Below are 70882 nucleotides of genomic sequence, written 5' to 3'. Positions count from 1 at the left end.
TGTTCATTATACACGGATTCTGCTTTTGGCGAACGCTCGCTGCCGCAGAACCGCCGAGGGGGCCAGGATCGGCAGGGCCAAGGTCTGCCACCGGGCTGGCAGCCACCCCCGGGGGCCCGAGCCAAGGCTCGCGTGGGGTGGGCTTTCCCACCCTGCACCGCAAGACGGGACTCAAAGGCAACCGTCCAGCCTGCCTGGCCCTTCTCTCGCGAACATCGCTTCCCACAGAGCCGCATCCGGCCGAGGTGACTGCGCAAGTCACACGGGGGGCTCGGAACGGGCCTTTGCCAGGATCCTGAGCACAGCCCGGGTATGGAAATTGCCGACAAAAGAAATTAAGAGCAGGAACGCTGTGATTAGACTAATGCATTGATCAAGTCAGACCCTCTCTGTTTCACTGCCAGCACGGCACATATAAAAGCGTCATTAAAGAAACGCGGCCGTCTCTTCTCCTAATGGTCTCCGATTTGAGCATGCCCCAGTGATTGACATGTGATGCCAGGGCTGCCTGTGTTGTCTTAAAAAAGCCACATCAGATCAGCAGAAGCTTAAAGCAAAGCATAAATTATGGATACACGTCTGTTTCTTTGATGAAGTGAGACTCATAGGTGCATCTCTGTTCCATCACACAAAGCAGCGAGCTTTCAGGGGGCTTTTTAACCATGTCACATCATATTTGAAAAAACAACGGGAGCAACATAAACCTTTTTCCCCAACTTCCATCCTTCTTCTCTTTCCCTTATTCTTAAAGTATTTTAAACAAACAGTCTGCTTCAAAGGCAGCCTGGAAGTTTTCCGCTTTGGAGAAATTAATTAAACATAAAATAAGTGTTTAAATACAAAGTTCAATGCAGCAAGGATTATTGCATTGTGGTTGCATCTATCTGTCAACCCCACTAACTGTTCCTCCGCCTGTTGGAGGCAGGGTTACTGGATCGGAATATTCTCAGCATCTCGGTCGTTCGAAAACAAAGACGTTCGGAAAGTATTAGCAGGAGCACTCTTTGCTCGGTAAATTTTATTGTCAGCTGGCGACACAATTTCCTTATTACAAAGTTCTAAAAGTCTTCCGTGGAAATATTTAGGGGACACTGTGGGAAAAGGGGGAGGGGGAGTAAACTAGGGTAGCGTTCGATCATGAACACTGTCCCGGCTCGAGCTTCAAGACAGTTTTTTCCTCATCGGCTAATTCCAGGCAAAGGCCTTCTAGTCCAGCTGGAAACTCACCAGAGCTTCTTTCTGGAAAGAACCAACCCCTGGACCTGGAGGACCCACACCAGGGAGCCCGGGCATGTGGCCACGAGGCCCTGAGTGACATTTGCGAGTGAAGACAACATTTGCAAGGTTACTAATTCAGAGGTCCTTTTAGACTGAAGTAGAAATTTTGTTCCTGCCAGAGCCAAATTGAATTCTGTAGAATTAGCTCATAGGCTGTACTTGGAAAATACTCATCGCGTATCACTTTTCTTAGAGATAAGACGTTTCCTTTTCCCCCAAGGTGCCAGGATCTCTAAGTTGACATAATTCTGCACAAATCACTCCGATGGTGTAACTTAGAGTGTCCCAATCCCCTTTGGACCCTGGCCTTTGTAACTGGGCCATCACTCACTTAGTTTCACCTTATCTTTAAATAAATGTAACCAGAAGGGACTTGTTCGGCTCACCACCTCTTGAGTGATGTGAATTATTTATATGGTCTTCATACGCATTCGTTAAGCTGCACACGGCCAAGCAGAGAGGAGCTGTTTGTCTCTTGTTCAGCCAGAAGGGTAGGACCGTGAGGTCGGGGTGCAGAGCTAGAACATCCGGAAGGTTTCTCCTGGCTTGGCCATGAAGGAGGGGGATGACCTGAAGTTATCATCTTTGTCAGGCTCCTGGGTGGCTGTACTTCAGAGGGAGCTACTGAGGCTGGCTGTCCACCAGGAAGCTGTGGGAGTCACGGGCCTCGGCCACGACCTGCCTGGCCCGTAGCCATAAGCCCTGCGATACAGGCTCTGAAATGCGGGCCTCACTGGACCGGCAGAAAGACCTACGATGGATAAGAAGGGGAGCAGACAGGGCTGCAGCTCCGCGGGAGTTTCCTAGAAAGAAAATCAGTCTGGAATGATCTGGAATGACCTCCAAGACAAAGGCGTGTTCCAGTTAATTGGGCATTCCGGTTTATAAAGATTTACCACCTGGTGCCGAGGAAGAATGAAATCGGGAGTTCAAAGCGCCGGGCAAGAGCGCTTCGACCTCTCTGGGCCTCACCCATCAAACGCACACATTGTCCGGTTCATACAGGCGGCGTGAAAGGGAAACGGAATGATAGAGATGCAAACGTGCTTTCTGAGCCCTGAGCTCCTCCGTGATCGTCAGCTGGGCATCGGTGTCATGGAGTGGCAAATTTCAAACGATAAAACTTGGGGACTGTCTTCTTCCTGAAAACCCTTGCAGGAAGACGTTTGTTTTCCCATGGGAATCAGAAGGCCCTTGTCCACGCCAGGAGCCTTCAGCCCTCACTGTGAGCAGTGATGAGGGCTTGTAAGCTTCCTGAGTGTTTGATATTTGTTAGCGATTCTGGCTTAACAAGAACTTGCTCTGTTTGGCGTGAGACCCTGGAACATTCAACCTGGAAAGACAACGAAGGCCTAGAGAGAAAGAACTTACCTCCAGATTTGATACTTGGGGATCTATTGCAATTTGCTTCCTGGTCACCGTGGCATAACGCCCTCTCCACCAGACTCAACCATCTACAAAAGCCAAGCCAGTGACCTAATGAATGAGGTGAGCCGGGCTGGAACTGGCCTCAAAGGGACCATGGCCCTCATTTTCAAAAGAAGCACAAGGTTCAACTGTCTATAAGAAATGTCCTGAATTTCAAACATCTGCTATTTAAAATGCTTCAGGAATGGGGGCGCCTGGGTGGCTCAGTCGGTTGAGATATCTGACTTCGCCTCAGGGTCCTGATCTCAACGGTTCGTGGGTTCGAGCCCTGCGCCGGGCTCTGTGACGACAGCTCAGGGCCTGGAGCCTGTTTCAGATTCTGTGTCTTTCTCTCTCTCTCTCTCTCTCTCTCTGCCCTTCCCCTGCTCATGCGCTGTCTCTCTCTCTCATAAATAAATAAATAAATAGCGTTAGGAATGCTACGCATGTTGAACAAAACTCACCAGAGGGTTGCATCCCACCCTCCAACCACGGGTCTGCCCCTTATTTTTGTTTTCACGGTTTTGAGTATTAACCCTTCTTGAAGGGCTTATGTTTTATTTTCACTTCCAGATAAGGAAACCAGCTCGTCCCGGTTTGCCCAGAACTTTCCCAGTTTTAAGCATGGACCGTCTGGGAACCTCTCAGTCTCCAGCACACCAGGGCGCTTGGTCACCGGGCCGCCTGGGAGAGGGCCGTGCGTTTGCCGGCTCTTTCTGAGTAGTGACAACCCCCTGCTAAGGTATGAAAAGCATGTGTGGGATCAAACAGAATCCAGATTTAAATTCTCTCTCCGACACTTACATCCCCCCCCGCCAACTCCCGTCCGTGTGAGACTGGGAGCGTGGGCCTCGACCTCTCAGAGGCTCAGTTTCCTCATCTGTGAAATGGGAATATACACGGCATCTACCCCCCACGGCTGTGGAGATTATATGAGATGATAACCATGAGGTGCCAGGTTCAATAAAAGCCGTTACGATCTTCACCAGGTAAGTGTTCATGGTATCAGAATGTGGGTGTTGACTGATAATCTGAAACCCCAGGGCCTTCTGGGACTGTCCTCTGTCAGCTGCCTACTCATCTCTCTCTTAGCCACGTGCTTGGAAGTTTAGACATGTCTGTGATACCGTGTTAGGAAAAGAGGCCTCACTTGCCCGTGGGCCCCTCTGAAGGGCTTCGTCCAACAGAAGGGCTGTGGTTTCGCACATGTGCTTGGCCACTTGAGGGATTGCGACCTGTCCCTCAGGCACTGGAAGAAACCAAGCTGTTGACCCAAGAGGAAGAAGTTCTGGCTCGTCCCCTCCTCCCTGCCCCTTGGAAACTAGGAGGAGAAGGCGCTGGTCAGCTGGCCGGGCTGACAGTCTACACTGTGTCTCCTTCTGTCAGGACAAATTGAAATTACAGGAAACTTCTCCCACAGCCTCTAGTAGGTTTACCATAAGTACTTTGCCTTAGGATATTGTATTACAAACTCTGGGCAAAGCAAAGCAAAGGACTTCCACGTAGTTTGAAAGGAAAGAAAGAGGAATGTTTTTGTTTGTGTGTGTTTGTTTCCTGACAAATGCCAACTCTGTGAAATCACGGCTTCCCGTTGACTGAAGGTTGTTCCTAATAGCGTTCTGTGATCTATTTCTCAGCCCCCCAAAATTACCAATTAAAAAAGGGAAAATGTCACAGAGACCCACTACATTTCTAAAGACTTATTTGGAGTTGTTGAATCCGTATTATAGGGCTTTCAAACTCCGTATTGAATAAATATCAAATTCCCCGGGAGACAGAAATGGCTCCAAAGAGATTTTCCCCAGGGTCTTAAGATCTGTAAATCGAGATAATTCTACGCATTGCTGCCCGAGTATGGAAATTACCAACAAAAGAAATTAAGAGCAGGAACCCCGTGATTAGACTAATGCATTGATCAAGTTGTTCTTCTCTGTTTCACTGCCAACACGGCACATAAATAACATGTGGGCAATTACCGTGAGTAAATTATATGTGTTTTATAACCTTCCGTGAACATTTTTTCCTTTAAGAAAAAAAAAAAAAAAAAAACAGCAAAACAAAGCCAAACAAAAATATTCCTCAGGGGAATTGAGTATCAGACAAAGAGTTAAATATGTTTTTGAATTTTTCTACGGGTGGGAGAATAGAGCAGGGTGAGGTGGGACGCTCTCTGTAAGTGGTTGGGCCGGAGGTGAATTCTTGCGTGGATAGCAGGTGCATCTCGCACTCGTTTCTTCTCCTGCACAAATCTCCTTCAGCATCACGGTTTCCTCTTTTCTTCCTGTCTCTTTCTGCATCTTCCTCTCCCTTTGCTTCCTCTGTGCCTCTGTCTAACCTCCTTTCTCCCTCTGATGAGGGAGAGTTGGGAGGAGCAGAGAAGAGAGAAAGACCTTTCCAAGCCCAGTCAAGAGTCAATGGAGGGGCACCCAACTGGATTAGTCGGTAGAGCGTGGGACTCTTGATATTTGGGAATGTGGGTTTGAGCCCCACGTTGGGTAGAGTTTACTTAAAAAAAAAAAGCCAATGGATTGTGAGTGTGACCCCTACGTTGAGGGTAGAGTTTACTAAAAAACAAACGAACAAACAAACAACCTAAAACAAAATCATCAATGGACCAGTCAGGTGGGGAACTGCCTCTTCAGATGCTGGTAATGCAGGAGAGAATTTCTTGCCAATGCACTGGCCACACAGATGACCCAGTGCCCAGGGCTCACACACGGAGCAGCCTTTCCCTTCCGTTGACCAGCCCCATCCCCACCCCCCGGGTGAGGGTCCCAAGGAAGCCATTCTGTGGGACACTAACTCCGCGTTGGGGCTTGTGGGGAGCCGGCAATCTGGATGCCCATCTCTCTGGGGACTGCTGGTCCGAGCTGCCACCTGCTCTCCCCTCCTCCATCACAGCTTCCTGTGTGGTCACCCACTTTCTCTGTGTGGCCTTCCACAGCCATGGCGCTCACCAAGCTCACAGCCAAGCAGGGGGGTGAGGGTGGGGAGGAGAAAGAACAACAGACTATGCCACGCAAGATGAAGTGGAGGCTGGGCCCAGTGCCTGGTGGAGCTTCTGGCTCTACCTCCTGGCATCTGGGGAGGCTTTTGGAGTAGGTAACATCCAAGCCGTGTTTTGAAGGTTAAATAGGAGTATTCTTGTTCTGTATCCAAATGAACAAACTACAGCTAAAAATACCCCATGTGACTTTTCGGCCCGTGGGACCTTGCTCCCCGCCCTGTGTGTCTGGTCTGGTGACAGCCTTGCCTCCCACCCCCCTCACTGGCTCAGATCCTTGCGGTTCTAGGCAATGCTGACAGGTCACCGACCCAACAGACCTCAAGCCCGGGGAGGACCAGAGCTTCCCCAACAAAACCAAGGCGGGCTCAGCCCCGGAGTAAACTAAGGTCTCTCTCCACGAGGAATCTTCCCACCTATTTGTCTCACAGTTTTAAACTTGCAAAGCATTTGACCAGTTTGGGCAAAATGCAGCTACTTTTTAAACCTTCAGAGGCCACGCCCTCTCAAGGGTATGGGCTCCAGAACCAGGTGGCTCTGGGTTCGTGCTCTGGCTCCTCTCCTCCCTCTGTATATGCTTGGGCAAGCTGGTCACACCTCCACGCTCCTGTTTTCTCAGCCACAAAAAGGGGTGATAAGAGCAGACAGAAGCTCCCTGTAACATCAAGTTCGATCGCATCGGGAAAGCGTCTAGCCGAGTTCTGGCGTGTAGTCGATGCCCCATCGTTTTGGTGTGAGACCGGAATCATGGAGAAATTAACAGGTGGTGGCCACGTCTTCATGTAGACCCAGGTGGACCGTGTCCTGGGACACAGAGGAAGCCGCCAGTGAGGAGCAGAGCACCCATCACGCCACACTCTTTCCTCTCGGAGCATCTGGTCAGGTCCTCAGCGTAAGGAGAAGACATTCCTTCTCGCGATTCAGTTACAGAGGAAGGATGCTCTTAAATGCTGCATCGTTCAGTGTCTCTGGATGCATCCACGCCCCTCGCTCGTCACGTGCCTCCCTCACGCGTGGCCTCCCCTCCTCAGAAGGACCCTTCTTGCCTTCCCGGGGTAGGGTCCTGAGCTGAGCCTTCCCATTTCTCTCTGTGCATTCTGGCTGACTGCACCAAAACATAAAAATCTTGATTTAAGTATTTTTGTATTCAAGGATCATACGCAAGCGTTCATTTGAAGGTTCAGTGGCATTTTGAAATGAGAACATCATATATAAAGATGTCAGCGACGGAGCCTCCCACAGTGAGGTTGAAAGAGAGAGAGGAACAAAATGAAGAGAAGAGTTCCCGGGATCCAAGAAATTTTAACATCTCATTATTTAGATTACCCTACATATAATTTTCCAATATTTGGTATTAGAGACTTTTGAAGGTATTGGTTAAAATTACTTCATGCCTGACATCAATTTAGTCTTATTCATTATCTAGCTAAAATAAAACCTTAAAAATAGCTGATTAGAGTCAGTAAGCAATTTTCTGATAAATGCAAAATCCCCACCATTTCCAAAGGAGTGCTCACAGCAGACAGAAATAGAAGGGCCAGGGGGGTAAGGGTCCTTCAGCGTTTCAGCACCCTAGCATGGAGGGTGTGGATTCGGGAATGTTCCTAATGCCTGCAGGATTTGATTGTGTTTGGAACGTGCCCAGATTTCCCCACAGTCTCCTGCCTCCATGACGGGCCAAATGCTGTGGACTCCACTCCCCCTAATGACAGCAATTGTAGTGCGATCGTCTCTTGTACTCATTGCCTTGATTTTGCCCCCAGCCCTTTGTGAGCCAGCGAACCATAGGATCGATATGTCCCTGTCATCTCAGACTGAACACAAACAGATGCATCGCCGTGTCTGATCTGGGTCCTCACTCAGGGGCTTCCTCCCCAGCCACAGAAGGTGCCAGCCATCGCCAGCCATCTTGTCGGAGTTCACGGCTCCTTAGCCTGGCTGGGGCCCCAACTCAACGCCACTGGCCTGCACCTCCAAATCAGTTACCCCAAATCACAAAATCTGCCTCAACACCACTGGCCTGAACCTCCAAATCACAAATCTGCATCGCGCCTGCCCGCCCGCCCCCCCTGCCCAGCAGCTACAGATGCTCACTTAGGGAGTGATGTTGTCCAAGTAGGAGGGACGGCCGCCCCAGGCAGACTCAGTGACTCGAGTCAGATTTGTTCTCACCATGCGAACCTCCACAGAGATCAGCTTCTAGGTATACGTGTACTACCGTAACTTGGAGAATTTGAGGAGACCTTCCCTTCCACACAAGTAATTTCTGCTCCCGGGATCTTTAAAACAATTTTTTTTAATGTTTATTTGTTCACCAGAAAGACAGAGAGCACAAGCGGGGGAGGAACAGAGAGAGAGAGAGGGAGACACAGAATCTGAAACAGGCTCAAATTCACGAACTGCTAGATCATGACCCGAGCCAAAGTCGAACACTTAGCCAAAGGACTGAGCCACCCAGCTCCACCCCCGCCCCTCCGCCCACCCCCGGGTCTTTAAAGTGTCTGGATTTTTTTCCAGAGTTACTCCTTAGGCTCAGTGTGTTTTCTGGAAAAGTCCCTTATGCCACGTCCGGGTGTGTCCCCCAACCTTGTCATTCCTGTCCATGTCCTACAGGTCTGGTGCTCCCTTGGGACCTGATGCTGTTACTCCGCTGTCTGATTTGTTTCCCTAGGTCAGACAGGAGTGTATCCCTACCCCCGCTGAGTTCTGACCAGAAGTGTGGTGCTCAGGGGATCTACTCAAAGACCAAAATTCCCCAGCACAGCTATGTGTGCAGTTAAAATACCGAAAAATTCTTGTCCTGGTTGGCCAAAAACCGGCATCCCATGCCTTGAAGGACCTCTACCTCCTGGCCATCCCAGGCCTGCTTCAGACCCCAGGACCTTCCACAGGCCAAAGGCTCTAAGGCCCATGATTGGCAGGCCCCAGGAAGCTGCTCCGGTTTTGCTGGTACAATAAAGGTTGTTAAATGTTTGGGTAATATCCCTCTTCCTTCCTTGGAAATAGAACAAGTTTTCTCTTCTATTCTCCATGTCTGTCCCCAGAGATACAAAGCACTCTGTCTATCTCACAGGGAGTGAGGTTTGTGAATGGCCTGTGTTGTGTTCTGAAGCGGGCATACTAGATGGACCCATGTATCCTTGAACTTAACCTTGGGGAACAGGCAACCCTCACCTGCAAGATGATCGGCAGGCATCAGGCTGTCATTGCCATGCTCCTCCAGGACAGGGCTGAAGGTTACATGGTTCTGTGCACTGTCACTCGTGCAGGGACAAGGACAGTGGGGTGACCTTATTCCTCCACTTCGGCCATCGCTGCAGACCCACCCACGAGGCTCTCCTTGCCCTTCTAGGGTCCTGGTTGGGTCCAGAATATGCGCATCTTCACTCTTCCAAAATGTGTGCCAGTGACAAAAACTATGGCCTTGGAATCTCCGAACCTTCTTCTTTCAAACAATATGCTATGCTATTTTGAGACTCAATAGCTTAGCATCTACCCCGCATTCCTCTCTCTGGACATCGCTTCTGTGACAACCCCTTTTGCAGGTCAGCGAAGGTGGGAAGCTCCAGCTTTGGGAGCTGAGAGTTAAGGCCAGGGCAGCAGGGGAGTGTGCATGTGACCTTGTGAAGGGGTGCTGGCCACAGCACCTCAGTTCACCTTCTCTGGCATCTTGTTCCCTTTCTTCCCTGGGGAGTTGGTGACTCCCATTCCCATGTGTTGAGGGTTTGGAGGTGGCCGAAAGGTGGTCCCCCAGCGCTAGCCTTGCCATTATCTTGAGCAACTTCACCTTTCACTTCCTTTCCCCCCCAAAAAGCAACCCTCTCCCTAGCCAACCATTGGCCTTGTCCTTGAAACTGCCCCGTATTGGCATTTCAAAATGCCCACACAGGGCACCTGGGTGGCTCAGTCGGTTAGGCGTCTGACTTCGGCTCCGGTCACAATCTCACAGTTCGTGAGTTCGAGCCCCGCGTCGGGCTCTGGGCTGGCAGCTCAGAGCCTGGAGCCTGCTTTCGATTCTGTGTCTCCCTCTCTCTCTCTGCCCTTCCACCGCTCATGCTCTGTCTCTCTCTCTCAAAAATAAAAACATTTAAAAGTTAAAAAAAATTAAAAACAGAACCAAAAAAAACCCCAAAATGCCCAAAGTGGGTGCCGTGACCACGACCACCTCTCCCTCTGGCTTTTGTGCAGCGGACCCAGTGCTGGTATCCCTGGCCTCATGTGTTCTACAGATCCTTCAGCCCTCATACTCCTCCTATTAGTTTCCATGTTTCCTCCCTTCTTCCCAATCCAGGGCCCATTCCTTCACTCCCTCACGCCTTTGTCCCCCAGCCCTCCTGCCCAACAGGACAAGCCCAGAACCAGCCCCGGTCTACTCATTCTGTTCCCATCCTGGTAACTGGTTCACTGGGCCCTCTCCTGCCCCCCCCCCACCCCTGCCATCCTTTTCCTGGCTCGTTTCCACCTCCTCTACTCTCTTCAAAGTCTTGACCATGCCATCCATTTCTTTATTCTCACGAGGCGATCAACCAAGAGCCCCTTCGATTTCCTGAACCCCATTCTCAAGAGTTAACTCTGTTTATCTTTTCTTCCCCACTATCTGCCCACCTCAAACACCTCCACCTGGGCCTGGAATTTTACTCCTTCCTTTCTCCTCAGGGGCCTTCTGCATTCTTCACCCCTCTGTCCTCTACTTCGTCACCTCGGCCCTTCACTTACGTCTCCGTGTCAGCCTTTGAGCAAGTTCAAATCCTTTCTCTACCATGGAAAGTAACGGCAAATGCTGTCCTCGAGCCCCCGCCCCCTCTAGCTACTTCCCTTGCCTTTAATTCTCTGCCATGCCTACTCCAATTCCTTTTTATATTTCTTTCACAGTGTGATTGGATGTTTCTTATGCAGGTGGTTTTTTTTTTTTTTATTTGTGCAAATGGCAGTGCATTAAATATCTTACTCTCTTTCTTACGGTTTTCACTGAGCCTGGTGTGTTTATGCCCATGTGGGTTGCCAAGTGATGATGCAGTCGGCAGCTTCTAATGCCGCATGGTACCCGAGGTGGGAATCGACCAGATGACACGGCCCTTCACTCTCCCGGAGAACGACGCCCAGGTTGCTTCCAGCTCACCATCACCACAGACAAGGTTGCAAGGAGCACCTTAGCTCAGGTCCTTCTGGGGACTTGTGTGAGACTTTCTCAGAGATGTGTACTGAGCAACAGAACTGCCCAGTCAGACAGGACATGGACTGTCATTTTGACTCACCTCTGCCAGGCTGTTTTCCAGAATGCTTGTATCAGTCTATACTCCAACTAGCTCCGCATGAGAGTTCCTGTTCCCCCACATCCTGCCAGAGGTTAACATCACCGGCTGTCTCGCTCGCGCCGATCCGATCGACCTCAAGGAGCACCGTCTCATTGTTTTAATTGGCATTTCTCTCATTTCTGATGGGTCTGAGCATCTTCACACGTTTTCTTTGAACATTTTGGATTTCTTCTTTTGTAAATTGCATGGTTCACCTCCTTTGTCTCTCTTGTGGTTGTTCCATTCTTCTGCCTCTGCTAACATCCTTGGTATTTACCTACATATAACCACTTGTTGGTCAAAGAAGTTGCGAGTATCTTTTCCCAGTCTGTCATTTGTGTCTCCATTGTGTCCACCGTTTCTTTAATTATGACAAATTGATCTTTTTTACTGCCACCTCTCTGGTTGACCCTGGAAGGCACCTTTGTGGACTCTCTCGTAAGATGCAGATAATGAGGGTACTTACATCACATGGTGGTTTTGAAGGTTCAACAAGATGGCGTGTCAAATTCATATCGTGAAGCTCGATGGGCACAGTGTTTGACGTAGTCATAGTATTTGGTAGTATTGGTAATTGTTGGTTTCTTCACGGATTTTACGGGTTCCTCAATGACAACTGAAGCTATGGCGTAAGTGAGGCAGAAGCTAATCAGATGCCACATCAGTCTGTCACATTCTCTCTCTCTACCCGGAACCACCTGTGGTCCTGTTCAATCAGCAGCCTTGGGTGGTGGTGACCTCACCTTATCCGTACAATCTTACAGCACACACGTTTCCTGAGGCTCTATCACAAAAGCGTGTGATCCCCAAACACGGTTCATATTTACTGTAGGCTGTTCAGTCTGGAACTTATCACCCTGCCCAGTGTTTTGCAAAGTTCCAAACCCATCCAGATCGACTTGGGTGTGTGGCTGCCTCTTCGTCTGTCACCGCGGATCAGACGATCAGGTGGGACTCCCTCTCTGGGAGGACTGATTTCCAAAGGCCGCCTGGGTGAGACTTCCCCGAACAACATTACTGCGAGTCAGATTCACACACATTTCATTTATCCCCCTCACATAGACTTGAAAATTAAAGGCAGGAATCTCTGTCGGAATGCATCATGGCCGTGATAGGAGACAGAGGCCACTGTGCAATATTCGAGTAATTTTAACAGATCTGATCTCATCCGAGAGACCTCGAGGTCCCCCGTAGGAGAGGTCTGGTGGAGACAACTCTTGCGACCTGGGGAAACAGCGATCCATCTGCCCAGGCCTGCACCTGCTCAAGGTGTGTTCCAATTGGCATTTTCTTCTTCTTCCAAACTGTGAAAATCCTTACTGAGACCTACCTATTCTTCTCAGAGAACAGAGATCGCACCATTCCATTTAGCCATTAAGGTGGAAAGAAGTTGCCCTGTGCACCTGCTTCATGCAACAGATATGGGGACACTGAGGCCAGAAAGGGCAGTGAAGCCCCTCAAGGGAGCATAGCCAGTCAGTAGGAAAGTCAACTGTAGGACACAGGACTGTCTCCTCAAAGCGGTCCTGTCCACTCCCAAAGAGACCTGTCTCTCCGAGGAGGCTTCCAGAACAAAGGCCCACCCTCTCAACGGTGCGTTGTCCAAGGTGAGCTTCTGAGACTTAGCCACATGAAACGCGGAGCCAGGATAAGGCCCGCTGGGACACAAGTTTGGAGAAGCTCGCCTCGGACGGCCCCTCACAGCCCGCGAACCACTGCCATCTGGAGCTGTCGTTCACTAAGTGCCTTCTGTGAGGGAGACGCGGCGCGAAGCCATTTTCCCCACGTCACCTCACCTTGTGAGATAGCCTGTAAGTGGCAGGTCTGAAATTCCCAACAATTCTCCTGAAAAATAAAGTGGGGTCTGTTCCTAACGCCGCAAACAAGGGTGAAATTGAGACAGATTAAAGACTCGCACGTCAGACTGCAACCCAGAACCGGTGCGGGCTATCGACTGCTTAGTAACAAATTACCTCAGAACCTAGTGCCTTCAAGCTGTATGCACTGTTATCTCTGTGGGCGGGAAACCTGGGTGTCCCTTAGCCAGGGCTTCTACTCCAGGGTCTGTCGCAGACCACAACCGAGGTCACGACCTGAGCCACGGCCACCTCCAGTCTACCAGGCCGCCCACTGGCCTCCAAGCTCCTGTGAATGTCCGGCTCTCCACAGACTGTGGGCCAGAGGGCCTAGGTTCTTCACCACCTGCTGGCCGGCAGGCCACTCTCAGCTCCTTGCTAACGTGACCTCCAACATGCCAGCTTCTGTCACCCATAGCGCCTGCTAGCAGATGGAAAGCCACAATGTGTGGCCATCTAATCACGGAGGGGCCTCGCGTCGTCTTTGCAACACCCCCTTGGTTCGAAGTGAGTCGCCAGCTTCGGCCCGCGCTCGAGGCAGGGAGGGTTCACAGCCGTGTGGATGCCAGGAGGCAGGGATCACGGGGGGCCGGCCGTCTTAGAAGCCTTCCTACCACGGAACTATAGAAAGAAAAAAAATGAGAATTTCTGAGGACGCCGTGGACAGCGAGTAGGCAATGATGGAACAGGCAGAGATAGTTGTGATGCCCAAAACTGACAAGAAACTCCTCTAAGTCGGCAAGAAGGAGACAGCAATCCCAGAAGGAGAAAAAAAAAAATGCACAAAGGCTATAAATAGTCCATTTACGGAAGAGATTCAAAAGGCTAATTAATAAGCACACGAAGAGATGCTCACATTTATTAGTAATTAGAAAATGCCATTAAAACAAGATAGCACTTCACACCTTCTAGAATGGCAAAAGAGACAGCTGGATAGTGCCACGTGTTGGCAGGCATGCGGGGCTTTCATCACTGCTGGTGGGAGCACAGACCCGAGCGGCCGCCCCCAGGAGCATCTGTGCCACTTGATAGGATGGACTGCATGTCGGTGCCGTGGCCCAACGGTTCTGCTGCTGGACGCAGGCGCCGAAGGAACCCTTGCTCTCATCCTCAAGGATGCCCCTTGTAGCGTTACAAGCCGGCTGTCACATGGGTGCCCTCCCCCCGGGAGCACGGACGGGCATGATGGAGCAGCGTGTGTGGAGCCCAAAGCATCACAACGTGTGTTCCTAGGGCAGCGTGAGTGCCTGTGACAGTCAGGGTGCCTGGGCGAAACAGGAAGGACGCGCGACGAGATACACGACGCGGCATCATTTGCACAAGTTAAAAATGCAGGCAAACAAAGCGAAAATGCACGTGAAACAAAATCCACACGTTTCCTATCGGCGTAGGAGTGACATGAGGGGACAAAGGGGTAAGTGTGCGACCCAAGAAAGGAGCCAGGTGCAGACCAGAGACACCTTCTAAGAGCTGGGGAGTAGGAGGGTTTAGCCTTCTGTCTCTGAGGGGAAAACTCAAAGCCAAACGGCAAGTCTTGCCTAACCCTTGAGTCCACTTTGGAGAGAGTGGTAATCTACCGCGGGAAAGCACCCCTTGAATTTGACCTCGCTGGGTGCCGCACCAGCTTATTTGATCCCAGTGCTCTTTTCCCACCTAAGACCTACTAATAACGGTTAGAACCTGTGCTTGTTGGCATGTATGTTGGAAAACACAGTTTGCGATAAATCAACCTGCTGACTTTGCATTCGCTTCAGTGCCCGGGAGCTCGTTGTGTGTTTACGCTTGTGTGTGAGTGTGTGGATACAAACAAGTGTGATGGTTTCTCCCGGGAATTAATGATTCTGTGCCTCGGCGCGTTTCTCAGAGCGGCTTTAAGGGTTAATTTGGCTGGATATGACCTCTGACATGGCTCGTGACTGTCTTCTTAAGGCACTGGGTTGTTTCTCTTCTTTTCATCTTGTCCCATGTTTTTGAATGGCGTCTCCCGGTGATCAAGACTGGGCGCTAAATAATTAAACTTTGGGTTAAGCTCGCAGACACGAGGCGTGAGGTCTGATGCGTGGGAACACACACACACACACACACACACACACATGCACACACACGCACTCCATGCCATCCAGCTTCCCAAAGAGGGTCTAGCTTCCAATATTATCAGCACCTGGCAGGATGAGACTATTTTATGTAAATGGATTCATTATTATTAATTTCTGCCGGCGCTGAACGATTTATGAACTGCTTTTCGAATGTAGAAAAGTGGTTCATGAATCAGAAGGAAAAATGTTCCCCAAAACTGGCATCGATAAATAACGACTTTTATTCATGGATCCCGCCCATGGTGTCTTTTATCCTCAGGAAGGATGGGTTGGAAATTACAAAATCATTGCGGGGGGTGGGGGTCGGGGACAAACAAGGAAGTGAGGGTCACGGAATGGGAGAGGTGGTTCCTGAGGCAGTTCAGGGGGCGGCAAGGTGTGCTGGCCGACCTTACCCTCCTGGGCCTTCTTCTCCTGCAGGACCTACTTCCTCTCTCTCCCTCTTTCTCACGTGTGTGTAACTGTGCCGAACTAACATAGTTTTTCACTTCTCCAATTGCAAAGGAGATTGGGCAGGTATCCAGTCTCTTAAAAAAAAAAAAAAAAGTCTTCGGGGGCACCTGGGTGGCTCAGTCAGTTCAGCCTCCGACTCTTGATAGCAGCTAAGGTCATGATCTCGAGGTTGGTGAGTTCGAGCCCCGCATCGGGCTCTGTGCTCACGGTGTGGAGCTTGCTTGGGATTCTCCCTCTCTCCCTCTCTCTCTCTGCCCCTCTGCTCTCTCTCTCTCTCTCTAAATAAGAGAAATAAACTTAAAAAAAAAATCTTCATTTGCCAAACACACTGGATTCATTGTCCCAGGAGAGACAGCCGGGGAAAGCCACGGGCAAAGTGATGTGGCCGTCACAGGTGCAAGTTCCAGGCCTGCCTCTGGAGAGACGTGCAGAGGCTCTTTGGACCTGCAGGATAAGGACAGGAATTAAGGACTGTAGGATAAACACTGCTTGAGTGCACATTTCTAAGATCCAGAGTCAGTGGCTACAGGGCTCTTTGGTACCGGTCTTACAATATTATTTGCAGGTTCTGCCAATCAGCAAAGACCTTAAATGCCCTAGATATTCCATAGTTCACGAGGCAGATGGGCAAGGCTTTCCCAGCTTTGGCAGGCAGAGGGAATTCGAGACTGTTCCTAAAGCCCCGAGACCTTGCCAAACGGCTACCTCTCTCACCTGGAGAGAGAGATCTGAGCGATCAGTCCCCTCCACGGGCCTCCGGATGGGAACACAGCTACCAAGTCCTCCCAGGGATTTGGAAGTTCATAAGCTGTCTGCACCGGTCTCCAGAGAAGCGATAAATCAAGCTGCAAATAACCTGGAGCAGCCTGAAGCTACTGGGGAGTTACCACGGTAGGATTAATGCAAACACATACCTACTTGGGGGAAGTGGGAGTCAGAGACGGAAAAGCCATGGTTGCAATAGCGGCCCCCCACTCGACCTGCCAGCTCACTCAATCAGCTTTTGCCCAGAAATAAGCAAAAAATTGAACCATGAATCTGCTGTCCCTGCTGGGCCTCATTCCCACACGTCTGTCCTTGGGTGGCCATCTCATGGTGTGTGATTCTAGGGCTTTAAAACATTCCTTTTTAATACAACTACTTAATCTAGCGTTCCACTCCAGAAACAGTGATGTCCTTCCACACCAGAAGATAAATTGGAAAGCCAGTTGTGGTGGGATCCTGCAAGTTCCTGTGGCCATTCCCAAAGGCGCCCTGCCATCCCTACATAAGAGGTGGCCTCACGGCCATAGTTGGTTGGCTTTCCGTATTAATGAACTCTTTCCTACCTCTCAACCCTGCCGCAAATACGCAGAAAGCACTTTAAAAATAAATAAATAAATAAATAAATACATGAATTTTGTTCCTTTTTGTGGTGCACTGAGTTTATCTGTGCACCATTTCTGGGCAGCAAGTGAAGACCACTTTTCTTTAAGGGAAGAAAAACAAAGGTACAAAGACGATGGGGATCCTACCAAGACATGTCAGAAAGCTGGAGTCACATCGAGATGAAAACTTGTCATTTCTGAGTCTTCCTCTCAGAGATGTGTCCATTCAGGTATTGGATACCTTCTAGGTTCTGCCCCCATGCCGGCCCGTGTGGATATAGCCATCAACAAGACCAAAAGAGCCCCTGCGTGTCCCCAGGGAGTTTATGTTCCTGTGGCAGGAGATGACAGTAATAGGAAGCCATAATAAAATAAAACTGGATGATGAAACGGTGTATATCTGTTTCTATAAAACCAAATGGTCGAGAGAAGGTTTCCAATAAAAAGAAGGAGGGACGCCCGGGTGGCTCGGTCAGTTCAGCATCCAACTTCGGCTCAGGTCATGATCTCACGGTTCGTGAGTTCAAGCCCCACGTCGGGCTCTGTGCTGACAGCTCAGAGTCTGGAGCCGGCTTTGGAATCCGTGACTCCCTCTCTCTGCCCCTTCCCCGCTCATGCTCTGTCTCTGTCTCTCAAAAAAAAGAAATAAATGTTAAAAAAATGTTTTTTAAAAATAAAGAAAGAGACAGCAATGTGGAGAACTGAGAGACAAGTCCAAATAGATGGACAATGGTGCACATGAACATGACAAAGTCAAGGCACAAACAGGGCCAGCCCTGGACATGGCGAGGGGAAGGGTGGAAAATGACGAGTTCAGAAAAGCCAGCTGAGTCAAATCATGCCAAACCGATGTTAAGGTGCTCGAATTTTATTCTTAATGCCATGGGATGATTTGTTGGATGAGTAACCAGGAAGATTAATTTCAATTACTTTATTACCATGGAACTTCGCTGAATAAATCACACTTAAAAAATATAAATAAATAAAATAAGAAACCAAAACAGAAAGAAACATATTTTCTCAACCTATTGGCAAAACCAGGCCTCAAGGAGAAAGAGTGGATTGGCTGTCGTTAGGAAGTGAGTAAATCACCTATTGCCTTTAAATATCTCCTCTGGTCTGGTTGCTCCGACATAAGCAAACCTCTTTGCTACTCAGGACACCAAAAGGTTGTCCAACTCTGAGGAGGTAGGGGTTGAAAGAAAAGGCATTCGGGAATTAAATATGTGCTTCAATCAGTTGAACTTTTATACAGATTGACTGCAGTGAAAAATTAGAGCTTTGTGTAATCCAATAGAGTAAAATCAAATGCCCCAAATAAATAAATAGTTGTCTTTTTTTATTAGCTTTCCATCACCCCTGGATCCATTTGTAAGTTGCATTGTGTCACCTCTGTTTTCATTTGCAATGTTGCCTCTGAAAACTGTTTTGTTTATTTGAGCTCAGCAATCAGGCTTAAATGTACCAATATATATTGTTCTAAAGTGTATATTTTTTCTGTCTACCAAAGACATAGTGACTACTCCTTTTATGGGAAACCAGTTATTAATCCAATAAGTCTGCATGAATCAATATCTTTGTGAAATGACACCGTGTTCAAGTTATTTTATGTTATGTTGATGGTTAGCTAATTTTGGAATGGAGACATTTCTTCTAGAAACAGACATAGTATAATTTAGTGGTGAAAACGTCAATCACCATAGGTTGTATGTCTTTGTCCAGGCAGAAGAGGGCAGATTTATTGAAGGAAATGCAGCTATATATTCGTTGCCGTGCTGTGACCCACAACATCCACTTTGCTTATAATTTTGTTTGGCAAACTGACATCACCTGCAGTCACCAGCGGGAAGATGATGCCAAAAGTCATTGTTCTTGGGTTCTGACTCCGTAGTCTCGCTGCAGGCTGATAGGGTTACCAGTATCAGCGTGGCATCAGCATGACACAACACAATGGCATTTTTCTCTGGTGACAGGCATCTACAAAGGAAAATCTGCATGATGCTAAGAAAGTTTGTACAATTTCGTCTGGGGAAAACCCAATTCAGTAGAACTACTTTTCCTAATATCTAACGGCCCACCGAGAAGGGTCTGATCCTTGAATTCTCCATTGACTCTGAAGTATCCTCTTTCCCAGTTCCTTTCCCTCTGCCCCTTCCATCCTGCGGGTGTTTTAGCCAAGCCAAAGGAATGGGGAGAAGAAAAGGAAGAATCCAATGGCCCCAGGAGGTGAGAGACAAAGAGCCACAAACGTGGAGACGCAGACATGGTAACAACTGCTGACGAGCTTGGACAGAGAAAACTCGGAAGCACACAGGAAGTAACAGCCATTTGGGTACTGAGGTGGCCAAAGGAGTTTAACTGAGTCATAGGTAACATGGTAACTTAGGGACAGAGTTTCATCCCAGAGTGCAACGAAGTGCTCACTTGTCACGGTAAAGGCATTTCTCTTCCAAGCCAGTCGTCAACAACATCACCAGTGGGATAAGAAAGGCATGTGTGCTAACTTGTTCCATCAATGGCTGCAGTGAGTCATATTACCCAGTGTCCAGGCTCTCCCATATTGACTCTGGGCTTGGCCACGTTGCTTGCTTTGGCTCACGGCTCATCGGCAAACAGGAAGCAAACACTGGGTGGCACCTTGGAGCTGCCCTGTTGGAGCATGGTCACTTGTGAAATGGCAGGAATAGATAACATTTAAACACTGCTTTTTGGGGGCTCCCGGGTGGCTCAGTCGGTTAAGCATTCGACTCTTGATTTCGGCCCAGGTCATGATCTCACAGCTTGTGGGTTCACGCCCCACATCAGGCTCTGTGCTGACAGTGCGGAGCTTGCTCGGGATTCTCTCTCCCTCTCCCTCTGCCCCTTCCCCCCACCCTCAAAATAAATAAATAAACTAAAAAAAAACCTCTATCAACACTACTTTTTAAAGAGGTTAACACCTTTTAGATGTATTATCTCACATGTCCTCACCCAGCCCTCTGACTCAATTACTATTAGAACTAATGACTATTTCACAGATGAAGAAACCGAGGTAAAAGGGCATGGAGAAGGGAGTGCCTTGACCAAGTGACGGGCTGGATGTTAACATGGCTGGGTGAGGTTTGAGTCCAGCTGACACTCTGGCTGAGAGAGAGGTGAACCCTGTGTCTCCCTCCTAAGTTGCATTCCCCGCCCCCCAGACAGTTGCCCCACGCCCACCACCCAAAAAAGTGTGAAAACTTAATGGCTCTTAGGCAGGGAATCCTGGAGGAGTCTGATCAGTTTCTGGCCTCTGATTATTTCCCCCAAGGGTCCCCTCTTCTTGCATGGGGCCTTATTCATACTGCTCCAAACAAACACATCGGGACATTGGTGCCAGGACAACATTAAGGATGGTTGGGTGTATGTGCCACAAAAGACACAGAGTTGAAAATCTGAGAGCTCTTGCCTGAGAGCTCTGAGGGGTCTGAAGATTTTGTAGGGTGAGGGGGAGCCTTTCACCTTCTGCCTAATGGAACATATTGAAATGAGGTGTGGGCACATCTCGGCCTCCTCCAGAGCAGACAACTGCTCCTAGAAGTGTGGTCCATACGGACACCGAGGATTTAGACCCATCAATTACACCCCACACGGGACTGTTTGCCCCAGCTTTTTCGGGTCAAAGCCCCATCTCCTCCTACCCCCACTTTGTAAAGGCGCTCATAAGCTTCCAGGACTCCGGAAATTGGGAAGGGCAATATGGAAACGTGAGACACCAAGAAGGAAGCCCCTTCTCAAGACCCCCAGGATACAGGATGGGGCCACGGCACTTCTGAGCCATCCAGCCAACCTGCACGTGGTGCTTTCTCCTGCTACCAAATTACATGAATTCTAATCGATTGACAGGGTCCATCTCCCAAAGAGATGCTGAAAGCAAATGTCACCTATGGGAGGCAATGCGTCCATTGCTGACATTCAGTGGTTGCAGGATAGGGAGTTACAGATGGAGAGTGAACTCACAGAGAGATCCTGGGTGGGTGGGCTTGGGCCAGCCTCCTCTCTTCTGTCCTATTTCTTTTTTTTTTCTTAACATTAAAAAAATTTTTTTTAATGTTTATTTATTTTTGAGAGAGAGAGAGAGAGAGAGAGAGATACTAAGAGAGAGAGAGAGAGAGAGAGAGAGAGAGAGAGACTGTAAGCGGAAGAGGGGCAGAGAGAGAGAGGGAAACACAGAATCCAAAGCAGGACCCAGGCTCTGAGTTGTCAGCACAGAGCCTGATGCAGAACCTGAACTCACAAACCGGGAGATCATAACCTGAGCCAAAGTCAGATGCTTAACCGATTGAGCCACCCAGGTGGCCCAAGATTTTTATATTATTATTATTTGCGAGAGAGAGAGAGAGCGCACAGGCACACAAGCAGGGGAGAGGGGCAGAGGGAGAGAGAAAGAGAATCCCGAGCAGACTCCACACTCAGTGTGGAGCCCGATGCAGGGCTCCATCCCACGACCCTGGGATCATGACCAGAACTGAAATCAAGAGTTGGATGTTCAAAGGACTGAGCCACGCAGGCGCTCCCCTTCTGTCCTATTTCTTGGTTGTGGGACAGGACACCTTAATCCCAACTTACCCAGACTCCACAGTCCAAACCCCGGACCCAGGGTAAAGTCAGAAATGAAATCTTACGAGCTTTCTCTCAATCTGAGTGTCTCTCAGACTCCAGACCTGGTCTACAGGTGCCATTCATTCCCTGGAGAGAGAGGCCTCCCCCAGGGCAGACAGTGCAGAAGCTGCCCCCAACCAGCTGGGACAGATGCCTGCCCTCCTTTCATCCCTACTGGTGTTTAAAGACATCATCTGCCCAAAGACACCTCTTATCTTGAGCCCTGTCCCCTGGCCCCCAGCACTTAGGTTCCAATTCCAGCAAAAAGGGTTTCTGTGGTTCCTCAAAGACTCAGAAAGCCCTGAGGTCGGAGACTGGTATTGTTCCAGAGGTCTTGTGCAGGCTCCTTTTTCCCAGGAAAGGGCCCATCTGAAGGCAGATTGGAGAGACAGGAGTCTTACAGGAAATATTCTCAGTCCTGCCAGGGTTCCCTTCCCTCCTTTCGCATCTCTGGGTTCCTTTAATGAAATGTTCTCCATCCCAGGCAGGAAAACCATTTCCCTGCAAAATATGAAATCCATTGCTGAGCACTGCAATGAGAATTAACCTTGATTACCGCAGTAATTTACTAATCAAAACTGGAGACCTGCTAATCAAGCTGGAATTGCCAGCTGCTTGATTTTTATAGTAACATAACCAAAATTGAACATTTGGTAAACAAGGGGTGTGGGTCTGATGGGGAGACTGGAAGAAGGGGAGGGAGGGGCAGGGTCTACCAGGCCGGAGGGCGGTTGGCGTTTGTGCCATTGACCCGTCAGCAGGTAGAGCGGAAACAGATTAAACACATTAACCGATGGAAATGCAGAAGTTTCTCCTGAATGGGACAGCCCATTGAAACGCATGTAAGGGGTGAGATGGGGAACAGGGAGCTTTTTCCCAATCTGGCTTGTCCCAACCTGAGTTGGGTTCTTCTAGAAGCCAGCCCTTAGACAAGGATACTAGTGTTCACATTTATTTGGCTGGTAACCCCAGAAGACATCAATGGGAGAGCAAGAAAGGGAGAGAGGAAAGGAAAGGCAGGTAATACAGGAGGCATCGGGAGTAGGTTACTGCTGTGGGCAACCAGACGCAGGTCTGCTGAGACTCACTGGGACACTGTGCAGAAGAGACCACAGATTGGTCTCCCGACCCCCCAGGGTGGCGGGAGCTATTATCAGGCAAGGGATGCCCCCAGGGGCGTTACCTTCCTGGTCATGGAAGGACACAGAAACTACCAGCATCCACCTCTGCACCCCCAGCCCCAGATCTCACAGGACTGCCTCAAGAATGTGCCAGCTGTCCCAAGACCTCTCATCTTGGCCTTGAGAAAGGACATGGAGGTTTTTCCCCAGTGAAGATAAAACAGATCATGCATGAGAGTCCCAGGAGCTGGTTGCAGGGCTGAGCCTGGAGGAGAGACCAGGGAGAGAACTAGCCAGCGGTGGGGAGGCCTGGAGGGCCTACGACGCCCAGAGATGACAGGCCGCCATTTTTAATGTAGCAGTGAACAAGAAAGTTCTGAGCAGTCCACACAACAGAAATAGCACCGGAGGCATTTGTGGGAAGGCTCTCTGCCTAGAAAGTTCTCAGAGTCTGGAAAGACCCAGAGGATGGGGAAGAAATCCCTCTGAGCAATTTATTGGCCACTGACTTGTGGTGCCAAGGAGGTATTGATATGGAGAGACTCACCATCCAGCACCATGGACAAGGAGACCAGGGGTTCCCGGACAACTTTCTTCCCCTGTTCACATCTGCTCTAAAGCACCAGAGATAGTAGGAACCTGCCCAGAAGGCGTCAAAGGGTTGAGTGATGGGTACTATAGTTCTGCCCCCTGCTCACCCCACATCTCTGTCTCTGTGAACTTGAGCTCAAGCAGCATCCAGCAGGAAAGCTACCGGCGGCCCTTCCTGAGAATCAACTCCAAGAAGGGCTCCCTAGGGAATGTGGTCAGCGAACACCAAAAGAAAGGGATCCCAAGGCTGCTGCGGGTACAGGGACATGTGTCTAGCTGACCTCTACCCTGTCAGCCTCCTATGCTGTGTACGGCCTAGGAGCCAAGGCTGGTCGCTCCTGCTGTTGTTCTCTACGTAAACATGGCTCGGATGCTTCTTTGCTTCTCGGAGGTGAACTGGACATCTGACTTACCTCACTATTACTTACCCCTTTCCCTGGCGATGGGCAGTTTGGTTCATTCCACCATGAACATCCTTCCATGGGACTCCTTGAGCAGTGTTGTTCTAGTGGATACTTATCCAGAGATAGATGTTCTGGAAGGACAGAAGATCTGCACCTTTTCTGTCATACTAGGTCTCACCAATCTGTTCCCTTAAGGGTCTGTGAGATGTGTAGCCCCACTCAGGCTGCCCCCCATCCTCCCCCTCGCCCTTCCCCCCCAGCGCTTTACATCACCAGGTTCCAAAGTTCTGCCAATTTGGCACAGGTGATGCTGCTATATTTTACACGTCACGTGCAGCTGGTGAAAATCGAGCAACTTTGCGTTTTCGGCCATTGGCTCTCGTCTAAGAGGTTCTATGCTTTGCCCATCTTTGCGCTGAGATGTCGGTCTTTTTGCTGTATTTTGGATGCCAGCGCTCTTAGTGATTTTAGAGGCTGCAAGTCGTGGAGGGCTTTTTCTCCTCAAAATTCTCCTCCTCCTTTCTCCTCATTTCCAGCATCCAGGTACTCCCTGGGAAGTATCTCTACGTCTGGCACACTCTGGGGACTTTTCCCCCATCTCACCTCCCGAAAGCAGAAAGCGCCGAGTCTGACACTTGCTGCTTAAGAAGCTAAGTAACCCTTACAATCTGCTTCCTTGGAGCTTTGTGATTAATAAAAGCCATGAGTTCCGAGGACTCCAAAGGACAGGGCTGTCTTGGGTTGCACATGCTCGGACCTCTCCTCTGGTGTGTGCAGTGGACAGGATTAATTAATTAGTGAACCCCCTCAACCTGAGCCTGGATTCGTTCGGCCTCAGAATCTTTCCTAATAGTCATGGCCACCGCGACGCCATTGAGGTTGGCACGGAAGAAAATCTATATACTGTCATTGCCCCGGTGTAATCAAGTACATGTTAATCATCCCAGTTAGCAAGGGAGTCAAAGCCTCCCCACCTGACAATGATTATCTTATCAGAGTTTTCATTAAGAAGAAAATCCCAGCTAATTTCTTTGACCTCACCGTTTGGGAATATGATCCTCACCAGCCAACATGGAGCAAGTGGTTACTATGTGCCAGACACGGTATGAAATGTATTTTCTCGTTGGGCCCGATGGCAGCTACTTACGTGGAATAGTGTCACGTCACAGGATAAAGGCAAAAATGGTCCCTCTGCTGTTCTCAACTTGACCCTTCTTCTCGTAGACCTGGGCTGCCAGGCACCAAGTCGTCTTTCCGCCTGAACCCTGGCGAGGTAGTTATCTTCTGAGATGTTCAAGAGCTTACTGGAACGCGGTGCGTTTTCTTGTTTCCCTGATCTGGGGTGTAGGTCTCAGCCGGCAGGAAAAATGATAGAATGAGGTCTCAGTGGGTAGTCATGCCCACCTGGGGCAGGTGCCAAGGGTGCCCCGGCCAGATCTGCCTGTAGCAGGTGCTATGAGCTATCTCTGGCTGCCTTGACTATACACATCCCCTAAGAATTGTCCTCAGTGCTTGGGAGTCACGTCGCCTGGAGATACCTGGGAAATAACCCCCTTCCTCCTTGAGGTGGCCTCAACCAATGGCGGACTGAAACAGGAATTTGAAAGCCCACACCCCTTGCCTCAAGGTGGGGCAGCTCTTGGAGTCATTGACGCTCCAGACCTCCTTCCCCATGGGGCTGAGGGTAGACTCGAGCTGAACGCGTTTCATTGCCTGGCTTCCTCCCCTCCCCTCCCCCGCTTCCTTGTCCTCCCCTCCCCGAAGATTCCATACCAGAGCACTCCTTCCATAAATCCTTGGCCTGAATTCTCTAGGTACACTTCGTTCCAGCATCAAAATTTCTGAGTGTCTTTAGTTTAAAAACCACTGGGCTTTATTCAGTTATAAACTACCCAGAAAACCACCCAGTTCTCTCCTTTTCCTTTGCATGCGCAAACATGCTAACATGCTAAAAGAGTTCTTTTGTTCCTGCATTCTCAAATACCCTGTTAAAATCGGAGGCAGACGTTGCCAGACCAGTTGTTGATATGGAAAACCCAAGTCACAGATAAGATAACTTGCTCCCAAAATCTCCACCTGGCAAACGTCACAGGTCACCTGGTATTTGGGTTGAACGTCCTCTTCTTTCAAGCTGCTTCAGTGTGACCCTTACTCACCACGCCTTTGCTTCCCAGGGTCGGAAGTCGAACCCTGCCCTAATGTGACAAATGAGCACCCCCCATTCCAGTTCAGCCAAAACCATCAGGAATTTTCTGGGTGCTCTCCCTGTTCCAGGGGCTTCAAGTTCATATATTTTAGGGGCTGGCTGGGCAGCTAGTCAGCCTTTGCTGCCTTGCCTCTCATCTTGCAGGCTGCCTCCTGGACAAAGCTTTATTTAACTCTCTGCATCTCGCTAGCGGGAAGGAAGTATGCGCAACGACCCCAGGACAGAGCTTCTGGTCAACCTGTCCTCTCCTGCCCCGCACCTCGGGGACAGGTGCCTGCTTTTAGAATTGCATTTCAAAGCAACAGACTCGCTGGAGGTTGCCAGGTGGAAAGGCATATCGAGAGAGCAACTGAGCAGCGATTATTGAAAGCCCGAGTTTGTTTCTCTCCTTTGCATCGGTATCTGAGATAATGACTCTCTCCGGGGAGGTCGGTGAACCCTGTGCACTCAGGACTGCAACGTGAGGCTGAAACTTCAAAATGGCAGAGCACGAGAGGGGAGTTTCCGTGTTGCAGTGCGGTGGTTTCCAAGTTCATGCCAATTTATTCCCCAATCAAGAGCAATCCGCCTCACTTTGCCAAATCACGCAATCCTTCTCCCCCCCCCCCATTCCGTCAAGGAACGGGAGACGGTAACAAACAGCATGACGACGTCACAAATCAATTTTATTGAAAACGTATTAGGTTTCAGTAAAACCGAAGGATCAGACACCGGAAGAGAGGAAGCCGGGGGAGAGGAGACAGCGTACCAAGATTTACTTCTGAGTGCTACAAAATATTGAACTAAAAATAACATTAAAGATGAAATTTGTAATGAATCTCAAGCTGCTAAATTCCCCAAGGCTGGGTCTGCCAAAGGCTTTGCAGCAATCCTCTGTTCTTTCCTGTCTTTATTTAAATATTTTATACAGTTGTATGTGTTCATGTGCAGCGTGAACTGTCATGTATATTTCAGTCCACTCTAAAATGGATCTTAGGCTGCCTCCAGCTGAGCGCCGCACGGAGCGGGTCTGAGCGGAGAGGTAGGTTGGAATGAGGCTAAATGGAGACAGATACTTAATGCACTTGTTGTGTGCTTAGATTTGGCTGTCACGGTTTCCGCCTTAAACCTGATTTGTAAATCTCTGGGTCTTGTGACATTATGGCAAGATGAGATGTGCGTAAGGCCCCCATTTAGCAGGGACGTTGATGGACATAGGAGTTAAAGAGAGTGGTTGACGGAGAGCTAGCCCGGATTCGGACCCCGAGGCTTAATGCTCAGCCGACGAACCCGCTCCGTCGGTAGCCGTAGTATTTCATGCTTTTCTGTACATTAGACTTTGCCAAAGTGAACTTTTGGAAGAATAAAGCATTTCCAAGATAAATTCAATTTTCCCGAGTGTTGAACTTAACTTTCTATGTCACTTAGTGATTTACTCGGGTCTGGGTGAAAGCATGCATTTTGCTGGTTCTCACACCGAGGGGGGCCGATGGGGGGTGGGTGGGGAAGCCAGTGAGAAAGCGACAGAAGACCACAGGGCGGTGGGTGTGGGGGGCCTGGGAGGGCCCTCGCGGACTCCTCGCACAAAAGTGGGGAGCGGGGGTGGAGCTGGGGACACGCCCTCCGTGAAGTTCCCGTTTGGTCCCGCAGAGGGGGACAGGCTGGGTGCCTGGCACACCCCAGCGCGGCACGCACGACCTGCCGAAGCTGCCAGTTCTGGGCGTGGAAGTGTAGGGGTGGGGCGGGGTTCCTTGCAGCCCCCTTCCCTTTCACAGCCTGCTGCCCAAGTACTGCCCAGATTCAGCCATCAGCGCCCCTGGAGGTGCCTTGTCCTGCGGCCTGAACAAGGAGGCACCACTTCTGTCCCAGCACCCAGTGGACCCAGTTTTGCTCCATTCTGCTCTTGGTGCTCCCCCCGCCCGACACATCCCCGGAGAAAAGGCTCATCCTGGACCACTCAACACCTTCCCCTTTGGGGGCTCCCTCCAGTGTTCCAACTTCTGGTGCCTGTCGCCCTTGCTAGCAATGAGGCGCTGGGATCTGCAGGGGGTCTCCTAAGGGGGAGCCGTGGTTCATGCAGAATCATTTGCGGAGGAAAAGGCAGAGACGTGTAGAGGGAACCCCAGGGCCTTAACACTGGCTTTTCTCTGAGCGCCGTAGACCTATAATAAATATAATCATATCTGGTTTTCCCAGTGTGTGGAGGGACTACCCAGGGCTGGGTGGCTTCCTCCCCACACCCTCTGTTCCTCTGTCCCCACCTTAGGCTCCCCTCTACCTCTGTGTAGGACCCTGCAAACACCAGGGCAGTCAGACTGGCCTGGCTCCACCCCTCGTTCAAAGTCTTAGTGGCCTCCGTGGGAAGTCGGCCAACCTTAGCATCAAGGGTTGGACAGTCCTCAAAATGCTTTGTCCACACCCTAACCCTCAGAATCTGTGACTGTGACCTTGTTTCAAACAGGGTCTTTGCAGATGTAATTAAGTTAAGGGTCTTAGGATGAAATCACCCTGGATTATCTGGGGGTTGGAGGGGTCCCTAAATCTAATGATAAGTGTCTTCACATGAGGTGGAAGAGGGGAAGCCAGTGGCTAAACAGAGGCAGAGACAGGCATGACGATGCGGCCATAAGCCGAGGGGCACTGGAAGCCCCAGAAAAGCCAAGGGACAGATTGTCCCCTGGAGCCTGTGGGGGGAAGCACAGCCCGGCTGATGCCGTGATGTCAGCTTCTGACCAGAACCGTGGCGGGGGGGGGGTGCGCTCCCACTGCGCTAGGCAGGCCAGTTTGTGGTGATGGTTATGGCCGTCTCATGAGCCCCCCCACTCCCAGTTTCCCCGCTTACGTGGGAGTAAGGTCATGCCCACGGGGACTTGGAGACGTGTGGACACGTCAAGGTGAGGGGGAGGTCACTGACATCGTCTCTCCACGAGCCAAGTATTCCAGACCATCTTCCTAGTCTTTGTCCTTTCCTTTGCCTGCAGGAACCCTGTCTCGCCTTCGAAGGGTGTGTCCTCCAAGGCCCTTCAGGACGTGCACAGACACCATTGCCTCCTGGTGGAGGGCACTGGGCTTCAGGATCAGCAGAACCCCGCCGCGGTCCCTGCTGGGCCTCAGGGAGTCTGAAGGGCAGCGGTCCCTCCGTCCAGGGTCCTGGGGTCTCCACCCAGCCCGTGCCCCCGCCACGCTGCTCACGAAGGCTGCACGGCTGCCTCCATGGTCAAAACTCCTTTGGCTGCAAGTAACCGAAGCCTCTCCTGCGGTCCTAAGCAGCCCAGGGAACTCTTGTAAGGAAGGACGGCCCTGCCTTCTGGGACGTGCAGCCTGGAAATGAGAACGCTCCAGGCCCCAAGTCACATCCCTTCTCCCTCGGCCTCCCTGTCACCCTGGGCAGACCAGCTCTCCTGGCCTTTTCAGGACATAAGGTAAACATCCAAGGACCCCGAGTGACTGTCCCCAGCACATTGATGGGAGGAGGCTGGCTCCTGGGACCTCCCTACCCTCACTCCCTGCAAGGAGAAGGTGACTGGTACGGCAGGGGTCAGACATCCCTCAGGTACAGCAGGGGCCTGAGTGGCAGTGGTGGCCACGGGGGTCCATTCTCAGGCAAATAGGACGGACCCCCTCTTCCCACCCCAAAACCTCAACCAATGCCCGTTATCCCATCAGGCTCTACAATTGCATGAGTTTCTCCGGGGGGGGGGGGGGAGCGGGGTGGGATCAAGCCTGGCCAGGCCCTGCCTGCGCAGGCAGGCCTCCGTGGTCCTGGCTTCTCTGCAGTGATTTGATTTTGCAGGTAATAAAGACGGCCGTGTGGCTGGGGCTGAAGGGCTTAGACCCGGATTACAACCTCACTGTGCATCTTCAGGACCCGTGTTCCCAACAGGACTCTCCCAGATGGTGGTATCAGGTCACGTGCATCCTGAGACTTCTGGAGAGTGGGACCTGTCGAAGTGTTTGGGCCAGGGCAGAAGCCAAGGCTGGGTACACCCAGAAAGGCCTGCGGGCTGCTGTTTCTCTCTGCCCTTCCGCACACAGCCAAGCTCTGCCGGCACACTGGTTTATCCTGGGTTAGGACCTCAGCTGTTTAGTAGAGACTCCCGGGCATGGCGTCCACATTCTGGAGTCTTTTTCTATCCCCCTCCCCTCCCTGTGTCCTCAGTCAGGCTCTCTGGACCTCAGCCTCTTCATCTGTAAAATGGGCATGCTAAGGCCAGCCTCTGCTGGTGGTGAGCGCCCCCTGGGATACTTTGAGAAGGGAAATCGGTACCCGGACACAACGCTTCCGCACGAATCCTGGTCACAAGGCAGGACTCTTTGGAATTTTTGCTCTGAAGGCAGAGTTTTCCCTAGTGGGTGTGGAGCCAAGCCCCTGGGAGGCACGATGGGGGAAATTCTGGGAGCTGGCCACGTGTCCCTTCTCACACAGAGAAGATTCCTTCGCGGGAGAGGCCGCCAGCCGGGGCAGCCTGCCTGTCTTGCTGTGGTTCTGCTAGGTTAACTCCCAGTGGGAATGTGCCCTGCCCTGGCCTTTCTTTGTCCCCTTAACCTCCCTGTGTTTCCTCACTGACCCTAGGCGTGCACTGACTTGTGACCCCCTTGCTGCTGGCAGAATACAGGCATTGACACCCAGGGACTACAAGGTGATGATTAGCTCTCAGAAACCTTTGCCCGGGAGTTGGGGGGAGGGGGTGGGGCCGGGCTGTCTCCCGGGGTGGCCACCAAGCCGCAGCCTGATCTGTGACCCTGAGCTCTTGCTTACCAAGGAGGACACGTGTCCTGGGGAAGTGGGCCAAAAAAGTGGCTGAAAGGGGAAAAGAGACTGTGCATTTGTGGAGTGAATACCGAAGGAAACGTCTAGATGCCCAGCCTCTGCCTCATGACCAAGGAAGGCACGCATGGTGGGCACAACGACAGCCCCCCAAAACGTCAGGTTCTGTCTGAGCCTGCCCGGGCTAGTATAACAAAATACCATAGACAGGGTGGCTTATAAACAACAGAAAGTTGTTTCTCACAGCTCCAGAGGCTGGAAGTCCAAGGTCAAGGTGCCAGCATGGTGGAGCTCTTTGCAGATGTGACCGAGTTAAGGATCCTGAGATGATGAGATCATCTCAGGGATCCCCAAATGCATCACAGGTGACCCTATGGGAGGGAGGCGGGGGGAGGCTTCAGGAGCAGAGGGCAGAGAGAGATTTGAACAAGGCTATGTGCTATGTGTCCCTGTGTGCCCAAAACTCAGCACAGGGCTTGGTACAGAAAAATGAACTACATTTTTTTTTTTTTATTTTGAATGATCAGCACATGTGAGCAGTTCATGGAAAGTGGGTTAGGAAATTAACAGGACAGGATGTATTGCAAGGAGGGCAGGTGTCTTTGGGCATCATGTTACATTATTTGTTTCGCATGTTTTAAAGTTTATTTATTTTGAGAGAGAGAGAGAGAGAGAGACTGAGAGAGAGACTGAGAGAGAGAGAGAGAGAGAGAGAGAGCATGAGCAGGGGAGGGACAGAGAGAGGGGGGTAGAGACAGAATCTCAAGCAGGCTCTGTGCCATCAGCGTGGAGCCAGATGCGGGGCTCAAACTCATGGACTGACCTGAAACCAAGAGCCGAATGCCTAATGGACTGAGCCACCCATATGCTCCTTGTTTTGCATTTTGATAGGCTTCTTCAAACATGTGCCTTGCTTTCCCAATAATCCTTAAAGTGTCCTGAAGGCAGGGACCTCCTCCCCCTACAGCAGAGACCTGCACAGGGCTTAGCATTCAGCAGGTGCTCAATGAAGATCCACTGATGGTTGATTAAACACCCGGATCCAGCTATACCTGAACTTGCCATCCCTTCGTCCACTGATACATTTCATCTAATCCAGTTTGAACTAGATGTCTTTCACACCTCCCATAAGAACCATGGCAAATACAGAACGAGGCTGGGAGGGGATGTGAACTGACTGTGGCACATCCAGGTATAGAACGGATGTTTGCCCAGTGAGGATAGCTACCCATTGGCTCAGGGTGGTCGGCACCGTGAGCCGTGGTTTAGAACGTAGAGTTACAAGAGTCACAAACTTCAGATTTCTGTAAGTCTGGGGAAGGCCCGGGGAGCTGCATTCTTCACTAGCTTCTGAAGCAAGGGTTTGGTTCCAGGACCACCTATGGGAGAGGCTAACAAAGATGCCTGGAGTAGAATCAATGAAGCTTTTCGATTTTGCATGAACCTACCACTGACGTTGCAGCTTCGCTCTCTGCTTCAGCATGGCCATAGGTTCAAAAACGTTGGAGGGATAAACACCACAAAATTATCTGGCTCAACCTGGGGAGGAGCCCGGCTGGCCATCCATCGGGATCCATTTGCATATGCTGATGTTCCAGAGGGAAAGCAATTGTTCAGGAGGAAACATGAAAATGCGGTGCAGGGAAAAAGATAGAGTGAACACAGGGGGAACACACTGAGAAGTTTGGGTATAAACATGCCTTTTTTGAGGGCTGGCGATCATTTCTGAAAATTACGGATTTTCAGCATTTGCTTTGGTCGAAGCGACTGTCGCTCTAGAAGCCATAACTTCGAGCCAGAAAAGATGGTGCTTTTATTTCAAAAAAAATTGTTTATTCATTTTTGAAAGATGGAGAGAGACAGAGCACGAGCAGGGGTGGGTCGGAGAGAGAGAGGGACATGGAATCTGAAGCAGGCTCTGGGCTCTGAGCCATCAGCCCAGAGCCCGACGCGGGGCTCAAACTCTCGAACCGTGAGATCATGACCTGAGCCAAAGTTGGACACTCAATCGACTGAGCCGCCCAGGCACCCCGAAAAGATTGTGCTTTTAGTTGAGTGTTCTTGTCTTTGAGATGAGGCATGGGACCCTCTGGCATGCTAGTGTCACAGGTCCTATTCACAGAGACCACTCTCACATGGCCTCTTCTTCCAGAAGAGTTAAACATCTGTCCTGGACGTGCTGCGGTCCCTCGACCTTCATGGAAGAGCTGTGGGGTGGATGGCAGAAATAATGATGGTAAACAAGGGAAAAGCATGAAACCGGGTGTCGGGAGGCTAGGAACCCCAGGAGGGCTTCTTCCTCTCTCTGGTCCTCAGCATTGCCATCTGTGAAATGGGGGTATGGGACTCCATCAACACGGGCACTTAGCGGTAGGGGTAGTCGGAAGGGTTTGAGGTAGCACATGAAATAACAGTAGACGCCATGTAGAAACCTGCCCAGGCTTTAGTTCTTTCCTTCCATCTGATTCCATCGAGGTCAAAGACTCAGTGTGGTGCCAGGACACTCCGAACATCTTTCTCACACTTTGTTCATCTTTTTCAACAAGGGGATGGACATAAGGCACTGAACTCTAGGTAAGCAAAAGTATCTAGCTCGCATTTAATAATGGTGGCTTGTTTTCATTTTATTCGAGGCAAGGGACCAGGGTCTCACACCGTGGAAACGATCTAAAAGTTCCTTCCAAATAAATGCATGTGAGTACGAAGGACGGGGACAAAGGGAACGGACACACTGGGTAAACACAAGTGCGGATGTAGGTGGCAAAGAGTCTCAGACGCCTGATATTTGTGGATACCTGAACCTTCCTGTCCCCGAGAACCCTTCTGGCTCATCCTTCTCTAAGGCTTTATAAGAACGAGTCACTGCTCTCAACCGGACACCTCTTGTCCCTCACGTACATTTAGGGGCTAGAGCCGCAGTGACCACGGACCATCTAGCATAATGATCGCCTTTCTTCTCCTGCTGAGACGTCCAACCTGCAGCCACAGCGAACACTGTCCGTCTCTCATTGATGCCATTTACGTCTGCATCATCTTGGATCCCATGGCACTGATATTTCCATCAAAAGACATATCTGGGTGTGTGTTCTACATCAGAACCCGGCACGTATTTCCTCTGCCTGTTTACATTAAAAATACTCATTACGATTCAAATTACCTTCAAATTATGCTCATCTGGATTTCTGTGCTTTATAAAGACTCCCATGCCTATCTCTTCCTGAGGTTATAAGTTAAAATATTTTTATGATGATAGAAGCTGCTTTAAAGACTCCACAGACATTTGCTAAACTGTAGATAAGACAGTTTCGTGCTGAATAAGGTCTCTCCCTCAGCCCACTCTGAGGGAAGGGAAACTGAGGCAGAGAGGTCTGGAAAGGGACGTGGCTTTAAGCGTTAACGTGAGGCTTCGTGGGTTAGTTCAGGCAGTACGCTGAGGGCTGGCACCCTACACGGTGATCGTGGGTTAACTTCACCCATCACTGGTGGTATGGAGGGAATAGCTAGCATTGACCATCCTCAGCTAGAGTGCTTTGCATTCTAGAAATTTCATCAGCAAACAAAAGGTATGGGAAAACATGTTTTAGCTAAGATGAGAGGGAGGTTCCCAACAGTCAGAGTTTTCAGCAAAGAAATACACTGACTCAAAGGCAGTGAGTCTCAAAGCACTTCAGGAGGATCCTAATCAGAGGCCCGATGGCCACCTGCCATTGTAGAAGAGGTTGAAGCATGGGATGCATGGCCCCCCATCCTCGTCCAGCCCTGGGACAGTACGTTTCATTCTTTGTTTGACAGAAATTTTGGTAGCAGGTGAAAGATACCCCACCCAAATAAAATTAGGTGAAATGTATTAGTAGACAAAGGGGCCGCGGATTCAGGTATGGCTGGATCCAGGTGTTCGACGACATGATCAGAAAGCCGTCATCCCCCTCCTTTCTGCCTTCCCAGGGGCTTCATTTTCCAGAAATCAGCAAAGCTGAACTACAGCCACTCCAGGCTAACAGTCTATCAGTCTAGCAGGCTGAGCAGGAGAAAGTCTCTAATCCAACTGGTCCAACAAATGTCTTGAGATTTTGCTAAGAACATAATCAGAAAGACTCACAAAAACTTATATACAAGAATGTTCTTTTGTACCTACCTTTTTTTGGCAAAACAAAACACCTTAACTGTCCACAGGCAGAGGACTGCTTAAATGAAAGGTAGGATATCCAAAGAGTGGAATACTATGCAACCAGAAAAAAGGGTGCATTCAGAGAATGATGGCACGAAAACACTCTTGATGTACTGTTTGGCAACATATATCATAGAAATTAATAATAATAGAAATTAATGGAATAAATTGATAAGATAAATAATACGTTCTCGGTTTTGTTACAAAATACTTAACTAATAAAAAATTGGATGCAAACTGGATGCTGTGCTTACTCTGGGTAATTCCCGACCTGACCCTCCCTCTTTGTTTTTAGGTCATTTGAAATTGGCTTCTTGGACGATGTAAGTCGTGGCCACATATCTGAGGGCAGGAAGGGTAAGGTTTGGCAGGAATAACGGGAAATCATACACACATGGCGGGAGAAGTGGCAGAAAGAATTCATTAATTTGCTGTGGGCCCGCCGTGTATATACCAGACTCTCAGAATACAGTGCCCAGCAGGGGATGCGGACCTGGATTCCTGGGCCACAGAGGGTCACACACAGTGGGTGACTGTGAGCGTGTACGAGGCCAGCTGGCTGTCGCCCGCTCAGGAAAAGTCACACATACTATTTAGCAACAACCAACACCCAGTGTGATGAATGAATGAATGAATGAATGAGTGAATAAGTAAATGCCTCCCCGACCCGAACAGGCCAGCTGAGCTGGGTCAGTTCTGAGGGCATGCGTGAAAAGGACAGCTGCCCCAGAGCTCTGTGGCCCCACTGGCTGGGGGGCCCAGGGGAAGGGGGGCTGGCGGTATGAGCTGGAGGGACCGCGAGTTCAGCCTGCCTCGTGCAGACAGAGCAGGGGGCTCGGGGTGCGGCTGAGGGCAACTTCGGAGAACAGAGGGGGCAGCCCAAGGGGGCAAACTGTGTGCCTTGGGGGAAGGCCCGGGAACGGGGGAGCTGCCCCCTGCGCTGGCCTGAGGAAGTCACACAGCCCCCATCTCTGGGGCAGGTACTGCTCTGAGAGCCTGGGGATCCCCACAGGGGGCCTGAGCCAGTCACACCGAAATCCTGCCAGCAGTGGCTCGCTCGTCATCCCGCTCTGCCTTAGGCTAAGCTGGTACATGTGACGGCTGTCACTATTGCAAGAGGGACCTCTGGCAACACAAAGGAAAGCATCAAGCTGGCCAGGCGTGGCGCCCGACGAGGTCTAAGGGAGGTCTGGCCAGAGGCTTAGACTATGTTATGGGGACTCGCTCACAGCATGGCTGGACCAGGGGCAAGCCAATGCCCATCAGCGGCCCCAGGACCACACCTTCCTGTCTGCCACCACGAGAGCTTCCCAGCGGCTCAGACACGAGTCCCGCACTCTGCTCTCAGCAGGCCAGACTGGCCCCCGGGGGCCTGATCGGAGGACGTGGGTTCAGGCTGGAACAAGGCTCTTCTCCCCAGAATTGGGGGGCGGGGGGGGGCTGGCAGACGGGCTGCAGAGGTGGTTTCTAACGCCCCCTAAATGTCATAGACTCAGAATATGAGAGAAGCGCTTCTTTCCAAGGCAAACGAGGCTCGGCCAGTGGAAGAAGGAGGAAAAAGAGCTGAGCCATCCAAACCGACATCTGTGTGAGTCCATTATGAAGGACACCCCCGGGTAGGCTCCCCCAGCCCTCTGCTTCAGCCCCAGACAGGGGGCCTCCCACCGCAAGTGCCTGTGGGCAAGGAGAAGGGAGCTCGTTGCCCCGTTTACACCCTTTTTATAACATGCTTAGAAAAATGCACCTGGGAGGGCAGAGTTGCACTTTCCACCCTCCCCAGCTTGTGTTTGCTGTTAAAAGAGCCCTGTCCCCTGCTCTGTGTCGCGGGGACTGTTCTGACAGCGCGCATCTCTCTTGGGACTTTAATTACTCTCCCAGACTCACAAACATCAGCGATTCTGACCCCAGATGAGAAGGAAGTCAGTTTGGGGCTTTACCTCCTTAGTGTTTGCAAAGCATGGCCTGCTGAGAAGTTTTTCACAAAACAGCATTTCTTGCTTCTCGGAACAACAGCAACGAAAAAATTGAATTACATATCTGCCTTTTCTCCCTTTTTATAGAAATATTTATGATCTATCTACTAAATAATGCATTTGAGGGCGACTGTAGAAGTATGTACTCTATGTATACGCATCAAATAGGATACAAGCCTTAAGTTATGTAAACATAATTAGACTGACAATATCCGACTCCACGGTCCCATATTCAGGTTTCTACTTTTAAGGTACATGTTTCTTTCTTAGATGAATCGGCGTATGGACCACTGTCCCAAAGACTGAAATTTATTATCGGGAGTGCTTGCATTTTTTTAAAGCTTTTCTCCCTCGCGTACACACAGAGGATTAAATGGTGTCTTTAATTTCTGGATGTGTAGAAACAAACCAACAAAAAAATTTCTCATGGATTTTAGAGGCTCCAGCCATGTGTGCATACAGTTTTCTCTTCCTCTGTTCTTCCTTCCAGATCCTTTGGGCAATTGAATTGAATCAGGCGGCAGAAAAGGCAACTGATGAGGGAAAGTCGCTCAGGGAGGTAAGGGTCACCCTGAAATGCCCCGGGGCAGACTTTCTGGTCTTCCTTTCCATGTTCTGCTTTGCCACTGGCACTGCTTTTCCAGGGAGGCAGTCTGCGTATCCCCCACGCTGCCTCCGGCCCAAAGGCCTGGCCAGTTTGTACCATATGACTAATTCCAGCTAAACTGTCATGGATCAAATAGCAGCAAAATATTTCCAGTTGCCAGTCTCCTGTTTTCCAACTGTCCCTCTGTTATCCGTCTAAGTAAACATTTGTTCTGCTTATCGTTTCTGAGCAAAGACATGAATCACTCGCCTAGAAGAAACCACAGCCGCAGCTGTTGCCTATTAGGAACCGACATGTGGGAACACGGCCTGCTAAACCGGACTCCAGAACTAAGTTTGCTTTTGGTTTGCTCTCATTCTAGAAAAGGAAGCCCAGGGCACTCTTGTGAACCAGCAGCTGGGACCGGCCTATCGTTGTGCGGTAGGACATTGGAACAAGCAAATTCAGAAACTGTTCCTTCCACTGGTTTGCCAGCACACCCGCAATCCCACCCTTGGTGGCTGTCCCTTGGTGGAAGATGCTGTCTTCAGAAGGTTCCTAGAAGGGTACCCGGATGTCACCTGAGGGTGGTATATATACGTGGACCAGGTTGCTCTCCTTGAAAACCTTGAGGAGACCTTTGTTAGATCCTGGCTTCTAAGGAAGGATGGGAGGGAACCTTAAGTCGATGGCTCTCAAGAGTGTAGGGACCTGTCTATTTCTTCAGCCACTTGCATGAACACCGTATTTTCTAATAGGTTCTCTGCTGGTCATTTCTATACGCTTCATATACATATACACTGACTAGGTGGCAGCAAAGGTGACGTAATCAAAGAAGGCAACAGACAAGGAAACACAAGTTTTAGAGCAGAGGAGCCTTCGGGGCCTGGTGGATTGTCCAAGTGGGCCTTGGAGGGCAGGAGGATACAGCTTCTGTGAGGGTGGGTTAAGACAGGGATGCCCGGATGTAATGCTAATGAACAGGTTTGGAACTGAGAAGAGGCAGTGACACAAAATCCGAGGAAGTCCCAAGCCCCTCCCAGGACTCTGGATGTAAATCAGACATTGTGTCCCTTAGAGGAAGGGCGGTGACCTCATCAGATGATCCTTCAAGCCCTAAATCCCATTAATCTTCTAAAGCACAATGCCTAACGGGAACCTGCATACAATAGGCGCTCAATAAGTGCACAGTGATGGAGATGGAAATACATTTAAAGCTGGTCCCCATCATCACAATTTAAAACTTTTGTTCTATAGAAGACAGAGAAGGGAGTGAAAAGAGAAAATATTTGCAAATCACCTGTTCAGTACAACAAAGAGTTTGCACCTTTCATATATAAAGAACTCTCAAAACTCAATAGCATCAAAACAAAATTAAAAAAGTGGACAAAGACTTCGAGAGACTCTTTACCAAAGGATATAAGGATAGGAAATAAGCACATGAAAGACGTCCAACACAATTAGCTATTAGAAGAATACAACATGAAATTGTGGCTGGATACCATCCCATAACTATTAAAATGGCTAACACTGAAAAAAATAAATAAATAAAAATTACTATCCATATCAAGTTCTGGTAAAGTCTAGCAACAGTGACTTTCAGACATTACCGATGGGGATGAAAAATGGTACAGCCACTCCAGAAAAGGTTTGGCAGCTTCCTATCAAGTTCAACAGACACATACCATTATGACTCAACAATTCCACTCTTGGGTGTTTACCCAAGTGAAATAAAAATGTATCCTTACGCAAAAAAAAAAAAAAAAAATTGTATGCAAGCGTTTGTAGCAATATTTACCATGATTGCCCACCCCGAAAACAATGCAAATATGCTTCAAGGAAGAATGGGAACCTATGCTGTGGTACATATATACAATGACCGCCACTCAGGCTTGCAACATAGCAGCAAATGTTGCTACATACAACCATTCGGAGGAACCTCAAAGGCCTTGCGCCAAGTGAAAGATGTTAGTCTCAAAAGGTGGCATGCTATACGATTCCATTTGAATGACACTCTGCAAGGGACACAATACAGTGATGGAGAACCGATCAGTGATTCCCAGGGGTTAGTGGTGGAGGGAGAGCATGTCGATAAAGAGGAAACATTGGGGGTGTTTCGGTGACAGGGGGGTGGAACCACTCTATATCTTGGTGGTGCCATTAGTCACACGAATCTATACGCGTGTTAAAATTCACAGGAACTGTATGGCACAAAGAAAGGTGGCCTCCTGACTTGCCTCTGCTCTGTGAGACGGCACTAGGGGTTTAATGACAGACTTTCCCCCAAGCCCCTTATTTGGGTTGCATTCGCGGACCTCTCAGCTGAGTCACCTTCCCATCTTCCAAGAGGACATGGAGGGGGTCATAGGCTCACGAGAGGGGATCGGGCAGTCTAACTATTCCCCTCCGGAGACTTTACCCCACAGTGACCCTTGTGGTGTCTTCTGATCTACTTTGGGGTTCCAGCCACAGACACATAGCCCATCCTTTGCAATACTGGGTTACGGCTGTCTGCTCATTCCACAAAAAGAAATGGAGCTTGTATTTTAGTTTGGCATTCCTCTCCTTTCATTTATTTGCTGTTCTTTTTGTTGTCGTTTGTTTGTTTGCGGGGAAGAGTGCTCAGACAAGGAGGCAGAGGAGACTTGTTTGTCCTGCCAGCCGAACTTAGACCCCAATAGGCACATTATCAGAAAGCTGCTGGGGCTTGTGGACCAACAAAAGGAGGGATTACACCAGCAAAGAAAAGACATAAGCTGCAGGGCACAGGGGATCCAGAGGCTGAAAGAGGTGAAGGAAATCCCTAGGTTGGTGGTGATGGAAAGCCCCGGATGCTACTAGCTGTGTGGTCGCTCACACTGTAAGGAACCAGACTGCACATCGGAGGACCACAGAGGGGATGCGTCCAGGGGCAAGAAGAAACTGTTACGGCAGGTGACCCGACGTGTCTGACCTTGTGGCACACTCTCAGTACCAGAGGCTGCAGGTGTGGGCAACCTTAATCACGTGCACAAAGAAACTCAAGCAGTTTGGCTCCAGGAAAGACAAGGTGAGGACGGAAACAACTGAACAACCCTGGGACATCCCTGGCCTCAACACGCAGCAAGAGCTACATAATGAACAATGAGTATTCGTTTAACGAAAACTTGTGATGTAACCGTCGTGAAAGAATGGGCAGGGGGAGGGGAGGAGTGGGAAGGCCAAGGTCACGCCACCAGTAAAAGCAGGGTCTAGAACGCAAGCCTGTAGCTGTCAGCTCCGTGATGCTCGTCTGGGGGGGAGCGCCTGGAACGGCACCATTCACTGGGCACAGTTAGGGTGTGCGTGGGGTTCATGTCAGCAACGGGAGAACCAGTGGCATTGGCATCTGTCTTTCCCAACAAGGGGAAAAAAGTGACTGTGAACAGCCCCGAGGTCCTGCCAGCCCCGGGGGGTGTCCAGCGTGACGAGCAGGGCCTTTACCCTCTGGGCTCGGGCTCCTCGGTTGTAAAGGGCTCTGCTTCCGGGCCGGTGGGGAACAGACAGACCCAAGCTGGGCTTGTCCGTGCCTAGCTGGGAACAGTGACTATGAAGACGACATTCGAATCTCGGCTGGCACTTGGGAGCCTCAGCCAGCATCCTCTGCTCAGAAATAGGATGAAACCCCTGGGCTCACGAGCCCCGGAGAAAGACCGACAAAGGAGCTGTTCTCGTCGAGCATGCAGGTCTGGGAGGACTTATCTCTGAGCACCCAGACAACAGGACAACAGGTGGGGGTCCTGGCCTGGATGAGGGCTCTGCTTCCTCGGGAATTCTAGAGGTGGGCGTGTTAGGTCAGAGAGAGGAAGTGAGACAGTTCTGATCGTCACCCTGTCCCATGACGGCCGAAGTTATTAGGTGCCCATCTTCTTCTTGCCCTAAGGAGAATCAACATGACTCTCTCATCCTTGCCTCAAGCCCTGCCTGTGAGCCCTTGACCGTGATGTGCCCCTGCCAGAAGGGCCTTCCCCCTGCTCTGACCCTTCTCCACTTTTCCAGAAAAGGGCTTCGATGGGAAGGTGACAGGCCCAGGGGCCTGCAGCGCGTGACTTCAGAACCGAAAGCCCAAATCCAACTACTCATCTCCTCTTGAAAGCCACCTACTGTTGTTCCAGAATGGTGCGGCTGAGGCTTTTCTCTTCATTTGATCGCAAACTCCTTGAGAGCAGAAATTGCATCACTTAGCGGAGGCTAACAAAGTGTAACAAAGCCACCCGGCATGCAAAGCGCGACAGAGCAGATGTTTATTTCTTGCTTGGATGGCAGTCTGCAGCGGGTGTGCCCGTCCACACCGTCCTTCAGGGATCCAGGCTCCCTCTACTTTGTGCCTCGACTTGATTTTACCCTGGTTCCTCGCCACTATCTGCATCCAGCTAGTAGAAGGGAAAAGAGCACGGAGTACCCCCAGGGTGCTTTTTATGGGTTAGACTGAAGGTAGAACACGTCACTTCTGCCCACGTTCCATCTGACAACATTTAGTTAAAGTCACACTGAATTGCAAGTAAGAAGGAGAGGTATGGTCTACTGTGTCCCCAAGAAGGGTGTGACTTTGGTAGATCGGTGCTTCTGTTCCCCTGATCCCTGGCCTCGGTCCAGAGCCCAGCACAGAGAAGGAACTTGAGGAGATGTTCCACAAGGGCTCAGGGAGCTCGCCCTGAGGTTGTCCTGGGGCTTAGCCAACCTCACACATCTCTGCGGAGGGAGGAAACCGGCCAGCTCGGGGCGCAGCTCTACCTGGGACACCCTCATACGTGGACCTGCCAAGCCTCTCAGAGGAGGCGGGCTCTGGGGCAGCTGTGGTAGCATCAGCAAACAGACCAGAGGCTGCCCTTGTCGTCCACATAAACCCCATCCTGGCTTCTGCCCATGGACGTCGCAACCTGTGGGGAAACCCATCTCGTGGTGCCAGGTGGGTGGGCGTCAAGTGCCTACTGAGACACTGGGATGCCAGAAAGCTCGCCGGTCTGGTCCACCTGTCCTGGAGCAGCGCTGATGGGGCGGGGTGGAGGCCCATGGTGACAATGGCCTTGAAGGGAGTGGTTTCTATAGAACCACATAGACAAAAGCCAGAGCAGAGATGCTTAAGGAAAGAACAGAGGCAAGTGGGCTGGAAGGGAACTTTCCCGATTAATTGGGAAAAATAAGGCTGAAGGTGGTAATGTGTATCACGACTCATCCTCATGCACACACCTGGACCAGGTACCCCCTCTCCAGAAGCCCTGCTTTCTGCTGTTGCTGTCTAGCACCCCATCTTTACTCCCCCCAGAGAAGCAGCCTGCTCAGGACTTGGGTGCATCGGTGTCATGATATGCCAGGTGGGGTTCTGTCGCAGAAGAGGCCCTGGGATAGAAGCCGGAGATCGCTCTTAGATGTCCTACCTCCAGAATAGACCTTGGCTCCACACCCCACTGCCACGGCCACCCCCTGGCCCAAGCCACCGCCCTATCTCACCTAGACAATTGTCATCGCCCGCTCACGGCCTCCTGATCTCGCCCTTGACCCTTAAGTTAATTCCCTGCACCTCTGCCTTTGTGATCTTTTAAGGATGTAAATCCAATCTTGTCACTCCCTTCGTTTACACTTCTAACTGACTTTCTCTATCCCCATCTGCCTGTCCCCTGTCTACTTCATTTTCTCCACAGCAACTCAGTCTACCCATAAGCAGACTTTATTTATTTTTTATTTTTGTAATGCTTATCTTTATTTTTGAGACAGAGAGAGACAGAGTGCGAGCAGGGGAGGGGCAGAGAGAGAAGAAGACACAGAATCTGAAGCAGGCTCCAGGCTCTGAGCCGTCAGCACAGAGCCTGACGCGGGGCTCGAACTCATCAACCGAGAGATCATGACCTGAGCCGAAGTCGGACGCTCAACCGACCGAACCACTCAGGGGCCCCAAGCATATTTTACTTTCAGTCATTGTGCTTGATGATTTTCCCTCGCGCTGGAAGGCGAGGTCTGTAGTAGAGACCTCTGTCCTGTTCGCCTCTGTGTCCCGGGACCTACGAGGTGAGGTGTGCTGATGTTTATTTCAGACACCGGGTTTCTGTAGGTCTCCCCTTCCTCAGCTGTCAAAGGGGGCGGTGATCTATGCTGTGTGGTTTGCTCCTTAGGGTTTTGCAGGATTAGATGAGAAGATGAGGCCGTCAGACCCCGCAGTCTGTGACATGGCCATGCCACCAGGGTCACCGTCAGGCTGCTGTGAAGGACTCCAATTTTTGCAAGAAGCTTTCCCGTCATCACAGCCTTTTTTGAGGTTGAACCATGGCCTCTTTCCCCCGAAAACAATACCTAGAACATTCCTCCCAGCTAGGAAACCTGGGAGTCTATTGAAAATAAATTAGTAATGCCTCATTCTCAACGAGACAGTCTCAGGGAGACTTATAATTTTATTTTTTCTAAGCGCACAGAATAACATATATCAAAAGGAGCAATAGTCTACCTTGTGTTTTGACTACTTTGACCCTCTTCAACCTCTGCCAATTTTTATCTCATTTTTGTTTAACTTTATACATCAGAGTTTAATTTGAGAGCTGGTCAAGAAGACAGTGATGTATAGGCTACATCAAGTGCAGCTGAAATTACCCTGTCCCCGGAGACTTCGGGCTGAAGGGAGGTTCCCTATCCTGTTTCAGGGGGTACAAGAGGAATGGTACACTTTGCCCCTTGAACCCAGCCTCCCTCCACCCAGCAGCCTTCATCTCTGCCTCGCATTTATTGATTTGGCCAGGTTTGAAAAGCTCACGAGATTGCATCCATCCACGGCTCTTGCCTCCCACGGCAGCCATGGGCTCAAAGCATTGGCAGCTGTGGACGATGTCATTTTAGGAACCAGAAAAAGGAGTTCTATTAGCATTGATTTTTCCTCTTTTTCAAATTGTTATCTTCTCTGGGAAAGCGTGTCCAGTCGGCAGTGTCGTCTGGCCGGAGAGAATGCTGGCCTTGCTTTTCTGAATATCCAGAGCAGTGCCTGACATCCCCCAGATTACGTGATAAGGATTGATGCATGAATGAATGAAGAATGAATGAATGAATGAATGAACTGCCTTCTGCTTCCCCTTAGTGCTGCTGTTCAGCTGGCCCCAAGTATTTTGCGAGAGGACGACCACAACAGATGAACGGGTCACTCACGTAAGAACCGGTGAGCCGCTACCTGTCCCAAAGACTTTCCAATTGGAGTTTAGGGACGCTTGGGACCAGAAGGGACCTTGAGATGCTCCTACTGAAGTCTCATCTGTCAAATCAATGTTCACCAAGACGGCCTCGCCGGACAACCTCTATTCAACACCTCCAGGCAGGGGCGCCTGGGTGGCTCAGTGGGTTAAGCACCCAACTTCAGCTCAGGTCATGATCTCATGGTTTGTGGGTTTGAGCCCCGCGTCGGGCTCTGTGCTGACAGCTCAGAACCTACAACCTGCTTCAGATCCTATGTCTCCCTCTCACTCTGCCCCTCCTTCGCCTATGCTGTCTCTCTCCCTCTCAAAAAAGAAATAAACATTAAAAAATTAAAAAAAAAAAAAAACACCTCCAGGGATAGGCCAATCACACCATGATCTGTGGCTAGCATTTTTAAAAGGTATATTCCCTCCATAGCACTTTCCACAGTGTGCAATTATATACTTGTGCAATTATTTGGTTAAAGTCTGTCTCCGCACGAGACCCCAAGAACACTGATAAGTTCTGTAATGAATTCACAAGAAAAGCCTGTCGGTTCACCTGTATCCCTAGGGTGGGGCACAGGGTTAATATCTAGGAAGCGCTCAATGAATATTTCTGAGTGAATCAGTCCACAGGAGCTGGGATGCAGGGGATACCGTAGTTTGTTAGCAGCAAGGCAGGAATGAGGGCAACAGGTGAAAACACCCAGGGGTGGAAGTCATGTTGCAATCTGACCACCTGCTCTGCTTTCAACCCAAAGTCCAGGGGTTGGGGGAGCCATTAAGACATAGCGGGGTTGGGGCCAAAGATAAAGATGTCAACAGTGGCAAATATCTCTGGCAGATTCTTTGCTCTAGACCCACACTGTCCACAACAGGTAGCTTTCAGCCGCCTTGTGTGGCTGTCATGTGCTTGAAATGTGACTGGCCCGGCCGGCCCGCAATGTGTCGTAAGTGTAAAATACACACCAGATCCACAAAGTTTGCACGAAAAATAATGTAAAATGTAACATTGATAATTTTTATGTTGATTGCAATCTCGAAATAGTAGTTTTTAGACGTAACCGGCTAAATAACATGTATTATTAAACGTAATTTTACCAGGTGCCTGGGTGGCTCAGTCGTTTGAGCATCTGACTCTTGGTTTTGGCTCAGGTCACGGCCCCACGATCGTGAGACAGGGCCCCACATCGCCGGGCTCTGCACTGAGTGTGGAGCCTGCTTGGGATTCTCTCTCCCTCTGTCCCTTTCCTGTTTACACTCTCTCTCTCTCTCAAAATAAACAAATAAAACATTTAAAAAAAGTAATTTTACCTGTTTCTTTTGCCTTTTTTGTTTTAATGCAGCTACAACAAAATTAAGAATTGCCTGTTCCAGAGGAAAGGTCTTGAGTAAGGAATTGGTCAAGAGCCTCCCCATGAATGCTTCTAACCATACTGGCTGAAGTCCTGTCTGTTCTGCAGCCGGCGTTGTGTTAGGTAAAGGTTTAACCTTTGATTCCATCATTTTACTTTTGGGATGTCATCCTGAGGAAATAATCTGAAATGTGAAAAAAAAAATTCTTTATACACAAAGTTATTAGTTATAGCATCGTATAATAGGAATGAAAACCACAATATAGCCTGAACATCTAAATAGTGGAAGAATGGTAATATGGGCTCTTGCATCCATGCAAGGGAATATTACGCAGCCGTCAAAAACTCTGTTTACCCAAAATTTGATCATAACATGGCAAGAGGCTATGACAGCCCTCAATCGAAAATTCATAATTCAAAACTTCTTAAACAATATTACTGTCACTCAGAGGGGAGAGCATTGGGGACAGCAAGTGGAGGGGGGTCTATCCAACTGTTAACGGTGGTTGTCTTTGGAGAACGAGATGATAAATGACTTCTCTCTTCTTCCTATTTATTTTAATTTTTTTATTATTTCTTTTAATGTTTATTTCTTTTTGAGAGAGAAAGAGACAGAGTGCAAGTGGGGAACGGGCAGAGAGAGAGAGGGAGACACAGAATCCGAAGCGGGCTCCAGGCTCTGAGCTGTCAGCACAGAGCCCGACGCGGGGCTCGAACCCACAAGTCTGAGATCACGTCGGACGCTTAATCGACTGAGCCACTCAGGTGCCCCTTCTTTCTAATTTTTCAACTATATTTTATTTCATAGGATTTTGATGAGAGAGAACTATACGTATTGTGTCTCAAGGAAAGAGGGCCGGTCACAGGAGTTTGTCTGAACGTTGTAAGAGGCTGCGGGTGGAAAGCCACGTCCGTTCACGTCTGCACCTTCGCAGCATGCACACCGTCACAAGGCAAACGCCCAGCCTTCTCTGTGGAAGTGCATCCTCTGTGGATATTTATTCCCTCGGCAAGTCAAGGCCTGCTCCCGAGACCCCTCTTGGTGGTCCCCCTCCTCCCTCCCAACATGAGCTGGTGCCCATGGGTGTTTTGGGGGAGCACAGGGTGCTGTGCTTGGGGGGCCGGCCTGGATGAGTGCATGACCTTTGCCAGCTACCTTCTGACAGGTGTGTCCAAAGGACAGTCTGGGGGGAAGCGAAGGAAGAGGAGACAGGGCGGTCCCAGAGTGCCATTCCCTGGTCACCTCCCTATAGGTCCTCTGAAGGTCACGGCTCTGAAGACGCCCCTTGCCACATTCCGTCTGACTTCCAGCCTACAATCACTACCCCACGGCCCCCGGGCCTCGGGGCTACAGCAGTTCTGTGACTTTTCTCTTGTGCCGTGCTCACCTGCTCCTTCCCTTCCCAGACAGCCTCTTTGGGACATCCCCTGCGAACGATCTTAATTTGGGTGTGGCCTCTCTTCTGTTGGGACCCTCAGCTGACACGGGGACTTCATTGGAAACGCAGGGCCCGCACCACACGGCGTATGGAGAACAGAGCTGCAAAGCTCGTTCTAGGAGCCTCGTGTGGGGAGGGGAGGGCTGAGTTCTGGGGCCGACAGACCTGGGTTCAAGTTCAAGTTCCAACAGCCATGAGGTCCTTCACACATTCATTACCTCGCCTCATCTACAAAATGGGTTAAGAACACCTACAGTCGGTATTGTGTGGATGCAGCGACAGAAGTTACGTATACCTCTTAGCTCGTTGCCAGGCGTGGAGCGACCTCCCAGCAGACGTTAGCTGTCCCTACTACTGCCATTACCCATTGGGGCTGTCAGCCTCATGAGTGCAAATGTCCCATCAGCCACTGCTTCCAGAGGGCCCCAGTCCTCCCCTGCCCGCCTGGGCCGCCGAGACTACGAGAGAGGACGCCACACCCAGACCCACACTCTGTGCTACACCGAGGTGCCTGCGTGAAGGGACGGGGGATGAATCACAGAGAAAGAGAGAGACAGGGAAGCACCATCAGGAGATAAAGTGCATTTTGAGAAAATCGCTTGTTTATTTAGCTACTGCACTTAGGAAAAATATCAGAATGAGGAATGTGGGCACTTGTGGTAATAACTGCAAGGGGGGCATATACATTATCAAAAATACAGGAAAGAATGATAAGACATTTAAAACAAAAATTTGTATCCCTAAGATACCTCTCCTTCAACCTCAGAACGAGCGTATCTTTTACAAGCTCTTTGAAGATACTTCTCCACTCTCTTTGTCTCTTTTCTTTATAAGGCATCTTCTCTTTAACTCCCTTTGGGAAACTTCTTATAAATGAGGATTTGCATCTCCAGGGATTACTCTGGTTAGGAAAGTGTTTTATTAAAAAAAAATATATGTTTGCCACAGAATGCTGAGAGATATAATTAGCCGGCCCCTTCTGTTTTATTTCAAAAGGCTGTATGGCCAAGTTCTAATTAAACATATTCTCAGGACGTTGGAAATGTGAAGGTGCCTCAGAAATGGGCACTCAGATGAAAGACGAGAAGGTGTGGGGGATGCCTCATCTCTGCTCCCCAGTGCATAGCTACCCTGATTGATGAGCCTGTCCCAGCTCACCTTTGGTGAGCCCCTGCCCTGCATCTGGAATGCAGAGTCCTGTGCTTTTGGGGACCCGGGTGTGTGACAGGTTACCAGGTCTAAAGTGAGAGTTGCTAAGGTCCCTGCCAGCTCTGACATTCTGATGGTGCATTTGGATGTGGTCCTTGCCTAGTTCTTGCCACACAGCGTAACAATGCTCCAAATGCCCATACTTCATTTTACTTTGTGAGTTTTGGAATAAAATATGAGGCCGATGGAATCCTGCTCCCGATGGTTACTAGATAAAGCCACGCTGGCTCACCCAAGAAAAGCAGTGCTATGCCCTCCCTTGTGAAATGGGCAGAGTGATGTTGCCCCGTCTCCCTTCGGAGAAGCAAATGCCCTGGAAATAGACATGGCCTGTCTGCACACAGCGAGGTGGGCCAGGAGCCCACGGGAGCTGAGAGTTCAGAACCATCGCCTCTGAATTCCCCCACGTCGGTGCCCTGAGTAGCGCCCTCACTCTCTGCAAAGCACTTCCGTGCCCACTAAGCTCTCTCTAGAGGCAAGAGAGTTCTCATTCATCGCTGGTGGGGATACAGAATGATCCAGCCACTTTGGAAACCAGTTTGGCAGCTTTTCATAACGTTACACATACTCTTAACATATGAATATGACCCAGAACCCAGGGATCCACGTCTGGGTGTTGAGACCCAGGAGAAATGGGAACTTACGTTCATAAACTTAGGTTTATAGCAGCTTCGTTCATTGTCACCCCAAAGTAGAAACAAGCCGGTTGTCCTTCAGCTGTGTACGGATAAACAACCTGTGGTAACTTCATACAACGTATTGATGCACTCCACACATGGGCCAATCTCAGATACATCATATTAAGTGAAAGAAGCCAGACTCAAAAGGGGACATCCTATAGCATTGCGTTTAGATCACACTTTGGAAGAGGCAAAATTATAGGGATGAAGAACAGGTCAGTGTTTCCAGCGGTGGGGGGTGTGGGAAGGAAGGGCAGAGCGATCTATTGGCTACAAAAGGGCAGCACAGCGGCGTTTTGGGGTGACTTGTGGTGGTGGTTTCAGGACTCTACGTTTGTCAAAACTCAGAGAACCGTATACCAAAAGAGTGAATTTTACTCTGAAAATTTAAAAAAAAAAACATTTTTGAAAGCTGCAGGCTTGGTGGTATAATGTGATGGCCATTTGAGATTGACCTTCCCCCCATCCTTTTCATTTTATCCTACAAGAGACGCTCATGAACCCAGTCAAAGCCTGGCATTCCCGGGTGACAGGCACTGCTCCACAGAAAGGGCCCCTGGAAACTGAAGGGAAGGACAGAGATTACACGGGTCAGTGAAAAGTTTCGGATTCTCTTTTCTGATGGGTGTGAACAAAGAAGCAACCAGTTCTACTTACCATTTGGGGGACTCTTGAAATCCTGACACAAAACACCTTGTGGATGAGAGGAGGGCAGAGAAAACGGGGTTCCTGTTTGTATAACTGAGCTGGGATTCACCACTAGACAATGTCCTTAAGCCAGTGACAGTAGGGGGCTGTCTCACTTGCCGACTAAAGCATCCTAGGAAGTACACTTAAGGGTCTCCTCGAACCATTTCTGTTCTGATCCACGGTGCCAAAGCAACTTGAAACAACGTCTCTGAAACAGAGGACTCAGGTATCCAACAGAGGATGGGAAAGGGACTTTGACGGGAAGGGAAATCCAAGCAACCACAAACATCCCAAAGGGTGCTCCCTGTCTTTAGCATTCATGGAAACGCAAGTCAAACACAGTGAGACAGCAACCCCAACCACTAGATTAGGATGCATGAAAAACAAACAAACAAACAAACAAACAAACAAACAAGCTAACAATATCATAGGCTGACAAGGATGTAGAACAATGGAAAGACTTAAGAATAGTTTCTGGGAGTGAAAATTGACATAATCTCTTTGGAAAACGGCTGGGATTTATAGATATACATGCTGTATGACCAAGCAACCTTCCATATATGTGTAACAGATAGGCTCTGCCACACATGTATATAGCACATGAGTAAGTGTGTTCACAGTGGCATTTTTCATAATAGCTAAACAGCGGGGGGGGGGGGAAACTACTATATTGCAATATATTCGTGGCCAACGGCTTTGAAAATAACCAACTGCACATGTCCACATGGAAGTCTCACAGATGTAAAGCTGAGTGAAAGAAAGAAGACACAAAATAATCCATCCAATATGATTTCACTTGTGTAAAGCTAAAAGACAGGCCCAGGGAGGTGCACCTACATGCTAAAACCACACAGCAAGGCAATAAAGAGATCACTATAAAAATCAAGATGGCGGCCTCCAGGAAAAGGGGTTGTAACTGGGAGATGTTGGGGGGCTTCTGGTGATTGAGTGGTGGTTACCCAGTTGTTTGTTTTATAATTTTGTTACTATGTATTTATTTAGGTAAAGTTATTTATTTATTTTGAGAGAGAGCATGAGTGGGGGAGGAGCAGAGATAGAGAGAGAGAGAGAGAGAGAGAGAGAGAGAGAGAGAGAAAGAATCCCAAGCAGGCCCCATACTGTCAGTACAGCGCCAGATGTGGGGTTCAGTCTCACGGTTCATGAGATCATGACCTGAGCCAAAAATCAAGAGTTGGACACTTAACTGAGCCATCTAGGTGCTTTTATAAAATTATTTAAACCATACACATGATTGACCCATTCTTCTGCATTTGCAACATATCTCACACACAGGAACATAAGAAGTAAAAACAAACAAACAAACAAACAAAAAACTGGATTCCAGAGAAATGCCAATCTGGGAGCAATAATAATGTGGAATGAGAGATTCCGAGTGAGGCGTTCTGGAGGAATGACTCCAAAGAGAGACCAACTAGGCGGTCTTAACCTTTGCCGTCCTTCATTACCATTTACTGCAACCAAAAGCCTTTTAGAAATATTTGCTTTTAAGTAAAAGTTGTATCCTTTGTACTAAAGGATCAATCCTTTCTCTTAAGTTTAATATGAGTATGAATCTTATAGAGTGCTCTAAGTGATTCATTACACTTTATTTTATTTTTTTAATGTTTATTTGCTTATTTTGAGAGAGAGCGCGCGTGTGCTCGAAAGCGGGAGAGGGACAGAGAGGGACAGAGAGGGAGAGAGGTCATCTCAAGCAGGCTCCAGGCCCAGGGCGGAGCCCCACGTGGGGCTCCATCTCAGGACCCTGAGATCATGACCTGAGCAGAAATCAAGAGTCGACGCTTAATTCACGGAGCCACCCAAGCGTCGCTCGTTACACTTTAGATCAGATCTGTTCCTCATGTGAGTCTACACAGACTTAAGGCAAGCTATTCTATTCAACTGCTTCTAATTTGCCTGGAGGTCTTCATCTTAAAAATTCAACCACCATTGGGGCGCCTGGGTGGCTCAGTCGGTTAGGCGTCCGACTCTCAGTTTCAGCTCAGGTCATGATCTCGTGGTTTCATGGGTTCAAGCCCCGTGTCAGGCTCTGCGCTGAGCCTACTTGAGATTCTCTCTGATCTCTACTGATCCTACTTGAGTGCGGAGCCTACTTGAGATTCTCTCTGTCCCTCCCTCTCTGCCCCTCCCCCGCTCGCCCTGTCTCTGTGTCTCTCAAAATAAATAAATAAAACTTAAAAAATAGTAAAAAAAAAAAAAAATTCAACCATCACAATGAGAAACGCAGGAGGCCGCACCCAATACCTCTCGAGTAAGTAAAATATATACTGTGGCATCCAGGCATAAGCTTCATGCAGTTTCCTTGCAGAAAATACTTTTATGGTCTTATCTGAGTCTATTAATTCCACTTTAAATATAAACCTAACATGCTTAGAAGTCTGTTTCCAAGAATACATCAGCTTAGAAAGAGAGAAGTGACAAGAAAACAGTATTAGAGCCCATGACCGCTAAGAAGCTGACGCTGCGTAAGAAGACAGATGGAAAAACGTCTCAACTCTCCTAGGTCTCTGGGGGCATTTATTGCAGGGACAGCAATGGATTGTTAAATTAGAAATTGACTAAATCTTTTTTAAGAAATCAGTTAACAAGCGCGGTGCATAATATATGGTGACCGTCAAATGTTTGGCACACCTTAGCATCCAAAAAAAGTCAGTTGTGTAGGTATCCTCCTGCAAAGAAGTCCTGCCGTGAAAATACTAGAGATATTATATTAGCCCCCTGAGCCGCGGTTTTACATTCTGTGGTTTCGGTTACCCGCGGTCATCTATGTTCCAGAAGCTGATGATCCCCCTGATGTATGGTCAGGAGGCCAATAGTCCCTGACGGTGGGTCACGATGCCCACATCGCCCACCTCACTTCATCTCATGGTGTGGGCATTTCATCAACTCACATCCTCCTCATAAGAAGGGTGAGCCCGGCACAATCAGATACTTGAGGGAAAGAGAGAGACCACACGGACACAACTTTTATTACAGTATATTGTTACGGCTGTCCTATTTTACTACTAGGTGTTGTTGTTAGCCTTCTACGATACCTAATTTGCAAATTAAACTTCATCCTAAGTGTGTACGTTTAGGAAAAAAATCAGAGGATATACACAGTTTGGTACTACCCAGTTTCAGACATCCATCGGGGGTCCTGGAACGTAACCCCCGTGGAGAAGGGGGGACTACGGTAATCCAAATCCAAGTCCCTGGGAGTATACATGTGTACATAAACACAAATATTTAAATAAATAAATAATTATACACACACACACACACACACACACACACAGACACACACACACACACATAGGTAGCTATATGTACATACGCATGGATGTATATTGGAAAATATTAGCTTATATTTTGCTGTGAGTGTATGTGTATGTGTGCACATGCGTGTGCACGGTGGTTTGGATCCTGTTAAAGAATTCCGGATTTGGATGGAATTCGCCCTGATAGCTGAACAATTACGGAACAGCTGCATCTTCAGAACAAAATGACCTTTTCATCAAGTTACAAAACATTAAAGGTTAAAGAATGTTTGAAGGGGAGTTAATACTTTTAAAACATTGGGAAAATTGCCATGTTTTCAAAGACCTGACCGAAAGGAAAGGTAAGCGCCAGACCGGCAGGTATGAGCTCTATTGTGGGGAGGGGGCATGATACTTTTGCATCGCCTGCTTCATTGAAAACTATGAATGAACCTACCTCCTCAGGAAATGAGAAGAGGCAGGCCTGTGATCGGCACAGCACGGGAGCTCACGCAAGGAACCCTTAGCGGGCTGGTTCCTAATTGCAATTTTGAAGTCACATCTCTTCCTCTCGCGAGTAGCGATGGCAGAGAGCAAATCAATGAGGGTGTCAGATTTTCCAGGCTTCTATTTTCCATCTGACCTGGATGGCACATATTCCAGTCACTACTAACAGGGAAAATAGAAATATCAGTGAGCCTCTTCACCATACCCCTTTTTTAATTAGCTCCCAGAAAAACCTGGCGGAATCTGCCTCGTTCGCCCTGCAAATGCTCACTCTTCCCAGGAAGTCAGGAGGCCTGTGCACTGCTCTGCCTCCAGAAACTCCCCTCTTCCTTTTTTTTTTTTTTTTTTTGCCCCACTCCAAGCACCTGCTTGCATCCTGGGGTGCATCCAACCTCACGCCATTTATATGCCTATCTTCAGGGAGGTCTGACCCCATGGCTATTTATTGCACAGCTACTGCATATGCTGAGCCCTTCCCCAAAGCAGCCACATATGTGTCAGCCCAGGTGAGCCTCACAAGTACTCTGACAGCAGGCTCTACTGAGACTCGCCCGTGGGCATGCAGCTGGTAACACTGTTTCTCTTTCAAACCCTTGTCTGGCCCTGAAAGCTCCCAGAATGTAGCACAAAGAGGCAAAGGTTTGGAAGGGCATCTCCAACTTTGATCGTATGTTTCCTCCCCGAGTCCCTACTCAGTGCTCACCATGGAGGGAGCTGCTTTTAGAGATGAAGGACAGAAGGCTCAAGGATGGGGTAGCAATCTGCAGGAGGGCACTTGGTGAGTTATGGGGTCACGAGCCCACACGGTCAGAACTTGCATTCACCCACAAAGTGCACAGGTGCACACCCAGAGCCGACACACTGTGGGCTTGACCTTTCTTCGTTGCTGGCTGGTATTCTCTCCTAAGAGAAAGTTGCTCTCCTTCATTCCTCCCTGCAGCCTTTGCTCCCTCATTCCTGGTGCCTAATCTGGTTCAGGTAGGACCAGGTCCTGGGCTGGATAGACAGCCCTCTACTCTCTCCCCTTTACTGTCTCCCTTCTTGACTCTCAACGACATGCCCTAGATAGTGCCATCCCCAAGAGGGAGCGGCTTGCAATTCTGGACATTTGAAGCAGGAGTGACTCCTTGACAAATTTCACTGTTGGAGAATGACTCTGGCCCATTTTCAAGTCTCATTTGTCCTGGCCGACAGGTAAGGCCTGAGGAGGAGTTAGGAGGGTTTGCTGGCTGGGAGGGCCTGTGCCCTGCAGGTGCCCTTGTTGCCTCGCAGACCAAAGGCTTTCTCCTAGTGGGAACCTTATCCCCAGACATTCACGTCGGCTGGGACGAGTGTTCTCTTGGAAGCAGGGAGGCTCCTTTTATACCTGAACCTACCCCAACACCAGCTGTTCCCCCAGCATATACCCAGAGAGCCCCTTCTCTTCAGCTGAAACACTCCTAAAAACCTTAAATGATGCAAATCAATCCCCCTCTTTGGGCCATATATTTTGAAAGTATTGCTAACATCTGTAAGGCGATCAAAAGTCAAAATCCAGGCTCTCTCAAATTTGTATTCAGTGCTACGATTTTTTTTTTTCTATGTGCATTTACAGTTAGGTGACCAGCCTGGGGCCAGGCTCTGAGAACACCCCCTGGCCCCACCTCCCCATCGTCCCCCTTGCCCCTCAAGAATGAGGCAGGGAAGGAAGGATGGCCGTGGATGATTGCCTGAGCTGAGTATGTCTCCTAGAGAGGCACCTAGAAGGCTCTTTGGGCAGGAACTCAGGCTTCCCTTCAGCCTGACCACTTTTTGGCTGAGAAGAGGGGTGGAGATCAGGCTCTCCCTGGAGCAGCTGTTGGCCGGGACCCTACTCTAACTCCTGGAAAGATGGAGAAGGAAAAACCTTCTCACCAGTCCACACCAGGGAGAGACACATGAACTTCTAAAACCTCTGTACTTGAAAAATAAGGCTGCAGGGGTGGGGTGGCAAGGTGCCGGGGTACTGGGCACAAGAGGGGCTATGGGGCTGGGGGGAGGGGAGAGAGACTCAGGGGACAAGAGATATCCCTTGGTCCTTGGCAGAAGGCAACCCAGGATTCTGTGCAAAGCCCCCGACTAAGTCTTGAGCCACAAGAAGGAGCCGGGCCTGAAAGCTGGCCTCACCTCGTGCCTGTCGAGTGCTGTTTTCCTGCAGGTCAGCACCAGGGCAGAGCTGGTCCCTTCTGTGTGCACTTGCAAGCACACTTATTTCCACACCCCTCCTGGCTGGGCATCTGTAGCCTGTACACATCTCCTTCCTTGCCTGCCTTTGCACGCTCATAGGAGCTCCTGCCTCATGGTCGGGGCACTTGCTCCAGGACGTGTTTTCCCAGGAGGTGCCCCAAACCAGTCCTAGGTCCGGGTGCCCTGGACTTTGGGGCCTGCGTGGGCGCACAATTCTCTGTTCAGGGCAAGTTGGGTCTGTCTGCTCCAGAATTTCAATACTGCAGGACGTTGGGGAAGGTATTGTGGACCTGAATGGGCAAAGGTCTTGTATTGAAACTATGTCAATGGAGCAGGCACACTGTTTTAACTTTAGCTGTGTTAGGACAACCTAGGGAAGGGGTTGGGGTGAAGGGGCCAGATCTCCTCTTAAACCCCTTCTTCAGAGGTCACCACCGGCCTCTGCAATCCCCCAACAGTCCAAGTGCAAGAGGCGCCAGGAGAGGGCCGCGCACCTAGTCCTGGAGGCCGGCGCTGAGAGCACCCTGAGCCCGCCACCTCCCTGGCCCAACTCCCGACTCTCTGTCCCTGGGGCTGGAGCGACCGCCCCCGATATCCCACCTCTAGAGGGCGCTGATAGAGAGGTGGTACCGCGCATTTCCGCCGCGGGCTCCACGGGGAGCCCCCGGGACTCCACCCCTCACCCCTGGCCTCATTTGAATATTTCATTGGCTGCCGCCTGTCTGGTCAATTTATCATGCAAATGCAGGTGCCCTCCGCGCCGGAGAGGAGCCACCGCCCGCGCTGGAGAGCGGCGCCCGATTGGTGGCCGAGACAGCGGCATTTGTAATATTTTTCTTTGGGCATTGGAGTCATTTACCAATGCCATCGCCGCAACTCCAGGCACTGAATCACAAGCCACTTAAAGGGTTTTATTGGCAGCTTTGAAACTTCTTAACATGTTCTTTTATTTTAAACCAAGTGTCAACCTCTTTCTGACCTCCCCCCCAACCCCCCACCTAAAAAGCTGCGGCGACTACAAAGTACCTTGTTCCCTTGCGGGCTGCGCACGACGGGGGGACGGGGAGTGGCCGCCTCTGCCTTACCACAGAGAGGAGGACTCGACCTCTTTGGAGTGAGCGCTTGCTAGACCCGAAATAGATCATTTTTCCGGATCCTTGTGGGGGTTGGGGAGGGACTGATAGAACGCAAAAAGCAACCGGAGAAAGGCGGAGGAAGGAAGAAAGAAGAGGAAAGAGATGGGAAAGAAAAGTGTCAGAAAGAGGAAGACGTTGGGAAGAATTCAGAGCTTCTCTGCAGAGGAGGAAAATCTGGGGAGCTCAGAGCCTCTGAGGTCAGGCACTACCTGCATACAAAGAATCTGACCCTTCCGACCACCTCGTCCCAAAGAACTCCCGCTCTCCTATTCCGGACATACCAGTGATACGCGCAAGCTTCAGGCAACAAAAAATGAGAAAGAACGAAGACCCGGCCCAGTGCCCCTCTCTCTTGTACCTGTCCTACCGAGAATTGCCCTCGGTCTTTCCCGTTTGTAAATTCAGGGACGAACACAAAACCATAATGTGTAAGACAGAACAAAAAAGAGCGATACAGGAAGAGAAAAGGAAAAGAGATTCTTCCTCATCTTGCAAATTCCCCGGCCAGTTAATGAGGTCACCAGGCATGCAAAGCTGGGCTGTCTGGTCTGCGAAGAGCGGGTGGGTTGATATCTGAGACCTCCTTCTCCTCTTCCTCCTCCAGTGTTCCTCCACTGGAGTCCGAACACAGCCTCGCACTGGGCTGCCCACGCACTGATTCAGACACACCGCTGGTGCCGGCAACTCTTGCATCGGCGCGGGAAGGGCTGAGCACCTCTCCTTTCCAGCTAGCAAAGAGCTGCTCTCTCCCAGCCAGGGGTGAGCCCCGACACGGCTGCAGCTGTCTCCAGGGTGGTTTTTTGTTTCTGGTTTTTTTTTTTTTTCTTTTTTCTTTTTTTCTAAGCTCTGCCCAAAAGGTTTCCAAAAACCCATTTCATCCAGAGTGGGAAAAACCATGCCACGCAGCAGCGAGTAATTCGGGAAATTCCCCGCAAAAGTCAAAGTAGGCGAGTGGGATTTGACCAAAGGGCATTTCGCCAGTAATTGCTCCTCCGAGCTAGACTTACTTGTGTACCTGACCTCCTTAGACCAAGACACAAAGACTTTATTGTCTTTATTAAATCTCCGGTCTCTTAAAAAAGTTTTTTTTTTTCCCTCAAAGTTCCGTAAATGAGTGAGCTTGAAAAATAATTACAGAAGAAAGAACCAAACTGGACTCTCCAAATTTGGAGATCCAAGACCAAGAACACAGGCAAGCTTGGGGGGAGGGGGGGAGGGGCGGGTGTGGTCCCAGCCTGTCTTAGAAAACTGGAGAAAGTGGTCTCCAGGAATCACCTAACCAGTAGAGGGGTATTTGGTAAGATGTGCTTTCCCTCGGATTACCATGCTCCCTCCCTCTGTTAGGTGTATAGGTTTGGTTTTGCTTTAACACGTTTATAAACTGCCTGGAAATTTCCAGCTGATAAAAATGAGGCATTGAGGAGGAGGACCTGCCAGCCCTGACTTCCTAAGGGGCTTGGTCAGGTCAGCTTCCATCCAAAGTTTTCTGTGTCCAGTTGTGCTGGGAGCTCAGGGCCAGCCTGGGGCTCCCTTGCTCTGCCCCTCCCCAAAAGACCAGGGGTATCAAGGTTGGCCTGGGAAGACCACAGGCCCTGTTGCCTTTGAGTCCAGTGGTCCTACGGGAATGGCAGGCATGTGAAAAGTTGGCAAAATTGGGCCAGACTTCTGTGCGCTCAGCTACGAGAAATTTACAAAGTAGTAAAGTCCCGGGGAGGGGAAAGGTGGGGGGCATACAGGTACCCCGTGTATTTGGGGAGGTGCTTCATACCCCAACACCAATTCTTGACTTTGAGAGAGAGAGGTCTCCTACTTTTCTTCAAAGAGAGATCTGCACCCCCATCCCATAACTCCACCCCATCTCACACCCAGGCACCCCCCAATGCAGCTCCCCGAAAGCCCCCACAGAAGTGGTGTTAATATACCGCTCCGATTTGCAAAGGCTTATTTCACGTCAAAACTATAAAAGTTCTCGGGAGAATCTACAGACAAAACATCTGGTTCCTTAAAACAAAGCTACCGGAAAAAGAGAAACAAACTTCCCTGCTCTGTAAATGCACCTCCAGCAAACAATTTACCGCCTGGTGAGGGCCTGGCCCCAGAGTCCAGATTTCTAGCACTGAGGGAGGGGCTGAGGTCCTGGGGCCCAATTCCTGGTCGAGGTGTGCAGGTGGAGGCAGTCAGCCTCTCTGCATGTAGGGCACCTCCTTTGCCTAGCCCAGACCGTAGTGTGAGCAGTGTGTAAGGGGGCAGCCAGTCCAGGCCAGCGGTCCAGGGGGAGGCAGGTAGGAAAAAAGCACTTGGTACGACCTTTGCTGGGCCTTCAGTGGGCTCCCCAAGGGCCCCTCACCGGGCCTGAAGCCTTCCCACCATGAAATGGGGTGCAGGCTCCCTGCGTGTTCTACCCAGCGTGCCCTGTCCCTCCAGCTGGCCAGTTCCTCCCTCAGGGCACAGAGAATCTCTGGTCATGGCCTGGGTTCAGGCTCCCAAGTTCCTGGGACCTTGGCCTACCCTGGCTATCTGTCTTGGACTGGCAGCTTCAAGGACACCTTCTTTCCTGAAGCCTTTTTCCTCAGTGGCCATGCCAAATGGGGACATACTTCCGCCTTCCCCACCGGGTCAGGCAGGACTGTCACCCACTGCCCTCATTTGCACCTTGAACACAACCTCGGCTGCCTCCCGGTGGCGGCGGCGGCGGCGGCGGCGGCGGCGGCGGTCGTCGACTGCTGCCTCCCGCTTCCCCGCTACAGCTTCCTTACCTGGAGCATCCTGTTTTGGGGCCAGCTCCTTGCCCTTCCACCACACTTGTTCAGCCTCGCCCGCCTTTAACTCCCCCACCCCCCAACTCGCCCCGGTGGGGCTCTGGTTGGTCAAGCACACCAAGTCTCCCCGTGGCACGACATACCCCACGCAAGTAGGCCCAGGGACTGGGGCCTGCAGGTCTCAGGGCTTGGAAGGCTAGAATCACATTTCTAACCCCTGACCTGAAAAACTGGCATGTGGGAGGATTTGTACTGCAGAACGCTCAGGGCACCGCCTGGGAGGAGGACCAGGATTCCACTGGGCCCAGGCTGCAATCTTGGGGGTCATGAATTGTCTTCATGGCCCCTGGGAATTTTCTGGACTTATCCACGTTGCCACCCCGCTGCTGGGTGAGCCACCTGGCCACAATGGGAGCCATCAGTTTCTCCCATGGGCGTTTGCCGTTGGGCATTTCGATATGTCTCGCCACTGCCCCTCAGCCCGCTTTTCCTTCTTTTGTGTTTAGGGACTTAAAAATGCCCAGAAAAGCAGCACCTCGGAAAGTTGGGAGCGTCTCACTGGGCTGGGGGTCACTTTTTGCGTGGCTCTCACTCGGCTAAGTCACCAGGTGCCTGCGCGGGAGCGGAAGCCTGTTGTCACTTTTCAGGGGTGTCCGCAACTCTTCCAAGTGAGGTGGAAAGATTTCTACACAGTGGTACTTTCTACAGAATTCTAGCTCCTCCGCCGGGCGCCGGCTTTTCCGCCCTCCTCTAGCGTGAAAGCGGTTCGGCCGCACCCTGGAGCGCGGTCCCTCCTTCCCGCAGGAAGGAGCCCCTGTGAGCGCCGCCGCGGCCGTCTCAGGCCTCCTCCGGAGCCGCGCAGACCTTGGCTCCCGGCGCTGGCCGGAAAGCGGCTCCTGTATCCCTTCTACCTCGCGAATCGCGGAACGAAGACAAGCACAGGTTTTGACCCGCTCCTGTAGCCGACTCTTGAGTGGGGCAGAACTCACCAGACACCCGGGCAGAAATATTTGCAGTAGGAATACGCTCGGGTAAAATGCCAGGGACCGCCACCCCGCAGATGTCCGAGGAGTAGGTCTTCCGTGCGCCCTTCCCCTGAACTTCTTAGGGGGAGGACCAGACAGCCCCTTTGGCCTGGCCAAACTGATCAGGCACCTATAAGAAGATATTTGCCCTCTGGACAGCGGGGTGCGAGGTACGGGTGGGGAAAGCAAGAAGCAATGGTAACCACGGGGGAGGTCAGCATTCTTGGAGAATGGCGCCGGGAACTACCCGCAAAGCTCTGGCTTCTCAAACATATGGCCTTGCCCTTTCTCACTCTGTAAATAACATATGAATTACAGACCTACTGCCACCCTGACACCATTTCTCCCTGAATCGAGTCCCTGGTTTTCACTGGGATCCGCGTTTCCTTCCCCCTCTCTCGCTCCTCACAGGCAGCAGCCAGGTAGGGGCCTGGCAAAGTTTTAGCTTTAGACCTTCTGGCCAGAAGATGTGCCCCAGATTCGGCCGAGCTGGAGCCCATTTAAGCCCCTGCATTCAAGTACACACTGTGCTTGGTGCAGATCCGGGAAGCCTCCCTGCCTTTTCTCCTACGCCACACCCAGTCCACAGAGAAGGGGCAAAGAGAACTTGGAATTGCTAGGGCTAGGTTGACAGTGTCCCTCTCCATCTGTCCCATTGCTAGCATGGCCTGCAAAACTAGTCCCGTTTTGAGTTCTTGGTATTAAAGGCGGTGCGTATGGTTAAAAGAACACTGTAGAGATCAGGGTTCCAGGCAGTGCCACTCCGGGCCAGAACCCTGTTTGAGTGTCCGGGCAAGGCAGCGCGGTCGCAGTCTGCACTCCGCATAGCCCGTGTTGCGCGTGACGGGTTGTCGCTGCGATGTGCAGCTCAGTGACACTGATGGATGCGCCAATGGTTGGACGGACAGATGTTAGGGCGGATCGCACCGCGCGCGGCGCCCGAGCGGGGGAGGGCGAGGTAGCGATCGGGCGGTGGCTTCAGGCGGCTCGGAGACCGGAGCTCAGGCCGTGGCCCGCAGGGGGAGGGGAGGAGGGAACAGAGGTTTGGAGAGCAGCGTTGGGAAGCAAAGGAGGAGGGGGAGCACAAGCCAGGGCGAAACTCTCAGCCTTCCGTGCGTGGCGCCCCGCGCTGTGCACCCATCACTACCCGCGCGCCCAAAAGGGCGCTCGGTGCTGGGAAGGTGAGCCAGGGGCGGGCAGGAGCTGACCTCGCGCGGCGCCTACCCTCCTCCAGGCAAGAGGCTCCCAGCGCCGCGACCAGAACCGAGAGGCCGCGGGCGGCGTCTGCCAACTCACCGTTTCCTCGTTCGCAAGAAGCGTTTCACGCCCCACGGCCGAGTCTCCCGGGCCTGGAGGGGCAGTTGTTTTAGCCTCCGCGGCCGCAGGCACCAACCTCTCGCCGCGCCCCCGCCCCCGAGTTCGCCACACACAAGGCCCGCCTGGGAGCCCAGTCGCAGCCGGACTCCGATTCCCCGCAACCGCCCGGGGTCCGCACCCCGCAACTCCGAGCGCTCCTGCGCGCGCGAAGGCGCTGGAGGCGGCTTTATAGCCCGGGAGGACGGCAGCAGCACATCTGCATTCAGGGAGGCGTCTGGACCGAGCCCAAGCCCGCAGGCTGGGGGCGAGCGGAGACTTTTGATCTTACCGTCTGGGTGAGATCACGGTCTCCTGGTCTAAAAGAAAAGAAAGCATGCCGGTGAACTTTTAAAACAAACTTGCATAAACAATCACAAAGAAAAAGATAAAAAAGAGAGGGCAGAAGAAAAGGGAGAAAGAAACACAAGAAAAGGAAACGTTAAGAAAAAGGAAGGAAGGAAAGAAGGAAGGAAGGAAGGAAAAAAAGGAAGGAAGAAGGCCGGGGTTTGCAGCTCCGGGAACGCTCAGGCAGGCAGTCCCAGGGGCGCGGGGCTCCGGCCCTCGCCGGGACTATCGGACGCGGGGCCCAGGGGAGCCTCCGGGCCCCAAGCGGCGCGCCCAGGAGCAGCGCCACTTCGGGGACCTTGGGCCTGGCGGCCGCCCCCGCACCCCCCACCACCGCCGCCCGGCAGCGCCCGGAGCCAGACCCGCCGCGGCCGCCCCATTCCCGGCCCAAGAGCTGGCCCAGGGAGACGCAATCGAACCCGCAGCGCATCGATGCGCCGCCGCCCGCGCCGCTCGGGCTCAGGCTCTCGCTCAGCCGCCGCCGCCCGGGGGTCGTCCCAATGAGCTCCGGCCCACCCGCGCCCTCGCGGCCGCTCGTAAGTGAGCCCGCGTCGCCCCGCCGCCAACGCAGCCCTGCCAGCTCCTCCTCTCCGCGGCCCGCCGGTCTGGCCCGCTCGGCGCCTCAGCGACCCCAATCACCCAATCAATAATCAATTCTTTTCGCCCCGTACTGCTGGCAAGCCGGGCGCTGGGCGCGGTGGCCCCCTCTCGGGGGCTGCCCTGGGGCGGGGGATGGGCTTGGGAGCCCGAGTTCCTTCCCCCGCCCCCACCCTCCCCCCCGTCCCGCCCTCGGATCTGCCAGCTCTTGGGGTGGGGGGCGCGGCTCGGCGCCTAGGGGGCGAAGGGGGGGGTGGGGGGCGGAAGGACCTTGATCTTCCCGTGCGGAGGAGGAAACTTGGAGGCACCCCCCTCCCACGCCGACCCCCGGGACGGGCCCGGGAAAGTTTGCCCGGGAAAAAAAAAAAATTGGGGGAAGTGGCTGCAGCGGGTCCCGGGGGAGGAGCCCGGGTGGCGCGGGGTCTGGGAGCAGCCCCCACCCACTCCGGCCCGCGCCCGCCTCCTCCCTCGAGGGCGCCGGCGCCCGCCCGCGGGCCCCGGCATCCCCGGGGGGTGCGGGCCCAGGCCCGGCGAGAAAGCTGGGGGCTTTGGACGCGGCGGGTGGAGAGGAGTGCGGCACGGGCGGGGCAGCCGGGGGCGGCCAGGGGGCGAGGCTGGGTGGGGAAGAGGGGCGGGAGAGGGTAGCGAGCGCCCCGGGACGAGCTGGGCCGGGCCGGCGCCGCGCCCCTGCGTGCGCGCATAGGGCGGGGGCGGAGGGGCGGCACCCCCTCCCCGGACGGGGCGGGGGTCCTAGACAGGCCCGGGGCCGGGAGCGGGGGCGCGGCGCCCCCGCGGGCGGGCGAGTGACACGATCATCTCCTTTTCCTTTAAGCTTGCCTGTTGCCGACGCCGCCGCTCCAGCCGCGCCGCGGGCAGAAGACTGGACCGCTGAGCCCCGGGCCGCGGCGGCGGCTGAGCGCCCCCCCCGGATGCCGTGACCCCCTGCCCGGGGGCGGGGGCCGGGGCAGGACCAGCCGGGGCCGCTCCCGCGCTCCTCCTCCCACCCCTCTGCCCGCCTTCTCCCCCTCTCCCCGCCCCCCGGCCCCGAACCCCGCGCACCTCGTCTGGGGACGGGGCGGGGGGGGGGGCAGGGCCGCCGTTCCTCCCCGCCCCCTCCTCCTCGGGCCTCTGGAGCGATTTGTCAAACTTCCCATTCCGCCGGCAGCGCGGTCCTCCTCCTCCTCCTCCTCCTTCACCACCTCCTCCTCCTCTGCCTCCTCCTCCCCCCGCGCTCCTCCCTCCGCGCGCCTCCCTCGCCCGCCCTCCTTCTTCCCTCCGCACGTTCGGGGATCGCGGCGGAGCGCGGAGAGGGGGGGACGCGGAGAGCCGGGGCGCAGCAGCATCCTGCGGGCGGCCGCTCTCCGGGGGGGAGGCTGAGAGCCGGCCCGCCTCGCCCCCCCGCGGGCCCGCCGCCCCTCCCTCCCTCTCCTCAGCCCGGCAGCGGCGGCGGCGGCGGCGGCAGTGGCAGTCGCCGGAGGAGCATCATGCCGAGGAGGAAGCAGCAGGCGCCCCGGCGCGCAGCAGGTACGAGCCGCTTCCCCTTCCTCCTCCTCTCCTCCTCCTCCTCTTCCTCTCGCTGCCGTGCGCCTCCGGCCGGCGGCGACCCGGCTCCTCGCCCCACTCCTCGCCCCTCTTCCTCTGCCCGCGCAGAGTAACTCCGGGGCGCCAGGCTCTCTCGCTGCTCTGCTCTCTGGGTGCGTGCGCCCGCCTCGCGTCCCGGGCGCCCCCCGGACGCCCCGCCGCGCTCGCCCTGCCCCGGCTCGCACCCACTTCGCGAGCCGCGCGCGCTCGGGGGCTAACTGAGCCCGCCTGGGTCCCTGCCTCTTCAGCTCGCCGGCTGCGGAGGGGATGGGAAGGAGCCCTCTTCGGGCTCTTTCTGTGGGGGGCGGGCGGGGTCACCTGAGTTCCCTGGGACACCTTCCGTGTCCTCCCGCGGCCGGCCGGCGGGGGGACAGCCCGGTGTCTGCCGAGCGAAAGAGAGCCGGCGAGTGAGCGAGCGGGTCCCTTCGGCCACCTTACTGCTAATCCGATTGATTCTTCATTTATTGGGCCCAAAGCGGGCAAGCGGTGGAAGGCAGAGCGCACTGGGTCTCCGTATTGTCAGATGACCGTCAAGTCACTGTTAGATGCTGGCGTTTCCTCTATCCCTGTTTGTTTTCCCTTACCCCCACCCCCTCCTTCCACTGCTTCTCCCACCCTCACCTCCTCGTAGCACTTAGTTCTGGGACATGCCTGTCTACTCCCACCCCCCCCCCCAACCCCCGGTTTTCTTTTTCTTTTCTTTTCTTTCTTTCTCTCTTTTTTTTTTTTTTGCCAGGATGTCAACTCCTGTTAAGATTGAGCTGATTTTTTTTTTTTTTCTTTTCTGGAAAAAGCATCATTGAAAACAAAACAAAACCCACACACATAACATTATTTTGCAATAATGTCAGTTGGGGGTATGTTGCCTGGAAGAAGGGTTTCTGGCCCTTTGCCACCCTTGATTTGATGACTGATTGATCGCCCGTCATGCTGCTGCCTTTGATCTATTCATTCCCAATAAACATCAATAAATCACTCCCAATGGTGAGGCCAAGCTCTGTGACGTCACTAGGGCCCTGTCAGTGGAAGTTCGGGGATTTGGGACGGATTGCTGAGAGGACCACATGTGGACGGGATGTATTTTGATATGAGTAACACTCAGATGTGCAGAGGTTCAGATGCTGCCTGAAATCGGAGGGTTAAGTGGAGGTTCGTGTCTTTTCTGCTCTTTTCTTTTGGTGGAGGAAGGGAGAGCAGAGGGAAGGGTCAGGGCATTGCCTGACGCCCCACTTGGATGAGGGCGTTGTACCTGTGCCGCCCCCGAGTGCCTGTAGTAGTCCTGGGGGTGACGGGGATGGTCATTTCCATCATGGGAGCCGGCCCTGCTGGTGGAGCCCACACACTGGATGCACCCTGGAGTCTCCTTACACAGGGTCACGAAGAGGGAATGCTCTCCTTTTTTTTTTTTTTTTTTTTTCCAGAAATGTACTTTCTCGTTCCTGCCTTAAGAAAACCCTAGAAGAAAGGAGACTTGGTTTGGGGCACATACGGCAGGTTTTGCTGTCTGTCCTCGGTGTTGCCCAAATTAAGGAAGTTTGAAAATCCCAGCAGTGGTTATGGGGAGGGTGCTGCCACTCAGGTCACCTCCTGGCTGGTGCTTCTTGCCCATTCTACCCTCTCCTTTAAATTCCAAGCTCAGGCAGTGAGCTTATCTGCCCAAAATAAACTCCAAAACTTTGGAGGACTCCTTCACAAAGTTGGGCAGTAGGAGTGTCTTGGGCTTCTTCCAGTCTTTGAAATTTTTTTCTTTCCTTTTTGGATGCACATTTTAAGGTATCTGTGTGCCTCAATCAAATGAACCATATGTGATTACATCTTTACATTTAGGTTAGAACTCTTTCTACGGTGGCTTCACCTTTTTCTCCCCCACCTTGCCAATCTGAGACTCCTTTCTGATAACTTCCTGCTAAAAATATTAGCGGAGGAAAGGTCCTGTTGATTTTATCTATCTATCCATCCATCTATCCATCTATCTATCTATCTATCTATCTTAAAGCAACCTGTTCCCTAACCTTTCTGCACCTTTTACAAAAGGCAGCCAGGAAATCTCAGGTCAGTTAAGAAATATTCATTATATAAAAACTTGACTGCCCGGCTAATAGGAGATGGAAGAATGGTTTTGCTCTATCAAAATGACCCGTCAAAACGACTTTGTTTCATATTTGATTTAATTGTCTCTCTCCTGACAGGCACATTCATCAATAGCTTAATGGTCAATCAGAAGTTGGCAGCCTGAGTGCTTTCTTTCTTTCCCATACCCTGGTTTTGGATTTACTTTATCAGAATGCTTCTGCCTAATGGACGTGTGGAGGAGGGGGTGGAGAATGTCTGAAGGGCTACTTATTTAGGAAGAGGGGAGGAATAAAATAAAAAAAAAAAAAGAGAGGGAGAGAGAGAGAGAGAAAGAAAGAACCCTCCACACTGAGGCCTGAGCTAAGTATGCACAGGCCAATAAGTGAGCTGTCTGAGGTTTTTGTTTGTTGGTTGGTTGGACAAGAAACTTCCCATTTTTTTCCCTCCCGTTTTCAGTTCTCACAGCTGCAAGTTATAAGGTTCATGCCTGCTTTTGCGGCATCCTGGGAGTGATGACAAATTGATTGCTTTGCACTGATAGAGAGAGAGTGGGAAAAAGAAAGATGTCTGCTGATTGGTAACTGGAAATCCAGTCCCCAGCAACCTTGAGAATACTCGAGAATTTTTTTTCCCCTCCAAACTGAAAGGTCCGCTCAGCCATAAAAAAAGAAAAGTTGTTTTGCCAGCTTCATTAGTGTTCACCTAATTAGCTGTAAACCTGATGGATCCCTGACAGCTTTAATGATTGGAGATGACAAGCTCGACACAGTGTCATCCAGCAGAATTAGGTTTGCAGCTAGTTTGATGTAATCAAGTTGATATTACACAGTCCTGGCTGCCTTTAGTTGTGCATTAACTCAATTTTCTGCTGCAGGTGACAAATGGGCTTTGGTACCTGGATAATCATGTCATAGGAATTAGGGCCCTTTTAATGGTCTGGGGTAGAATAACAACCACAAAGGGCTGAGAGCTGGGTAAGGCGTGCAGACGTCTCACACAGGTGCACACAGTCTTTATATCTAGGCCAATTGTACCACTGCTCTCCAGAAGGCCAAAGCAGGCTCCAAGAATCCCTGAAAAGACGTATTTCTGTGCTTGAGGATTTTCTTTTCTTTCCTTTTCCTTTCTTTCTTTTTTTAACGGAAATCATGCATGGCTTAGTGCCTTTTCTCAAAAGGAGAGAGACCTGGGCAGGAGCGTCCTTTCTCCACGCGTGTAATTTCGAAGGGCCGTACGTTTGTGCTGGACAGATGTTGCTGCCTCAGAGGAACAGGGTTGCAGAGGCCAGTGTCCTTCGGGCGAAATGACCGTTGTCCCTTGCTTAAAATGTGACTCTTGCCCGTGCGTCACGTTTTTTAAACCACGTATTCTTTGAAGATACCAGAAAAAAAAAATTGGAGCAGTGTTTCATAGCAGATATTGTTTTATCCACTCGTATCCATTTTCCGGGGGGGGGGGGGACTGTAAAATCATTTAAAAAAATTGCCGAAACTTGCAAACAAAACAAAACAAAACAAAACCAGTCCTCAAGGAACAACAACTCGTCACTGACCGTTTTGAATCTTATTCATTGAAAGAGAATAATCTTCCAAGGAGTTCTTAGGTGGTCACGTCAAGAGGGTAAACCTTTGAGTATCTTCACTTGTACAAAAGTGGTTTGAACCCCTTGGGTTCGGCTAGTGTGACAGATCGCTGTGGGTCCCCCGGGGTAGGATGGGCTTGTGGCAAGGCAGAGGGGGTTTGCATTGCCAGGAGACGTGGGCATGCCTGAAAGGGAGCGCACCTGCTGGTCACTAGTGCACCCTGGCCTTCCTGACTCTGGGCCACACATTGGGCGGCTCCAGAGAGATTTCCTCTTCTCTGTCAGAGGCACGTGGAGCATTCAGAAGGGCATTTCGGCGTCGGCCTTGGGAATATATTTGCTCTCAAGCTTGCCACATGTTTCTCCTTTGGGCAAGTATTCTGCCTTGTAGCAAGGTGACAAAATGACTGGTTTCGGCTGCTCTGTGATTCCTGCCCCCCCCCCCCGACTCTCATTTTCCTACAAAATGGGTGGAACAATGCAAATTTTAAAAAAGGAAAATCAAGAAGATGAGGGAGAAAAACAAAGAGGGCAGGAGGCAAAGGCTGTCCCCCTGGACGTCCACCTAGGGAAGAGAATCTTCCAGAATCAGCTGCTGTGCCCCCATTATCTTGACATCTGTCAGTTAGGGCTTCAGTGCTCTCCAGGGCCACACTTGATTGTGAGCGGTGGATGTTGTCATTTTGTTCTCAGTGTTGCCTTGAGCGCGCTCATAAGCGAGCGATAGTCAATAACTGACGTATCAGTACTCTTCCCTAAATTGTCTCACACGTCTGCGTTTTCCCTCTTTTTACCAAAGATTGTTTTGTAAAGTGATTACAATGAAAGGTGGCTGCTCAGGGCCGTGGGGTTGCCGGGAAGCCCAGGTGAGTTCCCAGAATTAAAACCCTTTCTGCCCCCCGCCCCCCCGCCCATGTCACCTCCACTCCTGGGGTGTCTGGAAGGAGAAGGATCACCTTGAGGGCAAAGTGCCTGCACCGCTTTGGGGGGGGGGGGCTTCCCCCCCTTTGACTCTGTTTGTGGCAGAGCCAGGCCGGGGCGAGGGCTGCAGTCACAGGCAGGGAACAAGAAGGGAGAGGAGCCGAGTCCCAGTCCTGGTGCCCAACAGCCATGTTAATCCAGGGACATGTCTTCCGAGGGCAGTTGGTGAGGCTTTCCTGCTGGCCCATTTTTATTCCTGCCTGTCGCTGGACAAACTATAAAAATAGCTTTGGTCTGGTAGTAAAAAAAAAAAAAAAAAATACTAATAATAAAAAAAAGGAAAGAAAAGAAAAGAAAAAGAAAAAAAAAAAAAGAAGTAGGGTGTGTGTGTACCCTTCTGTGTTTGTGTGCAGCCCAGTTAGGGAGAGGGGCCTTTCTGTCACAGCAGCTGTTTTGTGACACCCCTGCAGCATTTCCCCATGGCCTGTGGGGAGGAGCAGGACAGAGCAGAACAGTGGCATCACTGAGCCCAGACCTTCTCAGGTGTTCACTGTGTGTGCGTGCATGCGTGTGTGTGTGTGTGTATTTTAGTTACGCTCCAAATTGTGGTTTCTCTGTCTGAAGTTAAAAATGAAAGGTGAATACAATATATTGTATTTGGTAACAATGATATGGACTGGTACATCTAGACAGATAATGTGCAGTTGTAATTAGACTCAATAGACAGGCAGTCATTTTAAAATTCTTTGACACATGCATAAAATAGTCATATAATAAGATAAGATGACAATTTTATGTTAGGTTGATAAAGTGTCCCGATACATGCATTTAAATGTCTGTAAGCCTTTAAAAAAATCCAGACAGATTAATTCTAGTTTCCAGTATTTGCAGTTAGTCATTAAATTAATTTTTAAATCCTACTAAACAATGGCTATGAATATGTTTCCCCCCCCCCCCTTCTAGATTTTTTACCTGAATTGCAGAGAATGGGTACACAGGCTTGGTAGCTTTCTCTAATTTTTCGGCATTGGTAAACAATTACATTAGACATGGGCCTAAAAATTCAGTTTCCTGTTTGTAGCTAGAATAAAGGTCTGCATTTTTGGAAGTAAAAAAAAAAAGTTATAGAGTATAATCTGCTTATGACCACTTGCTTGAACAACTGTCATACTCTAGATTTAGGAATCTTTATTAGAAAGATTACATAGTGTCCTTGACCAAATATTGAATATTTTATAAGCCCCATTTAAAAAAGAAGACATTTCAAGCACATACACTTGATTTGATCAGCACTTAGATTCTTGGGTTTAATTACTTTCAATTCTGTAAATTATTTTAGTGTTTCAACAGGAGTGGCCCCAGTGATGTATCGAGGGGAGTAAAAAGGCATTTCTCTAAAGGTCACGTTACCTGGACTTTTCGACCATCTTCATACCTTGTTTTCTCAGATGTGCAAAGGTGTGGCTCTTGAAGAATAATTTCAATTTGTTTGGGCTTAATGATAAATTATTAATTCATACTGTCAGGACACATGTTATTAATTATGACGGTGTTTTCTTCATCCAGAACAGCTGTTGGGGAAACAGTGTAAGTTCAGATTGTCTTCAGGGGGAGGGCGCCAAAGCAAGGAACTTACCAAGTCCTTGTCATCATATCTTGGTCCCCTTGCTTCGGGAATAAAGCATTGCGGGGGGTGAGGGGGGGTGGGGAGGGAGTGAAAGGGAGAGAGAAACCATTCATTCTAAACCAAGATGTACACCAGCAAATGCTAACTGATGTACGTTTTCTGAAAAGCAAGCCTAACTCTCCAAGGTCTGTG

The 70882-nt window shown here is 50.8% G+C and overlaps 1 protein-coding gene and 1 long non-coding RNA gene across 3 annotated transcripts in view; one reads left to right on the top strand and one right to left on the bottom strand.

The window, feature by feature from the left end:
• Nucleotides 1–15138: 15138 nt before the first annotated feature.
• On the bottom strand, nucleotides 15139–25239 carry LOC113595349 (uncharacterized). 2 transcript variants are annotated; one of them, XR_008293592.1, is made up of 7 exons: nucleotides 24639–25239; nucleotides 23516–23622; nucleotides 21777–21876; nucleotides 19180–19404; nucleotides 18586–18732; nucleotides 16903–17087; nucleotides 15139–15832 (listed from the first exon to the last, which is right to left on the bottom strand). It is a non-coding gene; the product is annotated as an uncharacterized LOC113595349 (long non-coding RNA). The 2 variants fall into 2 exon arrangements; XR_003415845.2 differs by having other exon boundaries at nucleotides 18586–19404.
• Nucleotides 25240–62572: 37333 nt separating this feature from the next.
• Nucleotides 62573–70882, top strand: part of TSHZ3 (teashirt zinc finger homeobox 3) — a 70126-nt gene continuing 61816 nt past the window's right edge. The window contains exons 1-2 of the mRNA XM_027044541.2: nucleotides 62573–62845; nucleotides 63739–64430. Of these exons, the coding sequence (XP_026900342.2) occupies nucleotides 64391–64430 (40 nt within the window). The 5' untranslated portion in view covers nucleotides 62573–62845; nucleotides 63739–64390. The remainder of the gene's footprint in view (nucleotides 62846–63738; nucleotides 64431–70882) is intronic.

This window comes from Acinonyx jubatus, chromosome E2 (assembly GCF_027475565.1).
Source record: "Acinonyx jubatus isolate Ajub_Pintada_27869175 chromosome E2, VMU_Ajub_asm_v1.0, whole genome shotgun sequence".
NCBI classification, from domain to species: domain Eukaryota; kingdom Metazoa; phylum Chordata; class Mammalia; order Carnivora; family Felidae; genus Acinonyx; species Acinonyx jubatus.
This window is presented reverse-complemented; position numbering and strand designations above follow the sequence as displayed.